At 39.8% G+C, this 72,089-nt stretch overlaps 1 protein-coding gene and 1 long non-coding RNA gene across 4 annotated transcripts; one reads left to right on the top strand and one right to left on the bottom strand.

Moving 5' to 3' along the window:
• The first annotated feature begins 21,213 nt into the window (after positions 1-21,213).
• LOC139631053 (uncharacterized) lies at positions 21,214-36,777 on the top strand. Of its 3 annotated transcripts, none has more exons than XR_011693276.1 (3): positions 21,214-21,471; positions 34,811-34,939; positions 35,997-36,777. It is a non-coding gene; the product is annotated as an uncharacterized lncRNA (long non-coding RNA). The 3 variants fall into 3 exon arrangements; XR_011693274.1 differs by lacking the exon at positions 21,214-21,471 and adding an exon at positions 34,021-34,337; XR_011693275.1 differs by lacking the exon at positions 21,214-21,471 and adding an exon at positions 34,358-34,599.
• An 8,696-nt stretch (positions 36,778-45,473) lies between these two features.
• On the bottom strand, positions 45,474-50,006 carry LOC139631064 (astacin-like metalloendopeptidase). The gene is made up of 10 exons (XM_071495025.1): positions 49,847-50,006; positions 49,586-49,676; positions 49,253-49,444; positions 48,858-49,010; positions 48,365-48,408; positions 47,567-48,238; positions 47,348-47,444; positions 46,976-47,161; positions 46,647-46,799; positions 45,474-46,514 (listed from the first exon to the last, which is right to left on the bottom strand). The coding sequence occupies exons 1-10, from the start codon at positions 49,881-49,883 to the stop codon at positions 46,469-46,471; spliced, it is 1,671 nt and encodes a 556-aa protein (XP_071351126.1). The 5' UTR covers positions 49,884-50,006; the 3' UTR covers positions 45,474-46,468.
• Between the last annotated feature and the right edge of the window lie 22,083 nt (positions 50,007-72,089).

The raw sequence follows: 72,089 nt of genomic DNA on the forward strand, positions 1-72,089 counted from the left end.
TCACACTTTGGCAGATAGAGCTATGAGACAGAGCTATGTTAAGTGACAAGCTGTCCTTGCGTATCACTTCCTTTGAGCAGCTTTTCACACAAAGAGGTCCAAAGTATCAACGTCAAATGTCAAATGTCAGTTTGTCCAACATGGAGACAAACAAAAGGTAGACATACGGGCACCTGCTGAGGGTCTAAAGAGATCGGCAGATAGATTGGTCGTCAGTCAGGTAATTAGACAGAAAGCAGGCTGATGTCTTGGTGAACCGACAGACAGACAAAGACAGGGAAGCCACAGTGTGTGACCCTGCAAAAAAAATCAGATTAGCCTCAGGGTCAGTGTAGTGTCATGGAAAACATCAACTTTTCGTGTAGACTTTCAGTCAGTGTCGAGAAAGAAGGAAAGAAGGAAAGATGGGTGTGAGAGGAGACACTGAAGGTCTCACTGCAATCTCAAGAGTAAGCCAATAAGCAGCAGTATTATTAGTAGTAGTATTAATAGTACTACTAAAACTTACATTATTTCTGTACCAAAGCAGCTCCTGTTAAAGACTAAAGTTTACAGAGATGCACCACTGAAGAGAAAAAAGATCCTCGTGTTTGGGTGCAGCGAGGATTGCTGTAGGGTGCATGGTGAAAAAAAGTTAGGAGATGCAATGTGGACTTTTTTAATTCCACCTCCAATGCGTGTATCTGCACATAGCGAATACAGTTTGGGGGGTGGGGGGCAAGTGGACAAGTGGAAAGAGCCAGGAAGCGAGAGTAGAGAGCTGGACGTGTCTCCTTCAGAAGAACAGGCAGTTGTGTTGGAGTACCTCACACATTTCATCGCCAGCGAGCATCTTCCTCACCTCCTGCTCTTCCCCCTCACCTTCATCTCAATTGGATTCTGAATTTGCTTCATTCGCTAACGCACTTGTGCACCTCTCTGTTACTCTCTTTCTGTCTCTGAAGTCACTCAACAACCCCTCAAACCCCCCCCTCAGTTTTTTCGCTCACTTCATCTCAACCTCTCGACCACTCTGTCTGCCTTTACTGTCTCTCTCTCTCTTTCCTCCTGCATGCCTCTCCCTTTCATCCGCTCTCCAATTATCTGCTGTTTCTACCCTCCCCACCGCCCCCGCGCCTCCTCCCCCATCCCATTGTCCAATCTGGCAGCAGAGAATGGAGCAGCGTTAGAAACAGACAGTGTGGACTGCCCACAACTTCGCCTCCTTTGATTCAGATTGATGCCCGGTGCCACCGGGTCAAAATCATCGCCCACCACTCTTCTGTGGCACTTCTCAAATGGAATGAGGCAGAAAATGATTATTCTTGTTTTGGAAGTTTCTTCCTGTGTCAAGGTTGCGGGTCCAGTTTCCTTGTGGCAGAGGACGGACGAAGAAAGGGGAAGAAAAAAAGAGGGAAAATAAAAATAGCGATATTAAGAATTGGACTTGTGACATCAAACTGAAATGTGTGATCTTATGATCCCCTTCCTCCTTTCACTCCTTCTCTTTCTCACTCCTTTTTATCTCGGGCGTTTTCAGTGAATTTCCATTAGTTTTTCTCCCATTTCTGTTTCTTTCTCACTTCTCATTTTCATTCATTCAACTACTTTCCACATATTAGTCCACAGTAATGTATTCAGTCGGTTTTGCTGATATGAATCCTGGCACATTACCAAACCCGACTAATAATTTTTAATATGCAGTACAACAATAACCCACAACTGCAGAATCATCAGTTCTATCTCAAACAATCAACTTTTTGGACGATCAGTTTTAGATTCTTGATTCAACTCAAACACAACTTTAATTTTTTTATTGTTATTAGAACATTTTTCCCACATCGAAAAGTAATTCTATTTTTTTCAGCTTACTCCCACACTTGTTTTCTCAAGTTTTCTGATGTTTTCTTATAATAAACCGACCTATGAGATAAGATTTGCTGTGATAACATCAGGAGAAATCAGTGGGGCACGAGTCTAAATTTATTTATTACCAAATGAGGCTATAAAGCAAAAGTCAGACAGCAAATCCAGACTGACCCTTTTTGCGGACGTGCACTTGGATAGCTGCGACACCACTGATGCAGGATCATTTCCATTCATACTTCACTTGCGCACGCGAGTTTCATGCAAGCACAGTAGCTCGTTGTCTACATATTATGTGCTCTACGAATAAAAATCAAGTGAGTTGTAGAGGTGAGGGTAACAGTGGGCCTCATCACACAGCCTCTCTTCCAACTCAGCGTCCATGTGAACAGTGTCTTGGTGTCTGATAAAGCTCCACAACCATTGATCTTCTGTTCAAAATGAGCTTCCTGCTTGTATTAAATCATCTTACCTGTACCTGAAACACTGTACCACTACCCATTTTTTAAATGCACAGCTATTATAGGTATAAATGCCCACTAGAAGTATTTACAAATAACTGCTATTTATGAGCAGTTACTTGCTAAACCTTCTTGATCTGCTTGGCCTGTTTCCAGTTATCTGGTTGCCTCTTATTGAGAAAAGCTTGACAAGTATTGAACTTTTCCTTGAAGCTAAAGCTCACTTTTGGTTGTTTAATTGAATTATAAATAATCTGCTTGGTAGTAATTCACATTTTCCGAAAGTAGGAGTTTTTTTTCCCTCTCTATTTTGAAGCAGCTGCGGAAAATTTGAGGTTCACCTTCATAAAAATGGACTAACATAACTAGGGCTTTAATCGCTTTAATCGCGATGAGATTAAGGACCGAGCATAACGCTTTTTTAAAAAAAATGTTTTGATGGCGTGCCGCCAAGGATTCTTTATTTTACACCGTCACTGGTGCTGAACGCTACGTTTTAGAATCTTTGGCCGCTACTATTTTGCACCCTTACCTGTTGTCAAGCTGCCACAGACACTTGCTACAAAGATTGTACATGGCAGAGCGAGATACTTCATGGCAAGTCATGTCTATGGGAGCAAAAGGGCGACGGTTCTGGTCTGCATAAAGGAGACCTACAGTGTTAGAATCCAATGCCTGAATCATCATTGGTGAAGACCGAATGAGTTGGAAAATAAAAATATAACTTACCCAGAGCTCGTCTACAGATAAATAAATGATCAGACATCTTCATAATTACACATTACACATGCTAATGTTAGCTTCTAGTTCTGACAGACTGACGGTTATGTGATGCCAAGCAAGAGAAAACAATTCTGAAATGCAAAATAATAGAATTTTAATCATGTGATAAAACATGCGATTAATCGCAATGAAGAAAAAATGAACCATTTGACAGCCCTAATTATAACACAACTCCAGATGAGTCAGAGAGTACTGCGAATTGTGCAGGAACTACACAGGGCTGAGCACAGAAGTTGTCATTTAAAACACTGTTACATGCAAGGACGTGTCTAAATTAGTTCACCATGACATCAGCTACTTTAACACGCGACCTAAATATCTCAATGGAAGAGAAACACAAATGGACTCAGAGGCTGCAGCTGAGTAAAATCGCTGCTTTCTGCCTTTGTGCTGTCGCTGCTTTAAGAAGAAAAAAAAGTAGAGATGTAAGAAATACTCAGTGAATATTGGCAGGCTTTCCTACACTGGTACAACCTGAAGGAGACAAAGGTGCGAGCGTCAGTACAGTTTGTTTGCGAGTGCTTTTGGCAGGTAGACTGAGTTTTTGTGTACCATGCAGGCAGTGCTGGATAATCTCACAGGGCTCATCGGGTGGTTCATCAATAGGAGCTGGAGTGTCTTTCCCAGGTGGGAGGGAAACACTCACATGTCACATGTTTTGAAGAATTACATCAGGTTTCCAGATGTGATAGCCAATATTTTATAGAGTGTTTTTTTTTTTTTTTTTTTTTTAATCTGAATTTGATTTCTCCCTCTTAGCTCCTGAGAGTCTGACTGACTCATCTGTGTGCTGTAGGTGAGACTTCAACACACACCAGATTCACCAGGTTTATAAATGGGGGGCTTTTTACACTAAATTGCTACATGAGCTGTGGCATTTTTATGTAAACATTCCCAGCATACCGCTCAACGTTGACACAACCCACATTCACACACGTATAGACTCAGTAGCTACCTACATGAACAAGAACACACACACATACACACACTGACTCCATTATCTCTGTCTAAGACCTGAGGGTCCACGTGCCTGTACTTACTAAGTGGTTGCTCTTAATTTGAGCAATTAAAGTTGCTCCATGTAGACAGAACTGGATTTAACTGATACCTGAAGTGTCGAGGAATTGAAATATAAAGAGAAAAAAAACAAAACAAAAGCAAAAACATAGATCTCACTGTATATGTCTAAAAAAAGTATATTAAAGAAAAAAACAGGTCCAGTAACAATGATGAACAACAGTTTTCTAAATTGTGTCATTTTTAAAAATTTAACTTTTTTTCTCAACAAATCCACTATTATTACACAGGATTTGGAAAATGGTGTAGTTTAACTTCTTTGTCCATTTAGTGGACTGACTAAAATGAATATATGACTTGGTCACTCACTAATATCAAGTGTGTGGTGTGTTTGTTGTATGAGGAAACTTTAGCTTCAAGGTTCATTGTTTTTTACCTGTCTCAAAAATGTCTTATTTCATCTTCAAATACAACACAACGGAGGTGTTTCCAGGTCCACAAAAAAAGTGACGAACCCAGATGATACACATTAACATTACATTTTAGTGTCCCCTGGAAACACTTATGTTGGAATGTGAGTCTTTGCAATGTTTTAGTGTATTTGGTTGTGTTGTGTGAATTTGCGGCACATGTGTTGTCAAATTGATGAAGATGTTTTCTGAATTTGGTTGTATTTTGTCTATTTGCATGTGTTTTCTTAAGCTGCAATGCATTGAGCTCTCAGGGCCACCGTAGATCTGGCCCACAAGTGGCCACGGTCTTTTAGCAGCGTCAACACAAATCCATCCTGGGCCACACTGAAGGTCTGCCTACTCGGCTGATGTCCTCTGCCACAGTCTGATTAGCCCTGCCTCATTTAAATAATGAACCGAATATAATTTACTCTCATAACTCACTCTCTCCCTTTCACACTTTCACACTTGTTATGGGATCACTGATCATCTGAACCGGTCTTCAGTTGTGTCAAAGTAGAGAAAAAAAATGATCAGGACAAAAGCCAGTATTGCACCTTTCAAAAACAAATGCTCCCATCTGGACTGTAGCTTTCTAGAGGATGAATCAGAACTGACACCAGCTTAAAAGGAGACAGTTCGTATCGCAGGTAAAAGCCAACTCCTCCCTCGTGGCTTTAGCTCTTTCAAAAGTGTGGTTGCAGAGGAAAATCTGCCCATTTCCAGGCTGGTGATTCTTTTATTTCCTGCATGTTCTTGAAGATTTAAATCAATGACATGTCTGTTTGAATTTGTACCTACTCAAAGCTCTTTGGGAGGTTTACGGCTCCAAAATCCAACTCATTTCAAAGACATGAACTGTTTTGACCAGTGAGGATTGAACCCAGTGCACCGGTGAGTGAGACAGTGGTTGTTGAGTCCACGTATCTCTGATCACAAAACAACAAAGCCTCACTGCTGTGCAAGTTTGCCTTTAATGATTCAATGTGCATATTATTAAAGTATAAATATATATTTGTAACTTTCATATAAGTTCTGAAATGTGCCTGAAAAAGGTTAGTAAACTTAACAATGAAAAAATTTTAGACAAGATTTGTATAAAACACAAATTGCAACAGCTCTGCCTAAGAAAATGCAAGCACACACACACACACACACACACACACACGTTTGGCTGATAAGAAAAAAAAAAAAAAACAGGCAAAGTTATTTTCTCTGTCAGTCTCTCTCACGGTCTGACACGCCCCGGCCTTTTGTTTCTTCAAGGTACCTACTTTATATGTCTTCCTCTATCTCTGCGCTCAGTTTGTCTCAGCCTCTGTCTCTCTCCCCTTATCAGCTCCTTTCCACGCCAGCTACTCTCTCCCTCCCTCTCTCCCTCCCTCTCTTTGTTACTTTATCTCTCTGTCTTGCTCTGTCTCTCTCTCTCTCTCCCTGTTTATTTTTACATTTCTTCTGTGGTCTTGGTCATCCGTAACCTGACCTGCGCAGCCAGCAGCTGTCTATCTGCCAGTCAGAAGCTACTCAGCCCTGCCCTAATATGTCGCCTGGCTGGCTGCTTCAGCATCAGCAGGCTGGCTAGTATTATTAGAACTACAGTAACAGTAGCAACAGACAGGGTTACAGCGTCTGAGGCAATCCAACGGCACACTCACCTACACACACACACACAGCATACTGTGCAACACAAGGGCATGCAACACACACATACACAAACATTTCAGAACGGTTTAGGCAGGTTGCACACACACTGATTGAGACACACACACACACAGACAAGAAATGGCAGCAACAGCATCATGAAATGCATGTTTGTTTGCACTTAATTGACTCTCACACAAACAGATTTGTGGTGCTGGTAAAGGGTGCCTACATGACTGCTTTTGTATTGTGAATGAAATATTGATTAAATGAAGATTTAGTTCATTAGTGGATGGAAGAGACGGAGGCAGTGTTCAGCTGTAGAGTCAACAACAGAGAAGACAGAGATAAACGGCAGGAAATAAGATCATTGCAGTTTATGAAGTAACAGAAGCTACTGCTACATGCACATCCAACGTTAGCATGAAGAGCTAGAGGAAATGTTTCAAGTTCAGCATCAAACTTCAGTCCTTTACTCGCCAAGAGCTGTCGCCAGTGTTAACTTTGTCTTTATCACATCTTTTCTTATACTGAAGTTAGCCTGCTAACCAGCTAGCTTCGCTTTCTAATTGAGAGCACTGTGGCCTCCAAGATGTAGAGCTGCTCAGAGGGCGTATTATAACCTCTTGTCTTGTAAATGTAATGATGGCCAAAGCTCTTGTAAAGACAATCACCACCACCCACTCCCGGGTATTGCAGGCTATCGTCTCTGGAAGCTAGCTTGACTACCAGTCATTTTCATCACTGCACGCCACTGGTTTATGGGTTTATCAGACAATAATAATAGTTTCAATTAGCTACTATAAACAGGGTTGTGAGAGCAGTGACCATATAGTTAAAAGACAAAAAGTTAAACTTTTATTTCCAAGAAAATATTTTTTTTAAATGGTGACAAGTCAGTTGAGGATTTAGCTACAAACTAGCAACTAAGAGTAACTTCCATTATTGAGTAATTAATTGTTTCAGTGCAAACAATTAATTAATAATTAAGTACAAACATGCCTGAGCCCAAGGTGATGCATTTGGATTACTTGTTTTGTTTGGCCAACAAACAAAATGAAATCAAATTCTCACTTTGGAAAAAGTGGAATCAGTAAATGTTAACTATCAAATAATCATTGCAGCTTCTTTAGATTCATTTATTTATAACTTCGATTCCCTAACAACAGCTGGAGTAGTTTGCCAATAAATAGCTCATTGTAACAGCAAAGCTACTTGCTGAAGCTCAGCCAGACTCCCACTGAGGCTGAAGGAGCTGCAGCTCCACTTTGACATAAACATGTTGGGTTAAGGTCACTGCCACTCACACTGACAGACTGCTGGTTATTTCCCCACTGGAGTCATCCGAGCTACACTATAAATGTTTACACTGAATATGGAAACGTCCATTAAAAAGTGATCCTACAGTCACTGCAGCACCCACTTATAGAGATATATAGAGATACAACAACATATGGAGATATGAGGGCTAACTGACCCCAACATAAGTAATGTTATATTGTAGGATGACAAGCTGTACATTTCTGTGTACATTACTTTTCTGAATTTCTATTTGTTGAACAGGCCAAACAACAACATGATATATTCCCTTCCCATTAATAACTTCAGTACTTTACTACGTATTGAATTTTCACTATCTCCGAAGTAAATTTAAAAGAAAGTACTTAAAGTTAAAAAAAATAAAAAATAAAAAAAAGTTTTGCAGACTGTTAGGAACTCAGGAGACGTGTGGCTGAATGAAAGGATACGTGTAAGTGTAAGTGTCAAGTGTCAGGGAGTTTGAAGGAGGGAAATCAGGGAGCTGAATACTGGACTCTGTGGCGTCTATCTTCTCCCCTGCTAAACACACACACACACACACACACACACACACACACACACACACAAGCCTAGACCACCCATGCTGCAGTGGTCAACCTGAGAGCTGGTCCTGCTGGCACCTGGTGTCACCTTCCTCTACTAGCATACTGTATAAGGGTCTATACAGAAACACACCCTGTCATAAATCCATACATGGCTGCATGCATGTTCACACAGATGCAGAATTACAACACACGGACACAGATGCAGCGGCAACATGAAGCAGGGAGCATAAAAAAAAGAAAAAGTCCCTGCAGTGGACTTTAATGAGCGCCGCAGTCAGACAGCAGTTAATAGTAATGCTAATCTCTAAGCTGCTGCCTCCATCCCTCCATTCATTCCCTTCATCTTTTGTGTTTCCTCTGTCCCTCTCTGTCATTGCCCTCTCTTTCCTCTCTCTGTCGCTCTCTACTTCACCCCTTCACTCTTTCTTTGCTGCTCTGTTCCCTCCCCCTCTCTTCTCCATCTTCTTTTCTTAACATTCCCCACTCTCCCTCTCTCTGTCTCATGCCACCCCTTCCTCACTCATCCTTTGTTTGCTGTCTACTTCATTCCCTCATTCACTTCTTGCTCTGTCTCCTTTGATGTATCCCTCCCTCCATTCATCGCTGTCTCCTCACTTCTTTATTTCCCTCTTTCCTCCTCTTCTCTCATCTCCTTACAGACAAGCGCTCCTCAGAGTCATCTCTGAAACACAAGAGTCAGCTCTCCAGGCCAGACAGTGTGTGTAGCACATCTGTGTGCGTGCATATGTTTGTGTGCAGCTTGGCTCAACTGTTAATTGTGGGCACTTCATATACAAATCACTCACTGACCTCGTTGAAACAAATTTGGGGGAAAAGAGAAAAGAGTAATGAGACGGATGAGGAGGGAGACGGTGAAGCGTTTCAAGTGAGAGGACGAATTACTTCCACGAACAGATGGATCAACAGACAGATGAGTGGGACAGAAGGGAATAAACAAAGGAAAGGGGAGAGGAAGAGAATGAACGTTAATGACAAGTGATTCGTTTGAAAGGAACATGGAGGGGGGTTAATTGTAATGTGTGCTAACTGGCCTTCTCAAGGGCTTCATACATATTAAAAGTCAACACTGACAAAGCCCATCACATGTAGCTTCATTGTTTTCTGTTGAAATGTAAAACGCAGACAGTTAATGCAAACTGAAATGGGAGGAAGTGCTGACCCCCGACAGGTTTTGACATGGCTGAAATCAGGGCATTTAAAGTCATTTACATTTTTTAATAGACTACTGAAACCCTGGTGGTCAAGTCAAACTGAAAGAACATCATTGTAATGACATAGTTGTGCCAATGCAGCCCAGAAATTACATTTCTATGACTAAACTGAGACAGCAAATACAACACGTTTTGTAGAAATGTAATCTCTGGATGGATCATGTTCAGGGGCGACATCTTTTCAAATGAATGAATCACTACATTTCTTAAAGGCTGTAGAGGCACCAGGAGGTGGTTGGGGTGGATGCAGGATGTACAAATCCACGACTTCCACACCAGAGACCAGGTTCAGATCCAGATCCAGAGTCCCATCAGTGGTTTAGACAACAGCAGCTCTGTGGTTAAGGTTAGAGAAAGATGGTAGTCTTGGTTAAATGGAAAACAGGTTGTGTCTGAAGTCTCTGTGAACATTTCTGTATCAAACCAGACCAGGATTCTTCTCTAACCTTAACCAAGTGCTGTGAGAGTCTGAGGTTGTTGGAGGACAAGCACATTGTCTGAACATTCTGTACGCAATTTAAGCTTGCAATTACAATTCATAAAAATATATAGAGACACAACTTTGTCATTACATTTTGCTGGACATAATTGCTCTGATTAGTTATAGAAACATAATTTCTGGGCTAAAGTGCAACAGCAAATTCAGTATGATTTGCAGAAACATTATATCTGGCTCGATAATGTTCACAGGCAACATCTTGCATGAGCAGCCGAGTCATTAGGACACATTGGGGTGGATGGAGGATGTACTAAGACAGAGGCTGGGTTAATTGTGGTTAAGGTTTGGAAAAGATGGCCGTGATGGTGGGTGTTTTTGCTGTTGCAGTTTATTCATATATAAAACATAATTTCCAGGAGACAAGGTTGGCTAACAACAACTCCTACACTCCTTCCCATGACTAGAACCTCTCAGCTCATGGTCCACTGATAAATCTTTTAAAAGACAATTCACTGAAATTATGAATATTAATATCATGGTGAAAAACAGGCATCATATGCTACAGTTTTATTTACACTGTAAAACTCTTATTTCTAACTGAGAAATCTAAAAATTATGAGCAAGATTGCAGAAGCAAACTTACAATATTCAGGTCCCTTAATTAAGTAAAAGGCATCAAAAGGTCAGTAACACTTGTAATTCATTATCCATGTTTTATTCACCATTGGTAGTTGTGACTGATGAGACCCAGTCAGGAGGCGAGGCCGACGTCTGCGTCAGCGTTTCCAAAAGACTCTGTTGCAGGGGCTCTGAGTCTAGATTCGATGAGGAGACTGTCTGCACTTCACTTGTCTAAATGCCGAGTGAGACCTTCAATATCCACCCCAAATACCACACACACACACGCAGACTGACAGTTTTAAGGGAGATATATTGAACCCAGTAGAGATCCCTCATAAGACAATATCTCAAAAAGGTAAATAAATTAAAGTGAGTACTGGATTAAAATACTACAGGACCTATATCATCAGCTCAAAGTTGGATTCACAATACACAGTTCTATTAAGTACCTTTGTTTGAACCACAATTGGCCAATTGAATATTTTGAACCAAAAAAAATTTAAAAAAAACCTCTGAGATCTCAGGTATGGAAAAGGAAATTGTCCCCAAAGTTCAAATGAATAGAAAAATAAATAAATAGAGATGTGGATGTGGATGACTCCTTTTCCGAAGGTGAGTGGCAACCAAGATGGAGATGCAGATGGATGACCGCAGAAGAAGGAACCGAGGACTGAGGACCCTGTCGAAGGACGCTAAAAAAATCAGCCAGGAAATCAATTGTTTACAGCTCTAACAGTTCTTCGCCGTCCTACTTGAAGCCACAGCTCGTCAATCGTCTCTTCTACATCTGTGTTCAACTTATCTGTCACATTTCTGATTTATGACTTAGTTTTATCAGTTCAATTCTAATTTTTCCTCTTCAGCATCTACACACACCATGCATCGGTCGAGGGGAAAGCGCAGAGATGGGTACCAAGGTAAGATGACTACTCCTATCAGTTTTTTGCACACTGAAAACAACGCGTAACAACTGCCACCTGAATTAAAGGACAGTCGCACATATACAGCTAAATTCTCAGAGAAGATTAGAAATAACCTGGGGTTTAACTAACCCTGATTATATAAGCAAAAGTGATGCATTTTAAAACTAAAACATATTAGTGTGGACGTAACCTCAGGATGCAAACTCTTACCTACAGTGTCAAATGTCTGGGCTTTGTAAGCCCTACCAACCCCCCCGACCACCTCACTACGACTTGTGTGCAGTACATTAATGTGACACCTCACACACTGTCACAACACAGTCCTAATTGGCAAAACAATCCAGTCCTAGGCCCTATATAAATAGAACTTCAAGGGAGCCATCATAGTATAGTAATTTCTATATCCATGAATATACACATGCACTGCCACCTCTGCTGCCTCCTCTCCCTTTTCCATGATGTACTTTTTCCCCAGTAGCAGTCACATAATATAACTGAGTCAGCACAGAAATGTCATCCGCCTCTCTATCCCTCTCTCCCTGCACTTACAGACATAAAAAAAGGAGGAGAAGAGATAGAGAGGGAGAACACTGTTATGACATTTGTCGGAAGCTTTAATCCAAAGTGCCTTACATTCACTAATACTGTCGCTGCGTGCATTTTAACAAAGTTTTCCTCTCACTATAAGCCCCACGAGGCCCTAGAGAGCATCATTGTCTTTTAATCAAAAAAAACACACAAAAAAAACAAAAAACAGCATGTCTCAACCATTGGTTTATTCACAGAACAAAGAAGCCTAATTACTGGCCTGAGCTCGCTCTGTCTGTCTCACCCCCTTGGAACAGACTCAACATTCGACTTTAATCCTCCCAGAAATCAGTGCCAATAGTTGGTAACTGAAGCCAATATTACTCTTTAAAGCCGACAGTCCTCAGTGTAACCTCAGCTTTAATAGGTAGTGAGTGTTGACAGCTGGAGGGATTAGGTGCTTGGTATGAATGGCTATAGTCTGAGGAGAGATCAGTCTCTTTGATGAAGCTAAACGGGCTCCCATTACGATTAAACATGTTAAGTAAGTGCTGATGACAAAATAAATGAGGCCATATGGATTGATTTTTGGTTGTATCATTTCCGACCCTTACGTGAATTAAATGGAGAGTTGAGCATAGGGAGGGGACCAATATGGCTCCTGCTAACTGGCCTTTAATGAGAGCTGTGATTTCAAATTGTATTAGCAGCAGAGCAATGACCTGTGTTTGCTGCTGGTGTGAACAGAGCATCACAGCTTTTCTGTCCCTGCGCTGCTCAGCTCAGGTACACAAGTAAAGATAAATTACAGTATGAGGTTTTGGTATAATAGTAAGTGTCTGTGTTATCTTATATACAGATTGAAGCTCTAAGGCCCACATCAACAAGATGACAAAAACATCATTTTTTTTCCACCTTAGAAACAGCTCAAGTGCGGCCATTTATAAATCAAAATTATGCTGAGAGATTGATTCGTGCCTTCATTTCAAACTGACTCTATTACCAAAATGCACTTTCTACTGGGCTCCAAAAAAAAACCACTGAGAAACTTCAGCTCATTCATAACTCTGCAGGTCAGCTGTTAACCAGAACCCAGAGGAGAGAGCACATTAGTCCAGTTTTAGCTGCCCTGCACTGGCTTTCTGTTCCATTTAGAATTGATTTGAAGGTCCTCCTCCTTACATACAAAAGCCCTTTATCGCTGAGGACCAAGCTCCCTCCCTGATTAACTGTATACCTACAAGAACACCCAGATCATCCACCGCTGGTTTGCTGAAGGTCTCCAGTAACAGCTGTAGGAAAAACTGGTGATGCAGCCTTTGTCAATTACAGCCCAACACACAACCTACAGATATCAAAGAAGTAGCTGAAATGTTTAGCCCTTAACGGCTTTTCACTTTGCTCCATATGTGTAATACATATTTTAATTATTTATTAATTTCTCTTATTATTTTATCATTTTAACACTTATCATTTCAAATGTTTTTAATGTGCTTTCATGGGCATTTTATGTGAAGCCCCTGGTGCATGTTGTTTGTTTGTTGTAAAGCACTTGCTGCATTTTCTTGTATGAAAGGTGCTACAGAAATGAAGTTTATTATTATTATTATTATTATAACTATAATATAGCTATTTTCATTGTACTGTCACCCAGGTGTAAATAAAGTAAAATGAAAAGGAATGAGGACTTTGACTTTATATTACCCACATTACACCAGCTGTCTTATGCTAGTTGGTGCTAGTAATGTAGCCTGGAACCTGTAGCTTGCAAGCTCACTTCTTTCTAACTCCACACCCACAGATTTTTTTTTTCTTTCCAAACTTGTCATCTTCAGAGCCGACCCACGCTGACTCAGGTGACATCACCTGAGGACATTTCTCAGACTTCGCACAGCTCCCTCTGCTGACTCTTAAAGGTTGATACCAGTTTTTCACACATGCAGTTGGAGGCTACAGAGGCTACTCCCCCAACACCTGGAAACACACACTGATGTGTGGTCCTCTCCCTCCTTTCTGTCTCTCACCTCGTCTTCTGTCTTTGTCCTCTCTCCCCCAAAATCCATTTTAAAAACCTAGTAAAGCTTAATCTGTTCCTGTCTATTTTTTTCCCCTTCTCGTTTACAGCCTTAATTATCGATGCTGTCTGCCGGTGCTCATTCCCCGCAGTGTACAGAGAAGTTGGGCCATTATGTCCGGGAAGATGTAGGTTGACAGAGGGAGGGAAGGTGAGGGAAAAAAAATGGAAAAGAGTGCGAGGAAGGGAAAAAAAGGGGAATGAGGATGGACAGAGATGACGAGAGAAGAGAGAGAACAAGAAGGAAAGAGAGAGAGATAGCAGGGTAAAATGAAATGTGTTGTACTGCTTCACTCAATCACTCTCGCTCTCTCTCTCACACACACACACACACACACACACACACACACAGGTGGCAAGGGAAGGAGAATGTAATTAATAATTACAGTGGAAGTGTTTCACAGCTAAGTGCATGCATTTCCTCCCCAGACTCTGCATGTAAGTGTGTGTGTGTGTGAGTGTGTGTGTGTGTGTATTTGCATATTCTGTGTGCTGTCATGTGTATTAGTGTAGATGTGTTTACAGCTATGCATGCATGTGTGTGTTTGTGGATGTTTGCATATTTGTGTTTGCACACTCTCTGCATATCTGTGGATATTTAATACATGCCAGTCACCTTGTTTTCAACTCTCTAACCGGTCCCTGGCTGTTACTGGAGACGCAGGCAAACCAATTACTTATAGCTTATTAAAAATAAGCCCTAGGGGACCTGTAGTGTAATTTAGCATCCCACTAAATAAGTTTACTGAGGTGAGTGTTAGATCCTCTTGTCAGATTTGCCTAAAGTATCAATAACTTTTCACTGTGGAAACCAGTGGAGGAGAGAGTTATCTAAAGCCCTAACTAATGGATTATTAAGAAATCTGAGGAACAGGAGCACACTATTTGATTTTTAAACTTTTTGGAGAGTGGAGAAGGAGAAACTTATTTTTGTTTCTTGTGTAATCATTGAAATAAATAAATACATTCAATCTGTTGCACAAGACTGGGTTTGTAGTTTCATTTGATTTGATTATTTTAATATTCTCAAAACAAACACAGAGCAAACTGACACAGCAATGACAGCAAGCAGCTGATCTGTCAACCTGGCTTTTTTTTTTTTTTTGATTTTTAGCAAAATGTTACAAGGGCAATGGTTGTTTCACCTAGAAATTACACAAAACAAAAGTATAAATGCAACACTTTTGCTTTGACTCCCATTTTTCATGAGTTGAAAGATCCTAGTTTTTTTCTATGCTCACAGAGGTTTTTATTTCTCTTAAATTTTCTTCACAAATGTGTTTAGTGTTAGTGAGCATTTCTACTTTGCCAAGATCATCCATCCACCAGTAGCATATCAAGACTCGTGGTTACACAGCATGGTTACTGCCCAGGTTTGCCCTGGGCTGGTCACAATAAAAGACCACTTTAAAACGTGCAGGCACTGAACTGTGGGTTTCACACAAGTGGCAACCCACCATGATGTCACTCATTGGTTTGTGAACTGCTGTTTTGTAGCCTCGAGTTTGTAATTTGGCCGTCACCATCATGTTTTTTTTTTTTTTAAACCAGAAGACGCTGAGGAGGATCTGACCTGCTCTGTACTCTCCTGGTTGTCAGGCAGGTCGCTGTGTGTGGTACAGTCTGTCAATCACACGGTAGCCCTGCCCTACTGCATACCCTGCTTTATCGTCTATTTCAGAATCAGAATCAGAATCAGTTTCATTACCAAGTATGTTTCCACATACAAGGAATTTGTGCTGGTGGTTTTTCCTCTGAATGGACCATAATTTAAAAAATGAACATCATGTTGTTTTGAAGAAGACTTGAAACTAGAGACTGAGACCATAAACTCATTAGGAAAACGTTTACTGAGGTAATAAATCAAGTGAGAAGTAGGGACATAGTCCCATAGACTTCAATACAGTCTCACTTCTTTTTTGCAACCAGTGGAGTCGCCCCCCTTTTTTTTTGTGGAGGAGGGGGTCTGACCACCATTTACCTGATGCATTGCACTGCTTGTTGATTGTTGGCCCACTCCTCTTCAATGGCTGTGAAGTTGCTGGATATTGGCGGGAGCTGGATCACACTGTCAGACCTGCGGAGGCAGAGCATCACCAACATGCTCAATGTGTGACATGTCTGGAGAGTGAGAGACTGGCTGGATGTACTGCCACACTCTCGGAAATGACATAGGAGACAGCTTACGGTAGTGAAATGACTATTCATTTCACGGGGCAACAGCTCTGGTGGATATTCAGCACGTCAGATGCACACGCCCTCTAAACATGCAACATCTGTGGAATTGTTTTGTGTGGTAGAACTGCACATTTTAATGTGGCCTTTTATTGTGACCAGCCCAGGAACACCTGTGCAGTGATCATGCTGTGTAATCAGCATCTTGACACACCACACCTGTCAGGTGGACGGGTGATCTTGGCAAAGGAGGCGCTCGCTAACATGGATCTGAACACATTTGTGAACAAAACCTAAGAGGAATAAACCCTGGTCTTAGATCTTAGTCTTAGATCTTTTATTCAGCTCATTGATGTGTTTATATTTTTGTTCAGTGTACATGTCTGTACAACTAATGACCACGACAGCAAATACATTTTTAAGAAACGTAATTGCAATCTGATTCAATTTTCTATCAATATGAGATGAGGAAATGTTATTAATTTACATATTTGGAAAGTCACAAACATCTTTTCAGATATTTTGTGTTCGCTCCACCAAAATATCTGATGTTGCTGTACAGTATCCTCTTGTAGTGACTCCACCATTATAAAATTGTTTTATAGTTCTTTTCAGACATTCACAGCTCTTGGTTAAAGATCCTGCTCTGGTTTAATACAGAAGAAATTCAGTGACTGTTTATTTACATTTAACCAAAACCACCATCTTTCACTAACCTTAACCAAAAAGCTGTTGTTTCCCAAACAACATGCACAAACTTTGCACATCCTCCATCCACCCTTACCACCTCCTGGTGCCGTGGATGCCGTTAATTAATGTAGTTTCTTGTCTGACCTGGATTTAACACAGGTCAGACAGAGCTCAGCGCTGATATGCACTGATATGAACTGTTGAGCACAGAGCTTGTAATAAATGTGGGATTACTGTACTTTTACTGTGTTTCTATAGATCATTGGTGGTGACTTTTAGATCCTCACAACCATAAATGGCTCTTATCTTCATCAGAGGCTGGTACATGAATGAGTCGGTCCACTGCCATGGTCAGCTGCCCACACACCCTGTGACTCCATGTGTTTTTACTATGATTCGTCACTTAAATGAAAAAAAAAATTGTTTATAACCTGAGCTCTCCTTACTAGGGAAAGGTCTCAATTTTTGAAATTGCCCTGCGGTGCAGTCACTCTGTGCACCGCATCAACCTCTTTCAATCTGGAAAAAAAAGTGGATGAGTGTGAACAAACTCAGTCACTTGCCCTCTTTCTCTCTCTTACACACACACACACACATACAGATGTTGGGGCACTGGATTAGAACATGTGTGTGTGTGTGTGTGTGTGTGATTGTGTGCCACATCAGTCAGACATGCTTGTGAGACAGACATTAATTACAAATTTTTTGTATCTATATATTTTGTATATTATTATATTGTTATTATTTATCTTTCCTAAATATTTGTTATTGCAGTTTCCTGCAGCTTTCCTGTTCTCTGCACTGCCACTTTGCTGCTGTGACACTGTGAATTTCCCCACTGTGGGACTAATAAAGGCAATCTTATGTTATTAATGGGGAATGGAAGAGCAGGTGACTTCTCTGAGCTCCTCTTCACATCATTTACATGACTTTAACCTCAGCTGGACTTAGCATAGCATGAATGACAAAGACTCTGTATCCAGCTGTGCAGTTTATGAATAGCAAACAGATTCCATAATGGGGTCTTTTCACAGGGGCTACAGCAGCAAAGATTAGTAAGTCAACCAGTAAGTGAGAAAAGCCTGAACAAGTTAGTTAAAAGTCAGTTCAACAAGGCCACGCTCATTTTTTAATTTTTTTTTTTAATCAAACATTATTTCCTGTACTACTTGCAACTTGCCTTTGGAGCAGCTTTCTCCAATTTTTGCAAAACCCTAATGCAGTTTTTCCTCACATTTTTCTGACCCTGGGTGTTTCGGGAAATGACAAAAAAAAAACAAAACACTGAGAAATATGGAGTTTACTCTGAATTCAGCAAAATGTTAGAAATACATCCTGGCGCAAAGTTTCTGTAAAACGTTCGCACCATCACTTTGCTAATAAGCAGGACTCTGCAATTTCTTTGTGACCCTGTCTAACAAGCCGAGGCAGGGAGAGAGAGAAAGAGAGAGAGCGAGAAAGAGAGTGAGAGGGAGGGGAAGAGAGAGAGAGACAGACAGAGAGAGAGAGAGAGAGAGAGAGAGAGAGGAAACCACAGAGACAAGAAAGATTTCTTGTTTGTATGGTGTAGGTGCTGAGCATGCACATGCGTGTTAAGGATGCATGTGAGGGATACAAAGTTGTGTTGGTCATTTTGCACTTAGTGTGTGTGTGTGTTTTAGAGAGAGAGTGAGTTGCAAGGCTGCATCTGAAGTGTAATGCCTTCTATCTCTGGAGTGTATATACAGTGAGAATATCTCTGGGTATATACAGTCTGCTTGCTCTGCCTGCACAACACACACGTGCAAGTCCAGCTGAAACATGGTGGCCGCCTGAGGCAGTGAGTGCTGCAGCGTGGCAGAGACGAGGTTAAACTAGAGCTTGGGCCAGGCAGACAGGATCTGGAACAGGAACTAGGATGGCTTTATCGCCTCTGGATGAGGTTTTCCTGTACGGCTAGGCAGAGTGCTTACAGAGGGTACTTACAGAGAGACTATAGAGACCACCAAACATGGGCTCAATTCAGCATGAAAAGCCATTTTCAAGCCATCAATTTTCAGATTAAGGTTTAGTTCCATAACCTGTTCTCAGAGGCAGAGCTGTCCCAGGGCCATAAATAATCTCAACTGCTGTGGTAAATCTCAACAGGCAAAATAACATTGGGAAAGTAAAGTATGAGAGTGTTTTATCATCTTAGCTATAATATACACGTGGTCTCTGCTTAGAACTACACACTGGAACTTCTACAGTGAAAGTTGTGCATGACCTTAGTAGCAACTGTTATAAAGTCAAAAATAATTTAATAAATAAAACTCTTTATTCATGGACCTCACACAGCTCAATTTTTTCCTTCCTGAGGATAGAATTTTTCAAAGTTTTCATATTTTACACTTTAGCTGAGTGTCTGTATAGTTGTGACATCATAAAATTACTGAACTCCTGATGGCACATTTTAAGGCACAGTTTCTGAATACAGGCTGTGTGCATTTCTCTGTGGACTGAGTGCTTTGATAATTGCACAGTTATCTTAATATGACACATAGACCGGCTTTAAAATTGCAAAAGACATGAAAATCTCACTTATACAATATGGGACCTTTAATAAGGAGTTCCTCATGGCTCAAGTCTGGGTTTACAACTTGACATGAAATGTTTAAACATAAACACAATATTCACTTTCACCGCTATGCAGATGACACATGCCTCTCCATAGCTCAATTATGCATAACTTTAAGCATTATTAAAATTTAAATGGGTGATTTATATAAAAATTCACAAGGAGGAAATTAGCTATAGAGACCAACAGGCTGTAAAAATGTTTATTTCTACCATAAAGTTGGTCATTTTAATGTGGTCTATGAGGACTGACTCAGTTTTGGAGCCAGCCTCAAGTTGTCATCTGAGGAGCAGTTTTTTTGCAATTCCGTGATGGCTTCACTTTTTCAGCCCCACAGTTTGCTCCTTGACCAGGGCTCCCACTGGAACCAAGAGAAGAAATCACATCACCCCAACCCCCCAGTAGTTTACTGGATAGAAAATATCATCTTTTTCTTGTGAGAAAAGTGAGAAAATAAACTGTCTTTTGGAAGTGTTATATCTGGCATCTTAACAATTAAACAAGCCAGTGTTTATTCGTAACTAGTAATCACAAGTGTCATTTTGTAAAGGCCGCCATTGTGTGACTCTACACTGATTCATAAAAAATTGAAACCAATGAAATAAGGAAGCAAATTATTTAATCCCACAATAATATACCGCCGAGGTGTCACTGAACAAAACGAGTATCAGTTGAAAAATGGCTGCATGAGGCAGCTTTTAGGGGTGAACATACATTAACTATAATGTTTAGTTACTATATTTGACTACAGAAACGTGAAATAGGAGGTTGGGGAAAAAAAGGCGGCAATAAGTGCTCAGCAAAAGCCTTCCCTAGATAAATAAGGGTTATTAAGTGCATCCCTTGATACCTCATGAGGAAAGGGAAATTACAAAAATAAAACAAATTGCAGCTTCTTGAGCATTCATCTCATGCACACACGCACTGTATCTCCATCGCTTGCCCCCTCAGCTAATCTTCTCCGCTCTAATACACGTGGGGTCATGAAATCTGATTTGCTTCCACTCCTCTACTGAGAGCCACTAATTCCCAATTTTGCTTTTCCTGTCCATGCCAGCGTTCCTTGCCATTAATTGAGATTCTCTTACACACACACACACACACACACACACACTTTTTGCATCATCAAGTGAAGTTGGCCTGTTGTGGCAGACTGGAAGCGTGCTGCCATTATCACAGATATGTGAATGTTGAGTGTGGATGAGTGGTGGTGCAGAATTACAATAAGGGAGGGGGCAGACAGGCAGAGAGGGTGGGGTTTATGGGGCATTAATTTGAGACAAAGTGAACAGGATCATAGAGGGATTGGCATTATGGGGGAAACGTCAATAGGGAATGGAAAGAAGAAAAGGAGGGAGTGTCTGACGGAAGTAGAACAGGAACCAGGAGAGATTTTGAATTCCAGCTGCAGTGCTTTGGTTACTATCTTTACTCTTTAATGTGATGTCATCATAGGAAGACAGAGAAAATTCCTTTTAAATTCACTTCATAGGGAAAAAAAAACAACTGACAGACACTGGTTCTGATATTCCAAATATTCAGCTGCAGGCACGCTAGTTCATCATTTATACTTTTCATTTTTGAAGTTGAGTTGACATTGAAAGAATCCAGTTGTACAAAACTGCTGATAGTAACAGTGCAGCTCTGTTAGCCTGTTTTCACAACATCACCTGGCGATGCTTTTTAAGTTGGGTAATAAATACATTGAAGTTCAAACTCAAAAGAATTTTTGTAACATTAATGCTACATAGTTCTAGTGTTTGCTCTGTGATCACTGCTGTGATACGTTTCCAGTTGTAAAATTCTGTCTAATAGTGTTATTTATTGCAGTGCTATGTTTTGGTGTTTGAACCAATGCTGACATTTGCCGTCTTAGGTCGTATTGCAATGCTGTCTTATGGTTTGAATGCCTGGTAAAGGACACTTTAACTTTCTGTTGTTTTTCAAATCATAAACTCTGCAGTTTACTGCCATGTTTTCACAAAAAATGTGAGATGGAACACACTGATCACGTGGACAGACAGTGGACAAAATTGGTTTGAGAAGTTTCTATGGTTTGACATAAAACTGGGTCATTGTTGGGATCCAGGCTGGCCACAGCTGTCATCCATGCTTTGAGGCCACATGTGGTGAGTGTTTGATATGCAAAAGACTTTTCAGTGGAGTATTCCTTTAATGAAATACTGTATCTAAACTATCATACACCTGTCTGTCATTCTAGACATAACACTTCAGATATATGCATGGTAATACATTGCACTTTCCCAAGTATCAGAATAAGCACAACAGGAAGTGTTTATCTCTGTTTTTACAGTCTTGTCAATGTCCCCCATTCTATATATAATATTCTCTCTTCCTCTACTATTTTGTTTTCAACTTGTCTTTTGTCCTTTGTTGCCTTCACATAAAATAACTGAGTCAGCACAGAAATGTCAGTCTCCCTGTTTCTTTGTCTACTCCCAGGACACACTAAGACCAGACCAGTCAGAGCATGAGACCATAATTATACCATTTGGTTCGGGGCTTTAAGCTCATGTGCACAATGTTGATTATCATAAAGTACATTTGTAGCAGGGGTGGTCCCACTGGGAATCAAAGCCATAATGATAATAACAACATTTTATTTATATATACAACACAAGCTTTCGGTCTGCTTCCCCTCTCAGGTCTTTTCCTTTGTCTTTCCGCAGGTGTGCAAGTTTTTGTGGTTATATAATTGCACCTTGTATGGTAATTGTCACTGTTCTTGTGATGTAATTGTTAGTTGTTGAGACTATGCAGGTGGGTTAACTCTAATAGGTACTGCAGGACCTATCATTAAATTTCAATATCCATAATTCTTGGATTGTTATGGATTAATGTTGACTCTGAATGTGCCATAATTAAAGTTTAGTTAATCATTGCTGTCTTGTTTCAATGCTGTCTTTGTGAGATTTGCTCCTACTTGGCGATACTTAATTCAAATCATTTAGGAATAAAAGGGAAAAAAAAACTGTGATCCCTGTGGACTTATTCAAGCATTTATTGAAAATGAATCTATTAGTGTTAGTTTAACAAAAAACAAAAGAGCTGGATTTTCAGATTAATTCTTGCTGGAGATTTCATAATGCCAATGCAAAGGAATGTCAGGTTGATTTTATATTCTTTTACATAAAAAGGGAATAAAAAAGACATATATATTAAAAGAATAAGTGGATTTTGATCATTACTTGGGATGATAAATAAAACATCAGTGTTACATGCATAATTGTGTTAACTAACCGTCATAAATCTGCTGCGCCTGTTCTTTAACCCAGTACCTTTAAATCTCTTATACTTTACACTTTTACAGTTTATTACTTGAAGTGATTGGCTGACTGTTTTCTGAGTCATCGAATAAAAACATTGCAGATTTCAGGTAAACACACATCCTGCAGATTGTACTGTGGCCCCACATGGGGTGTGCTTGAGGCATAGTTCAGGGCAGTGACTGTGTAGTTGTGACATCACAAAGTTACAGAAGTTCTCATGGCTCGCTTTAAGGCTCAGTTTCTGAATACAGGCTTTGTGCATTTTTCTGTGGACTGAGAGCTTTGATACTTTCACAGTATTAATATTGAACCTAGACCTGCTTTAAAGTAAAAAAAAAAAAAAAAATACATGGAAATCTCCTCTCCTTATATGAGACCTTTAAACAGTCCTTGAATCCTCATACACATCTGGCCTTGGGTGACTAAAATTCCATTGATGACCGATTTAAAAAAAATAAAAATAAAAATAAAATAAAAAATCAAATTAAAAATGATAAATATGCAGTTGGACATGAGCTCTCTATTACTCTCTTAAAGCACCATTACTATGCATTTTGAACATTGCTCTCATATTTTAAAAACAGTTATGCCCTACTTTCGAAAGAGCTTTGTTTTTATTTAATGTCTGGATGGAGCTTGATGTTCCCGTAGAAGGTTGTGTGTAGTCTGAGCTGAGTCTGGGGCTCATGTATTTGTATTAGCGTTTATCAGAGAGACACTCTGTACATTACACACCCAACACGAAAGCAGCTAAAGGTATGTGTTTTGAAAAAATTCGAAAGCATTCATCATTTCAAATGCGTATTGATACCACTGCCTCACTACCTGAATCTCTTTGTCCTCACATTGTCACAGGAGATATGCAAATGTGAAGTTTCATACCATTTTATAGCAGCTTCTCTGCTACATATGAAGTGAAAGCATCTTTGTGAAACAACAAGATGACAAACAACCAGATAAGAGGGCAGAGAAATCTCAGCTCAAAAACTACAACAGCCATATCCATACAAACTATTTAAAGGAACTCTTATACACAGTCATGGTCCTCAGAGGATGTTGAAAATGACATTTTTGTTTTTTAATCAAATTCGTGGTTTGTCCCCACTGATATGACACATGGGAGTGTCTCCTGAAATAATGCCCCTACAGCAACAGGCATACCAGACTGCTGTTGTCATAGTTACCATAATACAATGTTGTTAAAGTTTGAAGGTTGTGTAACAGTCATGGTTAAAAGAAACAACACTGACGGCTTCACAAGCCAAAGTCAACAGCAGTCTCCACCTGACTTCCTCCTTTGCTCGGGTCACAATTACTACGGCTACTAGAGGTCACCTAACAATATAAAGTAACTATGGGTCGCAATAAGTTGCTGCACAGACGACTTTTAGTGTTGTTTTAGAGAAGGACAATCTCTTTAAATGAATTTCCATGTAATGTAATATGACCGGCCATGGTGTCCAGAGAATGAATAACTAAGATTTTGGTTAATGTAGATGCAGCTGCACAAAGTGCCTAATAGCTGCCTGGGGAGGAATATAAATCAGATGGTGTGGTGGTTAATAAATTCATTCTTAGTCAATCACATTACTGTTCTCATTGCTGCAGAACAGGTGTGCCAGTCACAGTGATGCATGTCAATAACAGTTCAACAAGTGAAAAGAGGCCTCTCCAGGAAATGATATTATTGTCTGGATGGTGCAGAGCGGCACAATCTGAACACGCAGCACCTCAGATCTGCAGCCAGAGGCAGGTGGGGGGTGGGGGGAGGGGGGGGGGGGGGGGGGGGGGGGGGGGGGTTATATTCATACAATGACAGAAATAAATAATGAAAGTGTTGGTAAGGCTGTTCACACAACCACACCAATCAGATGCTGTCAGTTTTACTTCTGCTCTCATGTCATAAATGGTCACATTATACTGTCAAACTGGAGCAGACAACATGAAATGCTATGTTTGCTAAAAAGGAGACGATTAAACACAGGAATGCTTAAACAACAGAATAAAGAGTCAAAACGGACCGCTCTGAGTAGTATTGTATGGCGTTACTTTGTATTATCCTGGTGCCATTTGTACAAAATAAGCGTAGACATAGCTGCAGATTTATCAACTTAAGCATCTGTATGCCTTCAGAGGATGCGGGGATTGAATTAACTGAAGGTTAACTTCTTCATGCAGTGTAAAGAATCACTCATACTCATTCATAGACAAATCCTGATTACTGATCCCTCTACTATCTGGGGAGTGATTCACTTACATGGTTTATTTGCATTTGAAGCATTATTCCATGTATTTAGCTTGTTGATAAAACAGATGTGGTTCTGAGACGTACTCTATGTTCTCGGAGAGAAATGTAAGACACAAAATACCAACAACTCACTTTGTGCTGCCCATAGACTGTGTATAAAGGGACAAGGAGGTTGGGCATTTTAACATAGGAGTCTGTGGGGACTGACTCACTTTTGGAGCCAGCCTCAAGTGGCCATTTGAGGAACTACAGGTTCCAGCATTTCTGTGATAACTTTACTTTTCAGCCCCAGGGTGCTGCCTCTATTAGATGAACCCCCCACTCGTCTGAGCCTCTCTATCCACCTGTGTTCTGTGTGTTGGGCATAATGATAATAAAATAACCAAACCATTGGCACGGTGCTTGCGCTGGTTGTAGCACCTCCATGAATATAGAGTCTTGCTTTGACTCTAGTGGCAATCCACAGATATTAGTATCATTGTTCATTCCCTTTCTCACAGTCAGCTGTCCTACCTCGGCTTCCAGAAATCATCCACATTTTCTTTAAGTTACTAGTTTCACTGCTTTCTTATCTGATATGCAACAAGTGTATTATCCTATACCCAGTTTCATAGGAGCCTTTTTACACCTGCTGTCAGGTGGGCTTTTGCTAAGGAAGATCATCTGGCACATTTATTTCATTGCGGAGAATTGGCAGCTTGTAGAGAATTAACAGAGAGTGGGAACTTGATAGTCAGCAATAGTGGGGGCCAATTTGGCTGAGCAGACAAAGAAAAGAGTGCCATTTAGAAAAGTGTCGAAACACTGCGGTGATGAGCACTTACCAACGAAGATGTACAAAATAAATTGAAAAGTGGTATCCCACAGATTACCACTTTCATTTCCTGGTGCTGTTTATTTTTAGTGCCTCTCTCTCTCTCTCTCTCTCTCTCTCTCTCTCTCTCTCTCTCTCTTCCTCTCTCCTCATTACCATTCCCTGCACTCTCAGAGCTTCTAAATCAAAGTCACTCTTTTTCTCTCCCTCCCTCCTTCTCTACACCGTGCCACTGCTACTACTCCTGCTGGCAGTGGTACCTTCTACACTTCTCGACTGGAAGAACTAGGGCAGGCAGCTCCTTAATTACTTCATTAATTTTAATCTGATCCAATTAATTACATTTTTTTTTTTCAAGCTCTCCCTGCTCTTCGTTCTAGTAGGTTGGAAGTTCCCTCGGACGGCAAGTGCCACTGCGGGAGACCTTGCATGTCCTCTGGTGAGTTACCGAAAAAAAAGAAAAAGGGAAAAAAAAAACTGCCCCTCCCCTCATAAATCAATTATTTTCTCCCCTGGCCAAACAAAGACCCCCTTTCCCTTGTTATTCTGTAATTATTCAGCCTGGTGCTCTGTCCAATTTTGTGCCTTGACAGCACTTAAGTAGCTCCAATCATGGCTTGTGAGTTTAACCCCTCTCAACCCCCAAACAGTCTCCAGCAGCAGCCAGGCAAGTCGGTGCTGCTCCATGGCTCTGTCTTTTGTCAGAACACACAGGGGGGGCACTCTGCTGTGTCGGCAAAATAACTGAAGATAATCAGCGGAAGATGGCTCAAAATACGTTGCTGGAAGGCAACGCTGCACTGTCACACTGCTAAATTGCTGAGTTATTCGCTGTCATTTTCTAATCAGCCTTAAATTTATTGGTTATACAGGGTAATTATCAGTCTTGACAGTTATTTTTGCATTCATCAGTTAAGCCTTTAGGCGAACACTTCGAGCATATTGATACTGGTATGATGTGCTTTGGGTTATTAGTGTGTAAAGGGGCTTAGCTAGTGTTAAGTGAGTTTCTGTGTGTGATGAGGGGCATGACTAGAACAAGCGAAACAACTCCTGAGCTTAAAAACTCAACTAAAGTGCTGGAGACGGGTCCAGTAAAATCATACTAATCTGTGTCAGACTGTACAATTTCAGTTTGAAGCTGTCAGATTATGCAGTGAGTGTTTGGTGAAGTCTAGCACAATGATGGAAATAGAAAAAGCTATAAATAGTACAGAGACACAACAGCGGCTCGCATCATCCATCTGTGTCTCTCTTATGTTTTAATAATACAGCGCCGCAAAGTTTTCTTTGCCACTGTCCCATAGACTTCCTTTTCATTTGCCTTCATGGTTTTGGTTTGTGTTTGCGGATGTGTTAGTGTTTTTATTCCTAATCTTTTTTGAAACTAGAATCACTGCCTCACAGTTGTATGCTTCCGCCAACCAGACAAGTTGAAGGAAATAGGGTCACAGTCTTTACGGTGTTACTGTGCTGATTAATAGGAAGAGGTGTTTTTTGCAGAACACTATGATGTCACGGTGAAGTTGACCTTTGACCATAATGATATAAAATAACATGACTTTTTAAAAATTCTTATAGACATTTGACTTAGATTTTGTCACAATGAGCGTATTCATTTATGAGTTATGGCCGAAAATGTATTTTGTGAGCTCACAGTGACCTTGATCTTTGACCACCAAAATGTAATCAGTTCATCTTTGAGTCCACGTGGACATTTGACAAAAAATTTCCTCAATGCGTTACTGAGATACTGTGTTCACAAGAGGGAGATGGACGGATGGCACGGAGGCATAGAAATGGTGCTAATGAAGCATCACACTGGCCAGTATATTACCTTGCTTCGTTTAATAATGCAATCTGGTGGCTAGTGATGGGCAGGAACAGCAGGAGTCATATCGTGAGGATTTGGTCCTAAATTTCACGGTGCCCTTCGCTCTAACTGGCCATTCATTGGTGGGTGCATCTCCACCATTTTAGACTGATGACCAAAGATTCATTTCCTCTCATGATTTCAGGGTGTCATCTCAGACAGCCCATAACTGCACAGTGTAAAGCTGCCGTAAGAGAATCACTGTGGAAAGCACTGATTTAGTGGTTAGAAAATCACCAAGCTACCGCCTGCTATGTGACTGTCTGCAGACTGAAGCCACAGGAGAACTGGCTTAGGCCTGCAATACACTGATTTATAAAGGCAAAAGTAGAAAATGGGTTTCTCATAATTTCTACAAGGCTGTGTCATTTAATCCAGGAGTAACTAATTATCATGGGATAGTGTTGACATGTGGCAATAACCCCTTATGGTTCAAATTTCCTGATGTTCATGCAAAGTTATTTAGCTGCATCAAAGGCAAACAAAGAGAGATAAAAGAGAGGACTTAGAGACATGCTAAGCTCTGTAATGATTTCTAATAATTTTTGAAGGTGAATAACAAAATATGTCTCTAAAAATGATTAAAAAAAAATTGTTTTAGGGAAGGTTGTTTTCAGGTCTGTCACTCAAAAATAAATGGTGTTTAGTTCATGTGTTGAATTGCATGTGGATGAAGTACCTTGTATCATGGTACTCACTGACTCTACACTGGACGCCGTGCTTTGCTTTACGATGTGACCCGCATCACCTAACTGCAGGCTACGCTACCAGCGAAAAGAGTGCATCAATTCCCTCATCCCTTTCTACAGCGCTGCACATGGGACGATGCATTACACATGAACAAATACATGAAAGAAAGACACAAACAAACAAATGACGACAAAGCCTTCTGAACACTCGGTAATTGGAATCCATGTACCAATCACGTAAACCGTGAGCTGCTTCAGTGGAGCTGCAAACTCTCCACCAGCACTTCCATCGCTGACTCCAGGTGTCAGTGGTTACTCTCTCTTCCCTCGCTGCACTTGTAAACGCTTTACTGCTCCGCTGTTATTGATTCAACGCTAGTTGTAATAAATGGAACTGCTGGAGACTGAATACGTCCTGCCATGGTAATATTAAATAGGCCTAACAGTAAAATAAACTTAAGTAAAATAAAGTTCGACAGTCACCTGTCCATTACAAAAGACCAGTATCTCCAGTTTTGCAGCTTTCATCCATCTACCAAGTGGCTCTACCCACTTTCCCAGTAAGGCTGCCTTCGCACTGGTGAGTTAGGAGGCACTGATATATGCGCACATACACACGCCTGCATAGTGAGACTGCAGCGGTTGTGGAGATTAAAGCTGCAATGATTATTCAGTTAATTAGATGTTCAATGAAAAACAAAAAAAAAACAAAAAAAAAAACATCAACTATTTAACTGTTGAATTGATAATTTGTTTTTGTAGTTTTTTTTCAAGCAAAGCAACCAAATACTTGCTGGCTCCAGCTTTTCAAATATGAGAATGGGATTTTATGATAGATTTTTGATTAAACTTTTGTCACATATCATAAACTGACCGAATAAAACAAAAAATCTAAATATGCAAACTTTGGCTGAGAGACACAACAGGCATTTTATACCATTTGATGACATTTTACTGACATTTATTGAGTATGACTTATCAACAGAAAGTTATTGATATTTTTGGCCCCACTGGACATACCCAACAAGTCCTCCAACCAGATCAACCATAGAGGTTGTTGGCTCCAACCCTCTGATATGATCCCTGAGTGTCTCCTGAAATAGCCCCTATGGCAGCACATGTAATGGACCTTGGTTGTCATGGTTACAATAATAAACACAGGAAGTGTACCGACAGAGGTGTACTGGACCTTTGTTGCCATCATTACAATAATAAATGGTCATGGCTTTGTTAGGATTAGGCACAAAAACTACTTGGTTAGGTTCAGGAAACTGTCTCTGTTCGGGTTAAGTAAGTACTTCTTTAAGATTTGACGGTCTTTGCTGTCATGTTTACAATAATAACAACATGGGTAAGGTTATGTTTAGGGTCATGGAAACTACTAAAAGTACTACTACTAAAGTGCTCCTGTGTGATATTCCTGTGTTTTGTCAAGCCATCCATCCACCACCACCTCCTTCTAACACCGACTTTGTCGCTCTTTACGTCACTACGCTTCTTTTGCGTAGTGATAATAAGTACCACTATGTCGCCTAACAACAAAATTATGGGTCATAATAACCTGCTGCACACACAACCTATGAGATGACAAATGAACCCTGAAAGACCTGTGATTGGTCAGCTTGGCCTGCTGGTGTTTTTCTCTATCTGATGCTGAAAGTGAAGACAGTGACAGTAGTTGTATTTGTTGATTTACTAAAAGCCAGTTTCCACATGAAAAACATGAAGTGAACACACTTACTCTGCTATCAATTTGCATGGCAGTAGTTTCATTTTCTAAAGTTAGTGAGACAAGGTAATCACTTTGAGTTATAGCTTATAATTACAGCAAGATTTGTCCTGTCAACAGGTGGATTGTGGCACTTCATAATAAATCAGTTCCAGTGCCTATGGCATCAGTGATGGGTCTGACGTACACCATCCCACAAAAATATAAATCTACCTGAGTGCCCGGTCGGGCTCATATCTGGTCCTGCTGTGCCAGTAGCAACCTCCCCTTAATGATATCAGGTACTTAGCATGAATTAGTGCCATCATCAGGAATGCTCAGGTCATTATTCCGCCACATAAGTTTTATGAAGTGAGTGAGTAAACTACCCCTTATGTAACACAGCACATCTAAACATAGCTTAACAGAGGCACTAAATTACTGTGACAAGCAAGCACTCATTCCACACAGGCTGGTATAAAAGACCTGGCACAACTTAATTAGTGAGGGAGGGAGGAAAGAACCTTACCAGTTTGAATTATTGTGTCCTGTTTAGATAGGAGCAAAATTTAAGAGTGGGCAGGAGTGGAAGCAGGGTAACCAAGAAACTAGAAAAAATAAGCGTGCACATGATCTGCAGAATGTAACTGAAGACTTTGTACAAATTTAGATAAAAAAAAAGGTATCATTATATTTAGTCAACAAACACCATTTAGTGAAGGTTACAGAAAAATCACATTCATGCTAAAAAGAAACCAAAGTTGACTTTTAGTCGGAGGCCTCTGGTGCCTCAATTCCCTTGAGATATCGGTGGACAAAAAAAAAAAAAAAAGAAAAAGAAAAAAGATACAGGGAAGTCACAATTTAAAATAACTTCCACTGCATGAACTGGCACCTCTACAATTAGCAGATAGATTTTGTATTCTGTATGGTTCACATGGTGACCTGATATCTAGACTGCATGAGGAGACCTGTTATTCAGCACAGTGAACATTGAACAGTGGACATTTAAAGCTCTTTTTGAAACATTTAACAACATTTTTTTTTTAAATAAATTAAGTATTTTTATATATATGCATTATATATTTAGTATTTATTCAGACACATAGTACTGTATGTAACTTCTGCCGCTAAGGGTCTCACATTCAAACCAACAACAAAAGACGGTATTTGGTGATATAGTGAAGTAGCATGGGATCATGGGAGTTACTGACTTCACCATCATTGCCATCACTGCAGTCAGTATCCCCTAATTAGGATCCTTTCCATGATCTGTCAGTTGATCAGGAGGTTTTGGTGCTAGTTGAATTATCCATTAAGACCTCCAAAACAAATGGACCCAGTGATTAAAACTAAGAAAAACACTGAATAAAGCAGTTTCACATTTTAAAATCTATGTCTCTCCGATCCTGTGCGGTGGGCCCAAGATCTGTCAGACGGGCTTCGGGCTGAGCATAGTCCACGTTTGTGATAAAGGTGTGAAAACAGACATATTTTGGTCAGACAAAATGGAATCATGTTATTACCAGCCTGTGCGGAGCAAAGTGCAGAATAACATCCTGGGGAAAAAAAATAAAAAAAAATGTAAGGGATTGCTCGTGTTCTTATCACTAGAGTCCATGTGGGCAGGAAGCAAACACAGAAAACCTAGACTCTCAATAAAGCAGACAGACGCATCCAAACTGTCTCCACAGATACACACCTGCTTGGTCTTAAAACAAAATGCCAAATTGAGAAACTGCTGCTCGCAGAAATTGGTTTACTTTTTATGAGCATCTCTGCATCTATAAATCTATACAGGATTTCTGTAACTTTGTGATGTCACTGCTCTCAGATATGCCCCAAACCCAGCCCACCTCAACACACCATCCGGCCTTGCATGATGTGGTTTCTCTGAGTGTTTACCTGAAATCTGCAATTTTTTTTTTTTTTTTTTTTGCTATCACTCAGAAAACAGTCAGCAGTTGCTTACTGAGCTTACTGAGCCAAAGCTCAAGGGAGAAATCTGAAAGAGGAGATGCAAAACTACACTGATATGTTTTTTTATACTGAAAATCACAAATATATGTTCTTATGTAAAAGTGTAAACTATGGGACCTTTGAATTTAACTACATGCCATGTTGTTTCATTTACCTTCATATATCCAGTGAAAGTCATGACAAGATGGTGAATTCAAACCTGCAAACTAACCAAACAGAGACCACGAACAATGAAATGACAGTCGTCAGGTGTCAACTGTTTTTTTTTTTTGACTGTCACCCATTAGCACTCCCATATGCAGACACTTCTCTGAGATACACCTGCTCAGACAAGCAACACCTGCTCAACATACACTCACAGGATTGACAAGTAATACATTTTAATAACAGCCGAGGGGAGCGCACTCACGAGGCACTTTGCTCGGTTCCCTCATTTAACAGCCACAGAGTGCTGCGACGATGAGCGCGTCTCACTTACTTCCCCAACCCTGATTTCCCAGGCCTGTTAAGAGATTTCAACTGGCAGTCATCCCCTAACAATCCCAGCTTTCTCGCAATCAACCCTGAACACACAGTCATGTGCGCTGCAAACAGCAGCTGCAGCCACCTGTTTCACTGGAGTAACAAGCACTGAGACAAACTTTAGTAAAGGAAACCTTCACTCATGCGCTGACAGAACAGAGAGCTCCTGGTGATTCTGCCCTTGCATTTCCGTCACGTTCCAGTGCCTATTTTATTCAATCATTGTGTCAACCCACAAGTTAACCAGCTCCTGTCCTTGCCAATAACAAATACTAATAATAAAAAAAAAAAGACAACTACAGACCCCAGGTAGTTTAGGAAATTCAGCTTTCCTTCACGAACCATTGCTGTGACATTTGTAATGATATTCATGTAGTTACTGGGGGGAAATTATTAAATAAACGCCGACCAGAAAGCGCGTGGGAGAAGGATTATGCATTTCAAATCGTCCTCGGTGCAACGCAATAAGTGTATCTGACACCTTGAGGAGGAAACTGCTGATTGCCTCTGTTCGTGTGGGTAATATTTTCCATGTCGACCACGTCGCAGGGAAATAATTACAAAAAAACTATCTCCTTCCACACCCAATTGCTCCCTCCGCGTCACCCTTGTTGAATAAGTGCGTGCGTCAGAGAGTATATATGTTTGAAGGAGAGAGATGCAGTTATGTTCGCGACAGAGAGAAAGCAATGAAAGAGGGAACACAGAGAAAGAGTTCAACCTTAGTTGTATGACTCAGCCCACACCAAACTGTACATTTTTAGTACCTTTCTCAATGTTAAAGGGTCTGTAGTTTGATCTCTGGCTTTCCTTTTTTTTTTTTTTCTTTGCCCATGTTTTGAGATATCTGCCTTAAAGATTTCCGCCCTTACCTTACCTTAAGTAAGTATTAATTAAGTATTCTTTTTCTTTTTGCCTTTTTAAAGTACTAAAGGAGTAATCTCTTCCTTTAACAGAAACTGGGCTTACACATTTGGTGAAGGTGACTAAAAATGTACATAACCATACTGCCTTGTTGTTCCACAAAACATGGCAGTTAACTTTTAGGTTAAATTAATCTTTTATGAGCAAATATACAGTATATAATTATTTTCTTTTTCCAAAATTTTTCAAAAGAAATGACGTAACAAACCATTATAAAAGTCCTTCGTAAGAAGTCCTGTCAACACCAATCATAGATACAGAGAAGATGAATATACAGCTGAGTTCTCTGAGACCACAAACAGAAGTAGAAGTGGACTTTTGAAATTTGTCACCTGTTCAAAATCATGTTTATATAGGAAAAGTCATGGATTATCAAGCTGATGAAAAAATATTTTGAATGTTTTGTAAGCTGTTACAGAGGACCTGGGTTTCCTAAATACATTTCTCAAAAAAAGAAATTAGAATGACACGTGAAGAGTGCAGGGCAGAGCAAAGGCCAACGTCAAAAAACATAAATCAGACTTCAAAGAAAAAAAATTAAATTCATAACAAATGATCCAGATCTGCCCCAAAATTTAATGGGGTCTCCCCTGGACCATGACCCATCCTTCCACCAAGTTGAGTGTAAATCGGTTCAGCACTTTTAGTGTAATCCTGCTGACAAACAGGAACGGGTAAAAACATAACTTCCTTGGCAGAGGTAACAAAAGGTTATACATATTATATGGGTCATGTGCCACTTTGGAGAGCAATAATGAAGTGTAATAATGTACAATACCAGTACAGTTAATTTCGTATTTAGTTCTGCTTTATTGCATCCGTTGAATTAAAGACATCAATCATAAAGGGCCGGGCTCCTTTTGAAGGTTAGCCGCATGTGCTTGGGCACCCTGGGACGTTTCTTGTCATTTCTCGTTAACACCCACCCAGCGTGCGCAACGTACACTGTGAGTATTGTAACAGTGGTTTAACCGCAGTTGGTGCTTCTACAAAAGAGTGAGAGTGTGTGTGTCTGCAATTAGGCTGTGTGTGTGTGTGCCACTGCACCACACAGTAACTAGGTGGCCGTCTGAAATACAACATCAAGCTGGAAGTTAAGTACCATTCTCAGGGGCACCTCATCAGCAGCTCAATCAATATCGTTATTGATCAGTATTATTAAGCCTTCACAGTTAGGCTCCAGTAAGAAACAGGCAGACAAAGCAAAAGGTAATGGAGTATGTGCTTTCATAAACACAATTTGTTTATCATTAGTGAAGACAGGCATGACATTCTATTTTGTTAATAAGTCGTTTCAACTTAATGCTCCCTTCTTCTTCCTTTCTTTGTACCTGCTGAAAGTCTGGAAGTGAAAAACAATTCTTGCTGACAAAGACTTTTTTTTGTTTGTGTTTGTTTTTGTGATGGTCACAAACGTCAGGCCTCCTGAGGACATCTTCCTCTGTGACTGAACGCCGGTCTGGAACAAGCACCAGAGAGCAAGAAATAATATGAATCCACCATGAAGAGATGAGTTGGCCCTTCTATCGTGTCCACACAAAGGAAAAAGGTGGAGTTTTGCATGTGTCTTCTCTGTGATGCTTAATTAGAGTGAGCCGGTTGGTTAATTGTTTGGCTGATATGGGTAGAAGAGGAGGAGGAGGAGGAGGAGGAAGTGGAGGAGGAGGAGGGGGGGGCACTTGATTCATGACAGGGAACCGCAAGTTTGAAGGGTGTCGACAGATAAGACTGCAAGGGTAATTAACAGAAAGAGAGAGCGATGATGGGAGAAAGGAGAGAGATGGGAAAGGGATGGAGGGAGAGAGAAGTGCCAGGCAGAATAAATGTCGTAAAACTGCCCTAGGATCCTATAATGACTTCAAAAAGAATGGGGAAAAATGGAGAGCTGGTGTGGAAGGAGGGAGATAAAGAGAGAAAGTGAATGAGAGCAAGAGCGGGAGAGAGGGCAATGATTAAGGGCATAATTCCATTTTATTACACAATGGCGCTCCAGTTCAGGATGCCAAGTGGGCAGGAGTGGTGCTGGATCCACGGACAATTAACTTTTACATAAAAAAACCCAAAATACAAGCTTTGATTCTTCACAAGGTCAACAAATGTCAAGTGGAAGAAGGCGCACATAAACATTCCCTCAGCGACAACAATGAGCTTGCTTGGCACATTCCTGTCAAGTAGAAAGAGAATGGTGGTGGAGACAGATGGGAAACAGCCCTCAAGTCCAACACTGGGTTAGCATTCAGCTAAAGAAGGTGACTGAAGTCCCCCAGATTTTCAGGCCCCACTGAATTCATTGTCATGGTCATGAAACAAGCTTGAGATGACTTTTGCTTTGTGATGTGGTGTATTGTCCTGCTGGAAGCAGTTGGAAGATGGTAAACTGTGGCTTTAAAGAGATGTACATGGTCAGCAACAATGCACAGAGAGGCTATAGCATTCAAACCATGACTGATTGGTATTAAGGGGCCAACATGCACCAAGAAAACATTCCCAACACCACAATACAGGATCACCACCAGTCTGAACTGCTGACATAAGGTAGGTTGGGGGTTCATGGATTCACGCTTTCGATGTCAAATTCTGACCTTACCATCTGCGTGCCTCAACAGAAATCCAGATCCAGCAACGTTTTCCAGGTCTTCAACTGTCCAGTGTGAGCCTGAGCTCAATGAAGCCTCAGATTTCTGGTCTTGGCTGACAGGAGTGGAACCTGACGTGCTACTTGCCACAGCTGTAAAGACTTTCCCAGCCTTTCTGTCAGCTCCAACCAGTCTTAGCATCATGTCATGTGAACATTAACTGAAGCTCCTGACCTGTATCTGCAGGAGTTTAGCCACTGCACTGCTGTGACATGATTGGCTGATTGGATAATTGCATGAATAAGCAGCTTTTCTTTATAATTCTCAAAGCAAATTAAAGGTGCTATTTGTAATTTTTTTGCTATAATTACATAGCCAACATTAGCATTAACAGCTGTTTACTTACCAGTCCAGAAGAGTTCAGCATTTGACTTCATTACTTTACTCACCAAGAGCTGTCTCCGGAGGTGTTAAGTGAAGTCACTTTTAACTCTTGTTTTGTTTCTGTTTCTATCACTTTTTTTTCTACTATTGAAGTTAGCTTGTTAACCAGCTAGCACCGTCCCATCCCATCTCGTCTTGCACAGACAACAATGTCTAAAAGCTCTTGGCAAGCAACCATCATCACGACCACCACTAACACCCACTCCTGGAAGAAACTACACTTGGCAACACAGAAAAGTTACAAGTATCACCTTTAATAGAGGTGAGGAGCTGGAGCTCTTCAACTGAAAAGTAAAATGAATAAAGTGAAAGCTTTTCTATGTGTGATTACTGCACCAACTCTATAATCACATTTTGTTTACTTGTTGGAGACCCAATACATTAAATAATAAAATAAATTAAATAATATTGGATTTCCATTATTACTACAAACAACATTGGGCTTTGCTGCATTATCTTTGATTGATGTTTCAATTCTAATGTCTTTCTGGGAAAATAACAACAATGATTAAAACAAATTAATTTAATTTTTAATTGTACTCTAACACTTATGCGGAGGTGGGAGTACTTAGTTCAGACCTGAGCTGTGCCTACAGACCTTCTGTCAGGGTTCATACAGACCTGACAATCAACTCTGACATGAGGTTAGGGTGGCCTGGAATGAGTTTGAGAGGCTGACCTGTGGCAGAAAGATGGCTTATTAAATACAGATGCCAGGAGCCTTTTGGAAATTATGAGCAGCATTAACCTTTTGATTACATTCTCTCTTCTCTGAATTGAACAGTCAGAAGACACTGTAGAGAGATGTCAGTAAGTATTGGTTTACTGTGAAAGTGCTGATTTATTCATTTGGAAATCTTTTGGTTAGTATGAGAAGGGTTCGGTCAGGGGGCGCAGGTATGGGTTTTTATCTGTCTCATAATACTAATATTAATCAGTAAAAGTGGAAATTATTCCCTTGTTGGGGGGAATGTGTATGTGTCAGGAGTCTCAATAGGGGACCACAGCTCATTATTGCCGTAGTGCCCTCTATCCTTTTAATTCATCCTTTTTTGAAGGAAATAGAAAGAAGAAAAACTCTTCCATGAATAGCAGAACCCAACCTCCCCAAGGAGTCACAACAGCCTTTTCAAATAAGGATAAGAGAGAAAAGAGCAGCCTTGATCAGGGCCAAAAAAAAGCATTTATAAACAAATGAAAAAGTAAAGTATATTGAAAGTAACCTCTTTTACACCTTGTCCTCTGTCCCTATTGGCAACATATGTGGAGAGGTGCCAGCCCACATTGATTCTCCAGTTAACCAGTGGGGCATCTATTTGTCTTTGGGTTGTGTTTGATCTTTGCCCCAGTCCTGCTTAGTTCACAGAGACCCACTGGAATCAGGAGTATGGTGTCTGACCCTGAATACAAAGGAAGAGGACTCACATTCAACAGCCAAGGTCAAGGGAGCGGTGCTGTTTGCATCGACTTTTATCACTCTGTCTGTTGGTGAGTCTTTAGTCTCACCTTGCTGTAAAGTGCAAGCTTTAGACTCAGTGACCTAGGACCTTTCATTTCAATAGCTCATTTTCACGATATGAGTATTCACAAAACCTGAAACTTGGACCTGGAACCTTTAATTTACGTAGGTTTTCCCTTTATCACTTTAAATTCTTTGGTTGCCCCTTTTTTTCTGTCTCTCTCTCTCCGTGGAGATTCAAGTCTTTGACCTAAAACCCTTCATTACCACAAACACTCTCTCTTCCCCTTATTTCTAAATCTCTCTTTTCTCCTTTCATTATTTTCCAATGAGAATTCAAACTAATCTCTGTTTCTCTCCTTCTCCCTTGTGCTCTTTTGTGGCATCAAATCAATCAGTCCCTCCTTTTTTCCTCTCCTTGTTCCTTTCCCACCATGAATTCCCCCTGTGGGAGCCAATCATCTGTTTGGAGGTTTGAGAATGTTTGGGATTCAGCAGCAAGGTCTGCTCTGCAATACAGGCCAGGTTTGTGCTTCTGTGCTACACAGACAGAGCTACAGATAGAAACAGCTGGCCACAGGTGCCAACAGCTCACATGAGAACAAATGTAGTGTATTACGGCAGTTGCACAAAGTGGTGGAGGAAAATAGTGGGAAACAAAAGGCTTTTTAGATTACAGTGAAACAGAGAGTGAAAATGTCTGTGAAGATCCAAAGATCCAATTCTGTCTGTGAAGATCTGAGAGGCTTCTTCAGTTCATAGCTGAAGAAGCCTTTTGGATGGAAGGTGAAATGTCCTCAAGAACATCAAGCAAGTCCAGTTGGACAATAGGAAACCATTTCTTTTTTTCATTGCAGTCAAAACAGTGCTGTATGGTCACTGTGGTGGAACATTTCACTTCTTAAGGCACAAGCTGCAGTCAGCCTGTGTCTGGATCAAAGTGGAGGCTCAAATTCAGTCTTATATCCCTTCAAACAGACTGTGATGGACATGTGGTGATGTGGACATGAAGGATAAATCTGGTTCTTTAAGTGCTGTATATCTTGGCAACAACCACTGCCATTAACATGAAACTCAGCACCATAGTTTCCCATATTCCATTGAGGCTTTGTGGAAAATCTGCTGGCAATTGGCCACTAGATAGTTCTTCTGTTGCAAAATCATCAAATATGCTAAAATTATTTTTCCAAACTACTGTTTGACTGTAAAAAATCAAAAAAATGCTAAAGTTACATAAAACAAACAAAAAAAAAAAAACATACAAAGGAAGTCATGTATCTTTACATAGGTCTGTCTGATTAACAAAAAACTCAGGCCAGTAGTTTCCCATGCCACACTGAAGTTCATAATGAATTCATAATGTTAATTGTGGATTTAATTATTTATTTTTTTTGAATGTTTACATGCCTGTGTCTGTGAAATTGCATTCATAGGTGTCCTTGTGCAGCAATGTGTCACATGTAAATTAGCCAGCATGCCTCACCAAGGCTGTGTCTGACCAATCCCTCTCCAAGAGGTAATAAATCTGGCATGTGTTGGAGAGATGTGGCAGCAGTTGTCTCAGACAAATAACTGAGGACAACAACATGACACAACTGGTTCAAACAAGCTTTTAAATGCTTCAAGTGCTTGGGATGAATGACAGCAGACTGGTGGATGTTTGATAGACCATTTGATAGCTGGAAGGACCCATGTCCAAAACTGCCCAGCCATGACTCCCTTTATTAAAGCTTCAGCAACAGTGGCTGATTTAGTTGTCAGTTAATCTCACTCAGATCAGTCATTCACAAATAACCATTGATAAAGTGTGAGATCCCTTTCCAAAGTGTGATACATCATTTATGGTCAAAAACCATGAAAAAAAGGTTTTATAATTTTAAAACCGCTTGACAAGGCACTTTTATAGAGTGGCTATCCAGGTACCACCTTAAATAAAATCTGAGTCCAAAGATGCAACGAAAAAAGAAATATAAAGTTCATAGATAATAACTACATATTTCTAACACAGGAAAGATGTATGTGAACCCAGAATCTTTTTTGAGTTTTGACTCAACTGTAACTTGCTGTTATTAGATCATTGTTCTACCTAATAGATTCTTTCAAAGCTCAGTCAAGCGTGGTTCTCTTGGGTTCTTAATTTTCAGTGCACCCCTCATAGATTGAGCATTATATAAATCTAACAGGTTTCATGGGGGTTATTTTCTTGATTAGAAACTGAGACATTGTTTCAGGAAAGACACATCCCTGTACCAATAACAACAAAATATATAACTTCTAGAGTGACACATACAGTAAAAGCATTTTTGATCTGGTGCCCCCTATTAGCAGAACATCATTTCTGGCCTTCGAAAAGAGTTACAAATCACTGTTGGAAAATAATTAAGTTTTATGAAGTGACAACATTATGGTTAAGGTTTGGTTAGGTTTAGGGAAGCATCATGGTTTGAGTTAAAATGCCTGCTTTGGGGACACCTTAGTGGCCCACCTGGTAGCGAGTGTACCATTAAGGCTTTGTCCTAACCGTAGCGGCCGGGGGTTCAAGTCCGACCTGCGGCCCTTTGCTGCATGTCATACCCTCTCTCTCTCTCTCTTCCCAGGTTTCCTGTCTCTCTCTCACTGCAACTGTAAATAAAAGCTTAAAAAGCCCCAAAAAACCCCAATAACAATAATAATAATTGGCTACTTCATTAAGATTAGAGGGACACTCAGCATCATGCTTACAGAAGTGTTGAAGGTCATGGTTGGAAGAGACAGTCCTCTTGTAAATAAAAAAAAAGACCCAATAGAGCATCAGTGCAAGCAGCTTATTGTGAACCATGGTTGTGCTTTATTGTTAACCGACCTCTTGAAGCCGTAGTAATGATGGGAGCAAAGGAGGAAGTCAGGTGATGTAGTATAAAGAGCAACAAAGTCCACATTAAGAGGAGGTTGGGGTGGATGGATGGGCCAACAAAGCATAGGACTAATAATATCATGCCTTTTATCCATGACTATTTCACAACTTTAACTGTGTGTTCATTATTATAACCATGACAATAAATGTCCCCTAAAAGGAAGAGCATAATTTAACCCAAACCACTATCTTTTCTAAATCTAACCAATTATTGTTACTATGATGGAAAAGGTCCAGTACACCTTTCACTAACTTGCTCATACCGGTTGCATCTGAAAGGAACAAATAATCTATATATTGGTTTAGATTGGAGGAATTGATGGGTTGGAATCAGGTATCAAACCGTGCTGTCCTGTAGACTTTGTTTCATCATAGCAATGTCACCTTATTTCCCCCTTTGCACTTTTCATAACTCATACAGCCACTAGAGGGCTTAGTCACTTGAACATAAACAGATGTTTGGGGAAATGACTGATTCTGTCTTTTATTCAGCTCATCACTTTTAGGGGGGCTTTGAGTATGGCAAATTTTCATTCAGCCCCATTGTAAAAAAAATGTTGAATGAATTTTAAATTTTAAAGACTTACTGTATTGCTGCAACAAGTATCAGCACATGGCACAGTAAAGGTCATAGTTATGGCTTAAGGTATAGTGCAGGTTAGCATCAGGCTAGTTTAAAAAAGTGAAAATGAATTGCAGATCTGTAATATGACATAAACTCTATATTCTACATCTACATTATGATTTGTAGAATCGTCAGTATAGATGTACATAAAGGACAGAGGATGCCAGGCTGCACACACCACACCAGCCATTGTCATCAATGAACAAACTGTCCAAACAATCCTGCATCAGAAATTTGTCTTAGCTAAAATATGAATGTTAAGAGTAGAAAGAGGGAAAAATGGGAGGGGAGGCTGAGAGGAAAAGGCAGAGAAAAGAAGCTGTCTTGTGGAGATTGCGGCTTATGTCTACAGGCAGGTCTGAGTGATGTGAAGTGATTTGGAAAATGTTGCAGCGTGTAAAGCCCTCATCTCCAGGACTTAAATTTATTCTCATCGGGTTCTCCCTCATTGAGCACAGCATTACAGAGGAGTAATCTTTCCTTCTCACTATACCATTGTCTTGCTTGAAAGCCCAGTCCTCTCATTCCCTGTCTTCTTCCTGTCTTTCCCTTTTGCTTTTGCTTATCATTTGCTTGTGACCACTTTTTTTTATTTTTCTGTTTCTGTTCTTGTAGTTTTGTTCATTTATCTCACAGTTGTCTGTAAACCAGCGCTTCTTTATAGACCAGTTTTAGGATACATTTATGGACTGAGTGGGTTCGAGAAAAGTGACACACTGCACCACAACAGTGGTACGAGGGAACCAGGAGTGTTACAGTCCAGGGGTCCTTGAGGGTGTTTCTGGAGGTCTCCAGCAAAAACAGGAATATTTTTTTTTCACTATAATTCCATTCATCAGTAACATTATGACATAATGCATGACTATTATGGTCATGGGTTTCAAATACTTTCAGTAATAAAAAAATCTGAAAGTGAAAATTGATACAACTTTACAATAAGACTAAAGGATTTATAAATGGTTTGTAATTAGGTTAATACTTTATATTAATGCTTGCTACTCATTAATCTTACTAATAACTGGTAAAACGGAGTGGTAGACAGACTAGTAACTCATTAATAAATGTTGTTGGTGTTTTACACTTTATAATAACGGCTTCCTTTTTACCATTTAGAGGTGTTAGTAACTCATTAATAAATGGTTGTAAAAGATATCAACCAGCAAAAAGCATTTCCATTTTTAATATCCACTCTGCATAATAATCTGCATAAATCATATTAACACCTGTGATTATAATGAAGATGGCTGGTGATAGCATGTCAAGGTAAGCGATATTGTCAAGGCCTTAGAGTTTGAATCTGATAATTTGTTATGATAATTTGATATGCCAAATGAAACTTTTTGACCATTAACATATGCTGACAGCAGTTAATTGCTAGTAACTTAACAAACAGCTGATGAAGCAGATGGGTGCAAATGCTGGATGATGAAGAAAACAAAGAAAGCTAATTAACTAATGAGATTTGAGGCTTAAAAGTACAGATAAATGTGGGCTCACCATTTGGCAAGTAATATGATATAGCACCTTATAAAGGATTTAAAAAAGTGTAAACAAGCTAATTAATAAACTAGTTATAAACCAATCATAAATCCTTTATAAGGGTAGTGTCATTATAAAGTTGTTAGGGGTACTTGATGTGAAGATGTTTGAGAACCACTGAATTAAATAGTTAAAGCAGGCGGAAGGAGAGGAAGAAAAAAAGGAGAAAGAGATTACTGATGTTGAAACACAGAAGCACATATGACACAACATTCAAAGTAATAACATAGGGGATACTGATAACAGAAATATGCACTAAGCACTAACTGAAACATACAAAGCTGAAGCACGCAGTATAGGGACATCAAACACCGGAAATACAGTACATGAAATACATGTACCATACACGATAAAAGGCCACAATAAAAGAATGTAAAAGAAATAAAAATGTACCATGGTACATAATGACATTCACTTGTCTCCCATTGAAAATGAATCGGGACATAATTCTCTTTGTGCCACACTGTGTTTAGTCTTTGTCTGCTAGTGCTTGTGTCTGCTATTCATGGCTGCAAACACACATGGTTATGTGCAAGTTTACAGGATAAGAATTGGAGGATTCTTTGAGTCACAATACTGTTCAAACCACAGAGCTGTACTTTCACTGGGTGTAAGCTTTCTCATCCACTCACTCTGTGTTTTATCTCTTTTTTTTCCCCAACTCTCCCTCCCAGAAACCCAAGCAGCTCCTCTACTCACCCTCCTCATCCCTCTCTTTCTTCAAATCCCCCTATATCCCGGGCAGGTAAGTAGAGCTCTGCTGTAGGCTTAATGAGCTGAGGAAGGGGCCCTGCTGGAGAAGACCAGCGTGATCACCGCTACCTCTGTTCCCATTTAGGGCCAGGTTTCGCTTCACAGGACACACACAGAGAGACACAGAGTGGAGGAAAGAGGAGAGATAGAGGAGGGAGGGGAAAGAGGGAGAAAAAAAGATGGAGATAATAGAGCGGCAGAAAACGGAGAGAGTGACTTTAACAATGGCAGAGTGATACCATCCACCTGCTGCCTTGCTCATCTGTTCCGTCTTTCTCCCTCCCTTCATCACCCACAACTTCATCATAACCCATCCCCACCTCTCTCTCTTTTAGCAACCCCACCACAATCACCGTATCTCTGTTTTCTTATGTGGCTCTTCAGGATTGGACAAGCTTCATTACCCCCTCTTTGATGTATTTCTTTCTGTTTTCCTTTTTTTCCCTGCCCTCTCCATTTCCCCAGCTAGTTTCAGCTCTCAGGTTTGTGACACAAGAAGTTCTATCCTCCTGTGAGAGCTGTGTGGTTTTTGATGTTTTATCCCATTTGTTGTGTCGTGATTTATATTTCTTTGCTGTGTCATACCATCATCAAGTTTATCCTGTCTCTTCTTGTTTATGTATGTGTGCCTGACTACGTGTGCTGATGACTGCTTGATTGGCCAAATAGCAAGACAGCAGGATAAGTTACTGGTTGCCTGGTTGTCTGGCTAAACTGCACAAGTGGCTAGTTGGGTAGTAGCTGACTGGACATCTGATTAACTGACGACCATATAATACCTGCCCTCAAAGACAGTGCGAATGCACCCTCGTACTGAAATATGACTTATTCGTTATTTATTCCTTTGTCCACATTCTGCAGTGCACACAAGCCATACATTGTATATAAGGATATACGAAGTCTGTCACTACTCACAGGTTTCTGAAGAGAGGCTTTGAAGCTCAGAAGGGGCTGCTATCATTTAGCATATTAGCATGTTAACATTTGCTAATTAGCACTAAACACTTGTTAATTAGCACTAAACATTTGTGATAAACAACTCGGGCTGATGAGAATGAGATCTGTCTGAGGCTATTTGTTCATAAAACAAAATATTAGACAAATTCAACATTCATTAAGACGCTAGCACAAGAGAAACATTGACAGAGTCATTGGGATGCATCATCGAGCAACCATTAATATCAGTATGACATTCTGAGCCGATCCATCCTCTAGATGTTGAGATATTTCACTGGAGAAGTGAAAACTTTGACTCTCCTAAGTAAAGCAATCTGCAAATATCACTGTCAGCTGTTGTTTCATTGAAGCAACTTACTACTCCCTGTGCAAACTGTGGATAGTGATATCTTGGGATTTACCTGGACATTGTTTCTGGAAAGAGATGTGGCTGTTAAAGTGATTTAAATATATTTACTGGGTTCTGATATGTCGCTGCTAGGCCCATCACTGAGAGACGGAGGTCAGCCTCATATCCTCCAACACTGTTTATACCATAATCACAGTAACAGCAGGATTCCATCTTGGTATTTTCAGCATGGAAGGTTGGCCCACCCAGATGTAAAATCACTCTCTCATCATTTTTGTAAAAGTTGGTTGTGTGAGCGAAAACACCTCCATGCATTAATATTTAGCTTGGATTTTAGTTGTTGTCTCTTGGATTCATCTGTGTTTTGTAACAATATGATTAATAATGTACCTCTTTTTTTTTTCTTCAGTCTTTAAAGCTGCTGTATAAATATGGGGATGTAAGAAGAGGTTATTCACCTAGAAGATGAAGCAGAACAACTCAGATACTGTAATTCATATTGACTTTATTTCCAAGAAAGAACAGTAAAACACAGTTTAACAAATAAAGGGTTTTGCCCAAGTCCTGTAATATACAGTATGTCCATAAGTTTCAATACATCAATCAGTAAAGAGTAATGAGTACTCCATTATAAATCCATAACTGAACTACATCAAAGTTAGGTAAATTTATATAATCTTTTATCACAAAAGCATGTTCCACCTAAATGATCTAATCTAGATCAGCAATTAATTGCAAAACAAGGTAATGCAAGTATTCAACTTTACCAAGCCAAGAAAACACCAGGAGAGTAACCGAACATAAAACACAACTAACCGTTTATCTGCCCTGCCAGCTACGCAAACATGAATACCACCACCAACCTGAGGAATCTTGGCAAAACATGCACCTACTTCCAAGACAAACAAATGTCATTGAGCTCTTGCATCAACACACTATAACCACACTGAGGGTTTTGTTTTCCTTCACAAGTGTAGCGGGAGTGCAGCTCTGAGGCCAGTTTCTCTGTTCAGATCATTATGGAAGAAGTTGGCCAGGGGCACTTTCTTAATGATCTTACATCAGCACTTCTGATCTTGATAAATGCAGGCCATTATAACCCCACGAATGATGGTTACAAAGTTGCTGCTATAATAAAGTGCAAGGAGTCTTTTAAATGTCTTGCAACAACTAGCAGGCGTCAGGTGGTAATTGATAGCAATCAATAAATTGATTTTTCAATTAAATTTTTTTCAATATTGAAAATACTCATGAAAATAATATAAAGATATCCTTCATTTTTGCTGTGCTATCATGCATGTGGTGCATTAAACAAACAAATGCACCATGCTGAACTAAAAATCTGTCAATAGTCTTTATGGACATGAGTTTTAGTTAGCGCACATAAACCACCTCAATTAAATACTGCAGTTGAGATGATTCTGTAATCGATTTGGCGCGTTATCATGTATCACATCAGCAAGTCTTGTCAGGGGTCTTCTCTTCACTGAGGATTCCTCAGGCAGTATGAGAAACTCCATCGACGATCACTGTCAACGAGAAACCAATGACATTTACAAAATGGTAATGCAAAACTTGTTAACAACGGCTGGTGAAAAAGAAAGGTTGCCGTGTTTGGATACAGATATATGGGTGTGATAAACTGATTTAAATGTACTTACCGTGTTTGACTATGAAATGAGCTTTTCACTCCTGTCAGGAAGTTGCTGCTGGCGACTGGCCAGTTGAAGTATTCCTGCCAGTAGTTCACCAGAGGTGTGTCTTTGCAGTTGCCCATGGTGACACCAACAGCACTGCAGCAGTAGAATTTCCATCTGAAATACAAGAACAAGGTGTTGATTTCCATGAGCTATCTTATGTTCACTTTTATTTATTTTCAGCTATGTTGATATAGAAAGCAACTTAACCATTTTAATCAAGTTGTACTTTATGATTTATTTCTTAATCTAACATTTATCTTTTTTGTCACCATAAATAAACAAATACTCACATCCTGTCCTCCAAGATGTAGCTGTACTTGCTGTAGGCCCCTGCAATCACTTCATTGTTTGCACATTTGAAGTCCATGGGTCCCCAGTATTCATTCACATAATTTGACCAGTGGCAAGCTCTGGTTACTTTGAAAGCCTTGCACGAAATCCCCCATAGGCGATCCTTTTTCTCAGCATTGTAGGAGCTATAGTGGAAGCAAATGGGCACATTTAAAAAAAAATTCAATATCAACCAAATTAGAATGAAAATGTATAGATATTGTGTGTTTATATTATTTTGTTTTCATAGAAAAGACAATGACCATTACCCCTAAATTCTGGAAATCCCAGTGCTGCTTAGCAAAAAGATTCAAAACATTAGTAATGCCCACCTTGTGATGCCGGACACAGCTTGGCCCATGGGACACTGGCGACTCAAATCATTACCCAACTCATTGTCCCACTCTTCATTCTTATGTAGGTAGCCCTCTGTAAGAACAAGATAGTTCACAGTGAGTTACACTGAAAGCCCTGAACTCAGAAAAGGACTGTAACGAACTGTAACTTTGTCCTTAACAAAGTTACAATTGGATGTAACTGTGTGTACTCACTGCAGCTGTAAAGCTTGTTGATTTTCAGAATGTCATTTTCTGACATGCCGATCCTCTGGCCTATTGTTGCTGTAGGTGACAGGGGAGTGATGGTATCTTGTCCGTTCTTTGAAAAGTCCTTTGGTCCATAATGCATAACAGAGGAGTAGTCATATGGAACGTAGAGGTTGTTTGTTTCCAGACGTAGAAAGTTACTTTCTCGTCCGTCCAAAATGTTTTCATGGTTTACCTTGACATAAATGTCCCTGTCGGTTCTACTTTGCTCGTGCCAGAAGCCGAGTGCATGAATAAGCTCGTGCTGAATGATGCCATTTTCAATGCACCCATTTCCGAGAGATAATTCTTGAGATGCCCCAGTTCTTCCAATTAGTGACCAACATCCTTCTTTTTTCACGATGCTGATGTAGCTGGTCTGGCTTGTACGAGGAATAAAGCGGATGCATGTGCTCAAGTGGAACTCATCAATAGCGTTTAAGATTGCGGTCTTGTGGGAGCTGCTAAAGGAATCACTGATGGTGTATGGCACTTGAACCATCTGATTTGACTTTGGCCATCTGCAGTTGTCACAGATTATTGAATTCCTTGTTCTTGGGACAACAACATCTCCTTCAGTCAAAAGGTTTGCCATTGGACTGTTTGCAGAAAGGATTTGTGAATTGACTGTTGGATTATCTAAAAAAAAAGAGATTCAAAAAGATTAATTCAAATTAAATTTCTATAAAATAACAATGCAATCTCTTTCTCCCATAATAATCTTAAGTGCAATGAAGTTCAATGAATTACAATAACACTATTCACCTAGTACTCTTGCTCTGCAGTAACTGAAACTCCAGCGATGATCTCTGTCAATTAAATAAAGACATGTCATTATGTCATGTCATTAGAAAGCTGTTTTTTTTAATTTTATTTAAAGATATATTTTGGGGCATTTTTGTCTTTATTTGATAGGACAGTAGAGACTGACAGGAAAAGGGCAGAGAGAGAGAGAATGACATGCAGGAAAGAGTCAAACTGTTGGGAGTCAAACCAGCTACTCGGCTGTTAAGAGCATCAGCTCATGTGGTACCCGCCCTAACAACTCGGCTATGGGTCACCCCAGCAAGCTGATGTCTAATTTATCAACTTTATCAGTGAGAGACCTACTAATATGGCAATTTTAAACTCTAGTAGCAGTGGTGCACAATATAAATTCTATGAAGAACAGACTGTTTAATATCTAAAAACATGGTAAATTAATAACTGGTAGAAATAGAAATATGACCATACGACCATGAGGTGTCAGTGTTCTTACCCATTGTTATTCTTGTTATGGGTCTGGACGCCTGTTAGGAAGTTGTTTCCAGGGACATACCAGTTGAAGTCTTCATTCAGGTAGTTGACCTTTGGGGTTTCCCGACATTCGAATGTGATCAGTTTTGGAGCAGTGCAGCAGAGGAAATTCCATCTTAAACAATATCAGATAAAGCAAACCATTATACATTTTGAATTTTAACATACTTTTTTTTTTTGTTAAAAAGTAAATTGATTCATCATTTGCAATGATTTACAAGTGTAAAACAAGTATAGATATGTGTTTGAAATTAACCTCGTCATCATCTATAACTCATTATAACATTGATTTACCATACTACACAAAATTGAACACAAAGTTGAAATTTGAATGCATAATTTTAACAGGATATCCACCTTCTATCTTCATGTGTGCTTCTGTAATCGCTGTAGATGCCAGTGACCACACCATTGGCCCTGCAATTGAAGTTGAGCTCTTGCTCATATAATTGGTAAAATCCTGACCAGTAGCACGTTTTGGTGTCGGCCAAAGCATCCAGCATTGTGTTGCATTCAATCTTCCATAGGCGATCACTGTCAGTGTGGGAGCTATAACATAAATCAGTGTTTTAATGGAAGGATCAGAAGTACCACCAAAATATTTAGTGTGAAGGTATGAGAGTAAATAGCAGTTATATATGCAGACTGTTTGTTGTTGTATATACTGTTTTATCTTCATATGCCACTTACCTTCTAATCTGAGACACAACGTGTCCGCTTGGACAAACACGAAAAAAGACGCCTTGGGGAGTGTTGTCATAGAGCTGTGCTCTATATCCAGCTGCACACATGATGGAGTTAAATGGATTAATGATCAATATCATCACCATCATTTCAAACATAATACAAGTACATTTATCTTTAAAAAAAAAAAAAAGGTATTCCCCTCTGAAAGCAGAGCATGCTCACCTTCCTTAGTACCAATTACAAATAAGCAGCCGGCATTCTTACCTGTCAGAAGGACGAGAACCACGAGGAAGTTCCACATGATGCTCTCTCGCTGTTGTTTAGCAGTGTTGTGCCACCTGTGAGAGTGTGCTGTCACTGCTTGCACGAGCCATAATTTATGCGCACACCTGTGATGAGGAAATAGTGACGTCGCATCTTTATCTTTGGGGCGTGTTCGCATTCTTGTGTTCACATTCTTCCTCCTACCAGCAAGTCTCTTTGCATGACTTGTCATGTTCCTCATGAGGGAAGAAAAATCCATGTGGCCGATGGCGAAGAAGTCAAGAGTCACGCCCAGCTTAGTGCAATGAATGCAAGTTAGCATAAAGGTATTTTTAACACCTTGTTCTGGCGTCTTTGCAGCAATAAAGATTCTGGCTGGATGTATTACAACTTAACACCTAAACAATCAGCCCCTGTTCCTAAATCATTGCGAGGAACAAAACAGTTTAACAAACAATGCATATGACCCTAGGAGTTGCACAAAATCCAGAATTCCCACAGGTGAGTCAGTTAATGATGTATTTAGACATAGCTATTTACTGTTTACACTGTTATGTAGGCAAACCTGTTGATCCTGTTGTTCATTTTTGGCAGGTGTTTAAATGAGTAAAATGTCACATCAAGGGGATGGCTTCTCGCTACTTTTAGCACACTGTTATTTTCTAATTCTACTGCAGATTGAAACAGTTTAAATTACCAAATAAAGTCAATTAAAAAGACTAGTGGGCATTTTATTTTAATGCCGTATCACATGCTTTGTAAACTGTGGACACTAAAAAGTCCACTAAAGTAGCAGTAGCAGGACCACATTTTAGGAAAAGAATTTTGCTGGTTTTATAGAGTTCAGGGTATTGTGGTGGCAAAATGTGGCTCTACATTCACATTGGAGTATCCTACCTGTTATTTTGCACACATTGTACTTCATTTAGATAAGTTTATAGAAGTTGAAATAATCTGGTGTGATTAAAACAACAGAATAGAAAAAGGGGATATAGAAAAATGTTTTTTTATATCACTCCAAAACAACCCAGTATTGAGGTGTACACAAAATCAGGGACTGTTCTAAAATGCCAACTTGGGGCCTGATGTTGTGCTGGATTACAGGTGACGGTTTTATTATCAAGAACTCACCTGCAAATGCATGAAATGGCTTTTGTCCAGCTTCAGACACTGTCGTTTAGAATTATACCAATTATAGCAAAACAAAAGAGACGGAATAATGATACACATCAATGTAAGAAACAACAGGGAAGTCATTGTCGACTTTGCTAAATATAAGTGGCAATTAGTGGTGAGTCATTCTTGGAAATTTACCTTGGTGAGAGTCATTAATTGGTAATGAATAAACATATCTTCCTCATGTTTGATTTCAAGTGGTTTCAGATAATAATTAGGCTACACAAATACTCAAAAGCATACTGTGGGTAAACAAGCGGCAAATGGCCAAGGGAATTTCACGTGACACTGTGTAATTATATACAGATAACTGTCTGTGCAACTACTGAAGTCACGCATACCATAGATGTCCTCATATCCATAGCTGCCTCAACGTTTAAATGTTTCGCAGCCAAAACTGCACATGAAGATTAATGTAGACGTCGCCTATAGGTTTCTGAAGAGCGGTTTTGAAACAGCTGCCATCACAGCCGCTATGGAGATTGACTCGCTGTTGGAGCGAGGCTTATGTGGCCATTCAAGGATCTGCAGTTTTTGGTGTTATGTGTTAACAATATAAATTCTATTTATATCAGTAAGTTTATTAAAACAACATGAATATGAAAATCCTATATGCTTCCATATGCAAGTAGAGTTGAGGGCAGAGTTGTTGACAGCTTTGTCTCTCATTAAAATGAAGTTAGTAGGATTAGTAAATCACTGCAAACAGTTCTTTACCTGCAAATTTACTGAAGAAAATAACCTTAGTATTGTTACTTTGCACAAAACTGGTCTCCTGCTGATTAACAACTGAGCATTGGGTTTTGTGTTTTGATTATTATTGAGATTGTTGTTGTTACTTTTATTTCTTACTCACTGAAAAACGTATCTCCTTGTAAACTTATCTACTAAGCATATACGTGTGTGTGAGTTTTTGGCACATTTATGACTTTGTGTTTGTCTGTGTGTACATGCATAAAAAACAAAAAAAATACAGCCCATGTTTGCATGCATGCATGTGCTGTCCCACATTCGTGCAGGCCCACATGCATGTCTATGTGCTGTGTGCCGGCTTTCCTGGCTGCAGCAGCTCGCACACTTTCCCGGCGCACACGTTTCTTTGTGAGAGCAGAGGGAGAATGGGCGAGAGGGAGGATTTGGGGGTATTGGAATACCTAATACAATGAAAAGCCACTTTGCCTTTTGTTTGCCTTGCATGACAGGGAACAAAGCTAGCCACAAGTGGGGCTTAACATTCCATTTCGCTGAAGGAGAGGAAGGCAGCTGGCACGACGGAAAGGCCACGCTGTGGATATGTGGACAAGCCAAAAGGGGTATATTGGGTTTCTGAGGCCACTAGGAATGCATGGGAACTAGACTGGGGAGGAGAGTTGGGGGTGGCTACATTGAGGCTGGGAGTGGGTTGCTGAGTTGTCTATATTAATACTGTGAAAGTGTGCAATCCACGGACAAAATGCACAAAACCCCTATTCAGAAACTCTTCCTTAAAACAAGCCATCAGGACTTTGTGATGTCACAACAAAATTGTAACCACCTTCAGCCATGCACCAAGCTTGCAGTATTTGTTTTCTCAAAGGGTTTACCTGAAATCTGCTATATTTTTATTATTCCTTCACTTAGAAGCAGTGAGCCAATCAGAAGAGAGGCTCAGAGACTCTTTTTTAATTGGCTCACTGACCTGTTGTTGCTTCTCTCCAGAGGGAAGCCCGAGAGAGGACATATAAAACTACTCTGAGGTGGTTTTTGGTTCTTAAAACCACAAATATATCTTCTTATGGATAAAAAAGCTCAAAATAAAAGTGTAAATTTATGGGACCTTTAAACTGAACGTCATAAATGTAAATGGGGCTCGATAAAATAATGTAGAACACTTAAAAGAAAAATGTATTTTTTTAAGTAACAATAATTATTGCAAACACTGCTGCAACAGTCATAATAAGCAGTTAACCCCTGTGGAAATGGACTTTGTATGTATGACCAACATTAGAGCAAGTCAAATCTCAAGTCAAGGTTCTTTTGAGTACGTTCAAGTCAGGTTCTCGGTCTTCATGAGCAAACTGTCAAGAGGTGAGAGACCAGTATCTCAGGTGAATGCTGACCATTTTCCTTTCATTTCACTGAGGCTTTTTCAGACCCACCTGTTGCTGTCTGATTATGTCTTATTATTCAAGCTCATAAGTCTGAAGTCCAGGCAGGTCTTCAGATAATGTGTCTCAAGTCTCAAAATCAAGTCCTCATTTTAGAAACTTACAACTGAATCCAGTCCAGGTCTCAACCCGACAGATGTAACCATCACACCTATGTTCATCCTGCTTAGATCCTGCTTGATATAACACTATATCCACAATAAGATATTAACTGGCAGCTGCAACTACTTGTATCGTCTAATGAGGAAATTTTAATTAGCATCAGTAAAATGTTTTCTGCTAAAATATCCAATATACTAATATCCACTCATAGCAACCCAAGTATGAATGGTTCTGTTTAGATTCTCAAACAACTTGACTTATTTTACATTTATCCAAAACCACATTCCTTCATTAATCTTGACCAAAGCGCTTTTGTTGTCTAAACCCAACCACAGAGTCGACTCCAGTTGTGAATCTTGACTGTGGTGACTCTGTAGTCCTGCACTGCCCTGTACACCCAACATCCATCCTGTCGGCATCCTTACAGCGTCTGTGTAGTACATACATGTAGTTCTTCATTCATTCACAAGGAAAAACACTGTTTGTGAGCAGCAATGACCTTTGACACCACTAACAATAGAATAAGTCTAGGAGACATGGTTTCCCTGTTGGGTATTTCATTTCTGTTTGATGGTAGTTGCTCAGTTGGTAGAGTGGGTCATCCAGTAAATGTAGGGTGGATGGTTTGCTCCTCCTGTCCAAACACCCATGAGCAAAGCATTGAGCTGCAAATTGCTCCCAATCCAGGGGAATGGACAGATGCCTCTCTACCAAGTGAATGTAACATGATGTTCATGGATGTCAACATCTGCAATGTCACGTCTCTACAAATTAAATATGCATTTGGTACACCTGCAGCTTTCACTTATTTAACTAGAATTATGTTCATTATCTCTCTGGTTAAGTCACAATACGTGTGTGTGTGTGTGTGTGTGTTAGTGTGTGTGTTAGTGTGTGAGACAAGAGGTAAATACAAAGCCAGTGTACCCTGCTGGATCCCATCACACACACAGAGCCAGATTAATGGACCTCAGCCTTTTGTGTTAAGGCTGAGGAATGTGCTCCCATTTCCTGCACATAAGCACAAACACTCACGTACACGGACGTGTATACACAGAGCCATTTAGCACACACCTCTCCTGTCAAGCTCCTCCCACACTGGCAGCTCTAATCAAATTGGTCTATCTTTCGTCCGTGGCTTTTGGCTGTATATCTCTCTCTCTGTCTCTCAGCACATAGCGTTTCTCTCTCTCTCTCTCGCTCTCTCTCTCACACACACGCATACACACACACACACACACACACAGTGTAATGGCCAGGAAAGACTGCAGGTGTCCCTTTAACTGAATCATGACCTATCATTTTAGTGAGGACAAAAAGGGAGGGAGGGCAGGAGGGAGAGAGTGACGAGGAAAATGAAAGAAAGACCTCGAGAAATCAAAGGAAATAGAGAATAAGAAAGAGAAAGACTTTCCCAGTGACTTACTGGAGTCTTGGAAGGAAGGGAAGAAAACAAATTAGGGGGAGAAAACCTGAGGATAAAGGGGGACCCCATGTTGATTAGCTTGGACCAGCATGAATACCAATGAATGAAGCATGGATTAGTATTGCACACATAAATCCTTCAGAAAACCCTCTGGAGCCTTCTCTCCTCTTATCTGACCTGCGGGAGGATTACTCTACATGCCAACGCTCTGTGCTCCACAGTCTCTGTGCCTCGGCCTCCATGCGTGGTTGACATCTTCATGTGGACACAGACGAATAATGTCATTGAACATGACGAGCGAGTCCATCAGAAAGACCGGGTGAAGGAGAGGAGGGGAAGGAAAGTGTCTGGAGTTGGTTAACTTTGTCCACTGTGTTTTTTTACCGTGTCCTTGGGGCAGTATTGTGCTGCTGTTCCACCTCCCTCATGGAGTGGAACCAGGGAGGGATACCCCATATTGATTAGCTCAGTCCAACATGAATACGAATGGAAGATTAATGGCTTAGCCTGAGGCATGTGAATCTCTCAGGAACAGTCTCTCCCTTCAACTGCAACATTATTAGTCTATGTGCTAACATGGCAGTGCTGGATCATGTACATAAAGAAGGTGAGTGGAGAAGTACAGATCACATGCTTTTTTACCTGCCTCAGTGCAAACACCAGACAAGTTTAACAGCAGAGGTAGACAGAAGACAACAAGAGGCTAGTCTGAGTTTATTTCGCAGGATAACATTGTTTAACTTTGTTCTGCTCTGGTTTCATCTGAAATTGTAATGCAGTAATTAATGTAGTCAAAGCTCAGACCTACAGAATTTCATTACAGATCTAATAAAGGGAAAAAAGCCACTAAAATTCTGTATTTGCTGCTGTACTGTCCAGTCTGAACTCTAATCTCACTCTTGCTGTTACATGTATGTACAAAGTGGAAAGTGAGAAATAGAAATAAAATTTAATTTAAAGAAAATGGACCAGTAGTAATATATGTGTGTGTGTGTGTGTGTGTGTGTGTGTGTGTGTGTGTGTTAGCTGAATTTGGTGAAAAATACAAATGTTTATGTAACACAGTCAGACAGAGAATGAGTCACTAGAAATAGAGACATTAAGAGAGAGACAGATGACAGTGATAAAAATAACATGCTGAATAACAGATAAACAGACTCAGAGGTGCACTAAGTGAATCTCAAACCTTTACAGGTATAATTAGAGTCCATTGATTGCAGACCTCTCTACCATTCTCCCAAATGACTACAATCCAGCTATTATTCTGATTCTGATGCTGAGTTATTGTAGGGAGCAACAGCAGCTTCCTCATATTTCCTGTTTGTGCTCACAGTGCACCATAATTTACATCTTGATTTCTGGGCTGAGAGAGGGAACTCTGCATGCACACACACACACACACACACACACACACACACACACACACATGCATACTTGTAGTTATGCACAGGGGCATGAAAGGTCACTTCAGAATAAACCCTGTTCTCAATGTTCAGTATAAATGCTACTGTCTGTCAGATTGAGCAGTTACGTACATGAAACTAGCCTACTGCACACCTTAGTACATCTTACACATATACATGGCTACATACTCATACAGTATATCATTTTTATTGATTTATATAGACAGGTGAACAAGGAGAGAGACATGGTCCAGCATTTGAATTGGTCACAAAATGCAAACCAATTGTGAAAGGCCATAATCGAATGACAAAACTTCAAATCAACAAAAATCATGTGAGTGTTACCATCCATGACATAATGTGGACAGCTTACAGCTCACTGTGTTCTGAGTTACTGGGCATTTGCACTACCAGTCAAAGGTTTAAAAACAACCACAGTTAGTATTGTTGGGTCTGTTGCCACCCATGGCTTCATTACACGAAGATAAAACATGATATGTGACTGACTGCTCACGCACGCTACGAAGGTTTTAAATGTCGTATGTTTTTTACTAATTTAATGCACAAGCCCCAATTGTGGCAAATAAAAACGTTAAAAAAGCACTTATGCAATTCATGTAGACAAAGTGTCCCCTGTGCCTGTAGAACACAATAGAAGTCTTTCGTAACATTGTTTTACACGCAGCAGTCGGAATGTATTTGGCCATGGGGCAAAGTGTTGACAGCTCAGCACAGTGAGACTGCCATGCGTTGGTTACAGCCCCTCCCACATCTACTGTTTAGTTAACCGGTTTTACGACATTCGGTTTGACTCTTTAACTGTCACGCTTGATTGTTGAATTTTCCTCTGTCCTGTCTTATTATGTGGTGTCCTTGTTTGCTTTGCTGCTCCTCCTCTTCTTGTACTTATGTAATAAGATGGAAGTGGAAGAACATATTTTCTGAATGGTTCAGCTTCAGACAGCATCAAAGATGCCATACTCATTTGGAAAAAGTCCAATTCCAAGTTATTTATATTGCTACATTTAATTTGAGTCTTTTCCATTGCAACTGTGTGACTATAGCATCTGTTTTATTTTCAAAGTTGCATTAATCAATTTTTGGCCACTGGGCAGCAGAGAATCTGGTTTTAAGTGTTAATGAAAAATATTTACTTATGCAGTTTTAATATCTTGCACAAGTGTAATTTAAGGATCCACCTCTGGGTTTACTGCTTTCATCATGCCATGTTACCGTATGCAAGCCTCAGGCAGTGGGCACTCAGAAAATCAGAAGAGGCTTTGTCAGTTCTGTGAATTGAATGAAATAGTGAGTTAAATGTATTTTGTTTTATATTGTCAGTAAATAAAAGAAATGGTAAAGACACTTTTGCACTGCATTGAGAATTAGGACAATGAATGAGCTTTTTATGTATTATTATGTTAAATGAGCATTTGTTTATGTGCAAAAACATGTTTTAGTGTCTCTTTTTAGTTCAAGAACCATGTTCAGTACGTGGTTTGTATATTTGCTTTCCTGAGACTGTTCTCCTGTAAAAAAACAAGCCCATAGGTTGTTTGTGAAAAAGGTTATTATGACCCATAGCTGCATTTTATTGTTATGCAACATCTAGTAGTCATAATAATTATGAAGGAGCAAAGGGAAAAGCACGGTGACATAGTGCATAGAACGACAAAGAGAAGGTTGGGGTGGATGGGTCAACAAAACACAGGACTATGACACAGAAGAGCAGTGTTCAATTTATGTCGCTTCTCTTATCCATGACCGTTTCCGTGACTTTCTTCCTACAAAGTTAGTAACAGTTTCATTTAGCCACTTGTTAGCAACCACCTTTTTTTAAAGAGACATAAAAGCTTAAAGAAATCATGATGGGTTATTTATCTCTAGAGCTTGTGTTAACCATAGACCATATTTCAGCCATTTAACCAAAAACCCATTCAAAACACCCATAGGTTTCAGGACAAGGGAACCCAAGTGCTAAACTAATTTCCATGTTTTCTGACTAATTCCTGGGGCACTCTGTGGATTAGTTCATTGACACTAGCCAATATTGTGTTAGCTAGCAGCAAATAGGCTACAGAAGCTTCCTCCATTGTTGGATACACATTAGTGCAGGATGCACCCAGGGGGCATTTGTGATTTGGTTCAGGCAACAAAAGCTCTTTGGTTAAGGTCAAGGAAAGATGGCAGTTTTAGTTAACTGTTAACCAAGTGTTGTGAGAGACTGAACAGAACCATAAAACAGTTTAACAATGCTGGAGTCACTGCAACTGGATATTGCACTGCAAGATCAGGTATTTTGTGTGAAACCATTATATTGTGTGTAAACATTTTACTGATACATTCAGCATAAATGTATTTGCAACTTGTCAAATACATAAATTAACAACATATCCTCATTACATACATATAGAAATACCTAATTTGGTCTCAATGGTTGCAGTTTAGCCGTACAGAAACCTAACGTTTGAAAGACAGGCTTGCATACACAAATGCAATCTGACACACATTGTCTCCCTCATACCTACTCACAATCAGGATCCAGTGCCTTGCCATATAGTGCGAAGCCACAACAGCCTCCTTGCACCTGTTACTATTGAAACACAGCACTGTTACCACAGCTGTTCACGCCTGTGCCATCACTTCTCTGTCTGTCTGGGAGACAAATGCTTTCCCCACCGAGCTGCTAGAAAAATGAGGCAATTATACTAATACCCTGATATAAATACTCTGCGACTGAACAGGAAAACACAGAACATAGATGTTCAAAAGACAGAGCGATGGGAAGGAACAAAAATCTAAAGGAGGATGAATGGGAAGCACAATTGCAAGACATTGTGAGGAGGACAGAAAGATTAGGGGAATTTAGGTGTTGTATCAAGATGCAACTGTTGTAAACAGAAAACCAACAGCATCTGTCATTTCTTTGGTGCATAGAAGAACTATGTTTACATTTTCCTGACAAGTGACCTTTTGTGGTCATGCAATTAATAACTTGTGGAAGTAGTGTAATACTGTTATAGTGCCACAGAACATCTTAGGGACAAACTCAGATAGTTGGGTCTGAAATTATCACTGACAACTATGGTTCTACTTTCAGCCACTATTATTAGATTGTTTTAACCAGAACCGTAATATTTCATTAAAATTTACCAAATGACTCATATGAATTGTCTTTAATACACTCATACAGCTCATTTTACAAGGAAAATGACTAATGACCTTTTTTGCTGTTTAAGTACAATGACCGTTAAGACCAGGAAAAGATGTGAGTCTATCTGAAAAACTATCAATCTAACAACGAGAGAAAGGGAGAGAATGGTGAAAATGAAATTCGGTTACATTTCCATATACAAGAAGTGAGATGCATTTACAGCATTTACCCTAAAATCAGCCTTCACAGATATTATAGCATGTATTGGTTTTTCTAGTGTCTTGGGTCATAGGGCCAAAATTAAGCTGGTGGGTGATTACTAATATAACCCGAGCAGCCACAGAGCCAAACAGAAATAATAAAAAGCCCCTATGGAAGACACGGAAAGATACTCAGTGCTTTTTCATTTTTGGTTTAACAATAACCGCTCACCATGTTTGATTATTGGCTCGTAGTAAATGGTGGTGTTGTATTGGACTACACTGTAGTCTCCTCCTAATATTCCTCCGTCATTATTAATATCTGATAGTGTCAATCAAAATTGAACATTATTATATGAAGCTCTAGCGTAAGTTCAATCAGGAAGACCTATCCTCTTGCATGCATATGCTGTATATAATCCTAATTAAGGCACACCTCTTCTCACATATTCACTCATTATTCCCTCATTCTTCCGGCCCGTGGCTGTCATTGTCCTATCAGCTGTTCACAATTAACCAATAGCAGGGTGACAGAATTTCTCGTTAGCCTATCATCTGCTGGTGCTCCCTTTTTAAAGATGTTCCTTCTCAGTTTTAGTTTCCTGCTCCAAAGACGTGCGCCCCTCCTCTTCCCCAATCTCCACTAGTGTCTGGTCTCGGGGGGATTATATTCATATACGCACATGTATTTTGCTGCTGCTCATCCTAACTCTAAACATCTCCCCCACGAGACCAAGCGCCAAAGTGTATAATTTCAGCACTATTCATCACATATCTTGTGTAATAAAAATATTTACTTTCACTTCATTCACTCGTCTCTCCTGATTGAACTTTGTATAGGTTGAGTTTATGGCTGAGCTATATTGGATTGCATTACATTTTACAGGTGTACCTAATAAAGTGGCCATTGACTGAATACCACTAAAGGCACTTTGAATTTCCAGAGACACAAAAGCAACAGTGAGGTCTTTGTTAGTGGAAACATGGGGAGCTAAGTGTGAAATGTGTCTTGTTTGCTAAACATTTATGCTTCATGCACTGTGGAACTGCTCTACCGCAGTGGCTGGCAGCCTCATAAGGGCTCATGAAGGCTCATCATATGATTTTGACTTTGCTACCGAAATCAGACACCTACCATGTGAGGCTGACATTTCTGACATTATCACGAGGTTTGCCTTGACTTGTCAAGTGAAGTACTCTCAAACAGTTAGTGCAGCATGTGACGGAGATACATCAGAGAGGGTAGAGACTATATCAACCTATCTTATATTCAAGATTCCTCAGTGACACCACTGATTTCAACTGTACACTTACCTATTAAAATAACACAAAATACATAACAATTAGATAAGATTCAGTTTTCTGTTTACAATCAGCCACATTACATGGGGCTTCATCACAAGTCCAATTCCATTGATCTTGGTTTTCCTGACTACATGCAAATCAGGGCTGACTCTAGCCCAGAGGGTGATGGTAGTGCACCTGAAATTGTTTGGTGTCAAACTCCCACAACAAGAAGAACATGTGCATTTTAATGGTCAACTTCGAACAGTTTAATATGAATAGTTGTTAGGTACCAAGATATAACTGCGACTGAAGGAGATGAAATCCTTACCGATCGCTGCTTTCTCGCAGACACTGTTCATCCATCAGGGATCAGATAGACATCACAACAGGATGGTGCAGCTTCCCTGTGAAAATCACTATAGCCATTGTTCTCCTTTTCTGAAGGACAGAGAAAATGACAGTTTGTTTTTTTTTTATGTAAGACTGTTGACAAGTTCTAGTGCTCCGACTGAAAGTGATGCTGATTGTGAAAGGTCTTTACTTCACTGATAGTCCATCAGAGATTCTGTAAAGCCCCAGTGGCACATATCTAATGTCCATCACCAACTACAGAACACTTTCAATCAGATCACTCCCATATCCTTGTCTGAGCATTCAGAAATATCAGCTCTCATGAAACTCTCCTCCAGTCCAGTTAATATAGGTCTAATACCAACAAGGTTTTTTTCTCGAAGTCATTGAATCAATTAGGTCCTGTCTCCTGTCAGTTTTTAACAGTTATTTTATCGAATAGTTGTGTCCCAAATTACTTTAAAAAAACTTGGGCTGGATCATACCCTTCCTCAAAATTACAGGCCAATTTCCAAGCTACTCCTTATATCAGAAACTTTAGAAAAATTGCCTGGACAATTTCAGTCCAGTTTTCCCAAGTATCAGCACTGAGACCACCTTCCACAGAGTGACCTTTTAACGGCCACGGATGATGGGATGCGTCAGTCCTTGTTCCTCTGGATCTTAGAGCTAATGAGAAGTAAAGGTATGTAGGCATCTTGGAGAGATGGATGCATTTTCACCTTTTCATCATCTGGCTTGAATGCATCTCAGATTTCAATCTTTCTCAAATGCTTCTCTGATGCATTTACACATAGCACTTTTAAGATTGGGTGATAGAAGTAGATGATTTGACCAAGTGTAAATGGGATTTTTGTGTACTCAAATGCTGAGACACAGGAAGGACCACTCAGGTGGTATTATCATTGTAAATGCAAGACCACAAAAAAAGCTTCTTTAAGGCTACAGATTGCAGACCCTGTCATGGACATTTATTGTAGTAGTCAGATACATATTCACATCCATGTCCCTGGCTGGTGTGTTTGATGGTGGGTAAAGGACACTATGTTTTGTACAGATCTGTCTGCTTCTTGGCTGTAAGTATTATAACTTGTACTTTGTACATCATGCCAGGTTAAAAGAAACGTTATTAAGAAAATACCTTTTCCATTAAATTGTAACAAGCCCCTGCTTTAGGGAATATAGGTCTGGGTGTAAGTGGGTAAATAGAAAAAAAAAAAGCACTATCCTTTGGCAGTAGTGCAACACTGTAACTCAACCAACTTCACTTGGATGTCGACCTTCAGAAAGACTCTTTATTAACGTGTTTATGAAGAGACAGTGACAAACATGGTGACTCACTGCTCAGTCCCACGGTGCAACTAAAGGTGTTTGATAACCACCTATTTGAGCCACAGTCTCCCGTCTAAAGGTGAGGACAGAGTGTTCCTAGCTCTACAGCAGCTCAGGCAGCACAGAGTTTTGTTGTTTTTTTGTATTTAAAGGACACTTCATGAACATTGAGTTATTTCATTCTTTAAAAGTTGCATCAAGAGCAAAATGAAGATGCACATATGTTAAAAGCAACTGTGACTTTTACACAAAGCGTCTTTCTCTGCTCCCTCACCATCTGCTTCTCTTTCTTCTGCTTCATCTCTCTTCCCCACTTGCCTGTTCTCTCCCCGTCGAGTGAGGAAGAGTCAGTGTTTTCCCTCTTCTACAAACCACCACACAGGCTGACAGAAAGGCTGACACACCATCTACAGTATCTTGACATTCCCTGTTTCTGTATTCCTGCATGTCAGCATATCTTCTGTCCCCCTAAGCCCGCCTTCCTTTCCACGCAGTGACAATAGCGAATTATCAAAGTTTGAGACACCGATTCCCACTTATCAGCTACAAATGGAGGACATCTTTGTTTGATACAAGTAGCAGAGCAATAGTTGTCAAGGGACATACTGTGCTTGTTTTTCTTGTTCCTCTCTTTTGTTATTGTTGTGCTCTTTTTCAGTTCTATATATGTAAATATATCTAGCTTGCTTATGTACTCTTGTAATATCGAAACACGCCTGAAAAGTTTCACATGCAGTGAAAGTTGGACGGAGGACTAATACGATCTGTGCTCAGGGAGCCATGAAGGTAAATTAACAAATTAACTCAATAAAAACTTTAGCTGCACACGGGTTTAATTAAATGCATAATAAATGTTGCATTCCATTCATGTGCCAATTCTGCAGCCCAGTTACTGTGATTTTCCTGCCATGACAAATTTAAAGTATTTTCTCTGTTATTTTGTCCAATTTTGTCTCTCATGTCCACATGTTGATGCTTCCATTGACTTATGGTAAAGCCTGTAAGTACAAATTTGAGGTACTAGTATTTCACTTATGTATTTCTGTTTTATGCTAATGATTTGCTTTTAAGATTTTAAATTAGGAGAAGAAGAAGAAGAAGAAGAAGAAAAACACATTATAATCTTATAGAATATAATGCATTGTTAATAACCCTACAAAACAGCAGTATCTAGTTGGAGCGTAGCAGTTCAACTAAAGAATGATTTCCCCTTCATCATTTTCTGATTTTTCTAATAACTGTTTAATAACTACATTTGCTGATTGTACATTAAGAGATGAAAATTTGGCTCCAACTTACACATGGATGCATCGGTATTTACGACGATAATATTTTACTCACAGTGGCCAAATTTTAAGAACTGATATTAATCTGGTTCTACTCTGGTAGATGTGTACAGGTCAGGAAGTAGAAGAAGATGGAAAGAAGAGACCCGGATGTGTATTTAATAGGGAAAAGATGAAAAGGAGAAGACATGGAGAGCAAAGAAAAGGAGAGGAAATGAGAAGAGAGATTATGAGAGAAGTGGGGTGGAGACTGGAGGAAAGTAAAAGACATGAGATAGGGAGAAAAAACGAGGAGAGGCAGTCTACTGACATTAATCCCCACATAGAAACCACAATGATGTGTAATTTTCTAAGATGCACGGTCATTATTTATGGGATCACATATTTTTTCTTAAACCCTCGTAATACGACACATTTTTAGTGATATGGCTTTCCAATCAGCCATGGACGAGAGAGGGGGAGAAAAAGTGAGGAGAGGAAATGAAAAGACAGGCAGGGAGATGAGGTGGAGGATAGCAGCCATAAGGAAAAGAGAAAGCAGCAATATCACAGAGAAAACAATAGAAGAGTAGACAACTGGAAAGCCAAGAAGAATGAAAGATATGAGCCCGCTGCGCCGTAGAGAATATAACTTTCAGTAGCAAGTAGACTGACATCATTTGCTGACACGTGTACTTATAAAGTCAAGGTTTCATCTGACAATGCAGATGAATTTTTTTTTTTTTTTTTTTTTTTCCTTTTTAAGGATACTTTTGGCTCCTCTTTGCAAAATAAAAGCAATACCACCCAAGGTTTTCAGGCATGGAAGGGGTGTATGTTTTTTGATAAACACCAAATATGTGGGAATGTGCTAGAACGGTATGTGATTATGTTTTCATAACAACTGTTTCTGCACTTTGAGCACAAAGAACAGGGAGGTGCAGATCAACAAGGAGGAGAGAAATGAGAGGAGAGCAAGAGCACATGGAAGTGGAGGAGAAAAGGGAGGAAAATTGTTTTCACAGAGATACAAAGACACACTTGCGCAAGCATCGTATGACACAAATAAAACCCAGAAAGAAATCATTATTCACCACAACTACAACAACAAAAATGTCCTCAGTGCATTATAAACCTGATGCCAAGGAGTCCAGAGGTAGAGGGTTGACTTAGAGCTGATTCTTGCCATTATATATTTAATAAAAACTGCTAATTACCTCTTATTTTTCGACAGCTACACTGCATTTGCTCACAGCGCTAGAGCCATGTCTGAATAACCATCTTATATGCAAATGTCATAATATGGTCCACAGGGGGGATTAAGACTCATAACTGTGATATGGATGAAAAATGATAAAGATGGCCTCATGATAAACACTAACACTCCCAGGCCTGATCCACGAGATCGAAACTTGTCCATTTAAGTTAATGAACTGAAAGCAAACAGCGGCAAACAATGAAAGCAGAGCTCAGTGTCTGTTTCAGTGACATTTTTTTGGGTGACCCACACGCTTAAGGCGCCGATGCTTGTTGAAAATTCCAGTTGCTCAGGGCAACGGGTGTCTGTCTAAACCTTCTTCAGACCTTCCTCCAGCAGATTCTCACTGGCATTATGGATACAGGACATAGAACAAAATATTAAAGGAAACCAGAAGGTTATATCATTATTTTAAGTGGGCAATGTAAATTGTATAATAGGAAAGGAATACAGTTAATAGAAAAACTTTAATTTTTTGTTTATATTATGTTTTTATGTATTATCCTGAGCATGATTAAAACAGGATATCAGGGTCTAGCGTGCACATGAAGATACTTATTTAGCATTTAGACATATGGTTCATGGTAGGCTACAGTGTAATTGTAAGCAGATATAAGTGCTTATCAATGTACAGTATGTGTCAAACAATTAAAACTTCTCCTATTTTATAGTGTGACAACTATGTTTGGGCATTATCAAAAATGTAATAGCTCAATACAGTCCAGCTCAAATATCACAATATATTTCTATGTTCACAGTATATACACAGAGAATGTGTCCAAACACACACACAAACACACACTCACACACACACACACATGGATGCTAAAAGGGTTAATGTGTTACTGACTATATGACATGGATAATATGATGCAGGCCAGAAGGTGAGACATCAGTCCCATCAGGGTGCCCGGCTAGTGCACGCCTCACTAAGGGCACTGAAATGTTCAGCGGCAAGAAGTACTGGCTGCAAACAAAAGAAAGTCACACACACACACATCTCACACATACTGATGCTGAAAAGACACATGTAGATTTCCTAAGCCACCTCCACAAACGATGAACAGACGCGCAAAAATACAAGCCCACACACACACGCACCCTCATCCCACCCCCTCGAGCAGGGATCATCTTGACATTCTCTGTGAACACACCCGGCTGCTGTGTGGTATGTTTGTAATAGCAACAGCTCAGAGAATGTTGAGGGAATGTTCAGGGCTAATCTAAATTAGATTGGGGTGGATTAGGGCGGCTGAGAGGGGAGGCAGCATGCTCAGCATTCCCTGCCAGTGTCTTCCCTGACACCAGTTCAGTTGTGCAGACAACACCAAGGCCGCGAGATAGAGAGAAAATTTGAGAGAGAAAGTGTTATGAGAAAAGCAGAGCTCACTTAGGTGCCATGTACATGGAGATTGTAATGGCTACTAAATAAATAACCCTCATGAAAGACATAAAAAAGTGACAGAAACACAACATAGCTGATCCCAAATGCTTTACAAGGCAGTAAATGGACACACGATCCAGAGAACAAACAGATCCAGAGATCATACAATACATACACTACATACATCTGCCCTCTCTTTGTGCATTCATTTTACTTCGGTTACACTGAGTCCTCCTATTTCAAGTCTCAGATAGACTTTGGTCAATACTCAGTAATGTTTCCTGCCAGATGCAAAATCTTCCATAATATTGAATTTTTAAATTAGTTTTTTTTTTTTTTTTTTTTTTGCACAGTCTGCCCTGTTAGTGGCAGCATTGCTTATACCCGGCACATAAAATACAATAATGTAAGTATATATTATAAAAATAACACCAGAAACATACCATGCAATAACATTATTATTTCTATGAAAAGAAAAAAATCAGAAAAAACAATTCAAAAATAATATATAATAATATATATATAATATATATATATATATATATATATATATATATATATATATAAATGTTCAAGCTAGCTGTTTCCCCTTTCGCCAGTTGTTGATACCTAGCTTCATAGTCAGTATACAAATATGAGACTGGTGTTGATGTGGACATCAGCAAGCAAAGTTTCTATTTCTTTAAATGACTGAGTGTGGCAGTGAAATGAGGTGGTATAAAGGTGATGGTGTGTGCCACGGACAGATGGTGTGTGAACTACACTGGGCCACAGGGACGCCGTAGAGGTGCTTTTCTTTTTGTCTGTATCCAAGCTGTGCACCTACTGTAACTGTTTGGGTCGATCTTTGCTGCTGACACGTTCTGCTTGGGTTCAGTCACATTCTCACACATGTGCTGCACAGGTGTTTCAGGTTTGAGTCTCAGATGGAAATAGCAGTTGTCTCTACTCCACATGCTTGTTGGTTTTTTTTATGGTTATTTTACAGTGTGATCCATCAGTGGATATGTTTAAAGAATTTGTGTGTGTGTGTGTGTTTGTGTGGTGGTAATTATGCATAGTGTAAGCTACATTACCACTGTTGTTTTTTCATTAATATTTAGAGTTCTTCTTTAGTGACTTCATCATGATGGATTGGCTTATTACTTGGAACAGTGTCCCAGCGTCTGTTATGCAGCTATTTGTGCATAATGGAGAAAATAAAATCGCAGGGAGAGAGAGTTCTGGTGTGCAATTATTAGCTTTGGGGTTTGAGCCAGGTTTGAGCTGGAAAAAAATGCTGGACCTGAGCCGACCTTTGGCCCAGATTGCAGGCCCATGGACTGCTCTAGCTTTGGGGACATTGGAGCAATGCTTTGGGCAGTCACAGCTGAAACAGTCACAGCGTTGGATGAGCTAAAATGAACTTTGGTTAGGGGGTGTGATGTCCTAAAATATTCCCTCTCATTTAGCAATATTGAGTGATTTTCTAAACATATTAAACACAATGACTGAATTTTTGCAAAGCTAACGCTACTTACTTCGCTCACAGATCTTACAAGATCGATGTAATAGACCCTGATGCTTCTGGTGCGCCATAGAGATTTGCTGTTCAGATCAGTTTTGCATTAACTTACAACAAACAGATGTACGATTGATCATGTGCATAAATATGGTATATACAGGTGAAGCCCAGAAACAAGGATAAAGCCAACACAGGGACTGTATCAACAATGACATACTTACTTTCGTTGCCATGGTTACTAAAATAATGGTCATGGCTTGGTCAGGTTTAGGCACAAAAAATTACTTGGTTGGGTTTAGGAAAAGAAGGTGATTTGGATTAAAATAAGTACTTCCTCAACATTAGACAATCTTTGTTGTCGTGGTTACAATAATAACAACATTGGATAGCAGACATATAGCACAGATAGCAGCATGCCCTCAATTATGCAGAACTTTAAGTCTTAATAAAATTGAAACAGGTGAGTTGTATAAAAATTCATCCCCGTACAGTTTTCACGAAGGAGGAAATCAGCTATAGAGACCAAAACCATTTTTTGGTACCAGGCTATAAACATGTTCATTTTTCAGGCACTTGGTTGGCAGACAGAGTGAGTGAGACTCAAGAAGTCTTGATGAAGCACTTTTCTTTAACTCAGCTACGAGAACACTTTCATGGAAAGTGTAAGATTGCAAACACATACAATGGGCTACAGTATAAGTAACAATGATGGAGACATAAGAGGAGAGTGGGCGCTGAGTAAAAATAAGTGAATAAAGAAACCACTTAGATGTCAGATAAACACAAAGTAAAACAAATCATACACCAGGAGGAGGCTTGCCATGAACGAGGTATTTCAGTAATTTAAGGGAAAAAAAACTTATTTATTACTTACTTACTTATTTTGGCCATATACGGTCATATTGACAGCACAGAATGTCACACTCTTTTATTGTTTATCTGCCATGGCCTTGGAGATGTTTCAGCACTTGGAGAGCGATGATTCTGATGTAGGCGATCTGTCGGAGGTGGAAACTGACAGCTACTTTTCCTAAATAGATGAAAACACTTCGTGTTTCAAACTCCATACCTCTTCTGTAGGGCTACGGATCCAGATATTCCGATCATGGCTGACGCACCAGGTGAACTCCGCTGTCGTGTGCTACGCTGAGCCTACGGGATTGCTCAGCCTGCCCAGGCTCCGCTCAGCTGGAGGCTGCTGTGGAAAAGGAGAGGATGGGACGGTGAGTCCTTCAGCCAGCTGAACATCCAGGGAGATCGTCCAAAGATGTCCTGACTGAAGCTACTGGTCTGACAGTGGACAAAAGGCACAACACTGAATATGCCCTCACAATTTTGTCCTGTAAATGTGTTCTAAATGTGCAAATAAAAATGTTTCATCACATAATTGTTACGTTCTTGTTCAAAAATACTGGTGTGAATATGTGCAATAATTACTGTTAAGGCTACTATATGCAATGATAGGAATATTAACAGATGTACAAGGAAATTTGTTAAAATGTACTGTACATTATGGTGTTATTTCATTGAGTGTTACTACAAGGTTTGAAGAGTCAATTTATCATCAAACTGATGATTCATAATAACAGTTTATGAGTCTTTTATAAGTAGAAGAGCATCCAAACATTTGCACTGACTAACCTTTTTTTCTTTCTTTTTTGAGTTCATTAATAAAAAGTAACATTGCGTTAATATTTGAACAACGTCTCATTTCATTTAATTAATTTGGCATGACTGGGTGTAATTGCAGATGTTCAGTAATGAGGGTGTTGACATTTTTTTTTTTTTGATTTTCTGTTAATAAACTGTGTAATTGATAATTAAATGTACTGACTATTAGTCAGTTGTGGTTTTCACAATAAGTTGTGGTTTAAATTGCAGGTTTTAAACCAATGCATGGTCTGGTTTTTATATATTTGAGAGATAGGGAAAGGGATGATTTCCTCATGCTGCAGACAGCCAAAGTAGACATAAAAAAAACAGGAAAACAGGATGGACAACAGGATGATGAGATTTAATTAACCTTATAAAAATGTAAATAGCTACGGCAAAGTAACATGACATTTCCTCAACACAAAACCCCTCAATGTTTCACATTTAACTACAGAGTAATGGAACAAAGCACATTTTTACAATGAGAATCTGATGTGCATCAAATCCTGTTATCTGTTGTGAAACCTTGCTGGCGTTGATCGGATTATTTGAAGATGCCTTGGCTCAGTGTTCAAAATGGGGATGTTGCATTTGGTTTTTGAAGTAGCCTCGCATTGCCAGACGTATCTCCATAGCCCTGGAGAATAGTCTGGCTGCACGCATTATCACTCTGCTATAGGGATAAAGAGGCTCTGGCTTGTTTGCATTTCTTGAAACCAGTCGCAATCATCTTGGGTGGCACTGAGCCCAGGATGCAGCGACGATGCCCCCTGCAAAATAATGTTTCAGGAGAACTTGTTTTGGGGAATTTGCACATGGGCAAGTGAGTACTGTCATTGAAATGGCCAATTTTCCGCAAAGAAACGCCATAAAAAACAGTAAAGACATGTCTCAAATGTATGATTGGACAATCCAATTTTAGCGCGTTTTGAAAACGCAGGGGAGGGGAAGCAGAAATAAAGGAAATAGGCACCCAATGGCAGGCTTATACCCACAGCCAGCATCCAGGTTTGAAGTTATACACAAATTGTGATCAGATTGCTAAAATGCACTTCTTGTTTTGTGCCACTTTTTCTTACAAATCTATCCCATTGTTATCACAGGGCAGTAAATTAAAACCTAGGCTTTAAGTGCAGTAAATCTCTATCAAACTAAAGGTTTATTTCTTGACTACTATCCAAGCTGCTCATATAAGCATCATTTTGAAAAAAAAAATGCATAGACACACTCCAAAAAATATTTCTCAGCTTTATTCCTTGTGAGAAGATCCTGCAGTTTCCTCCAAATGACCCTCTGATCAAAAGGGGAGGGATGGAGCTCAGAGATTTGCCGCCCAGCCCCATGACTGGAGGCCATGTTGTGGCCTGATCCCCTCAAAATGTAAAAGTGTCTTCTAAGATCAGCTGCATGCGTAAGGCAAAGTAGGTGCTGAAGGTCACAAGTTCACACGGCTGGACGATGCACAGTATTTGTATAAAGCTCAGAACCACATGATGATTGCTTCTCCTCTGTGCACCACTGTTTTTCCAGTATGTCTTGTTAACTGATGTTTTGTCGTGCAAGTAGCTGATTTGGTGTCGTACCTTCTTTCTCATTGCCACCACTCATTAAAGAGTGTATGGTCTTTTTTGAAACGACTATTGCCTTTTGATTTATAATGGTTATTTCTATTTGCCAAGTTGCATTCATTATTTGTTCAAAGCACTAAAATTCCGTTAGTTATCAGTATTACTCTAAAATCAACAAGCTTAATGAAACACAGGGAGCCAACTGGTAAAATGTAAATATCCGCAGTATGTTTGAGTTTGTGGATGTTTTTTTTTTTTTTTCTTCAAAACATCAAACTGAGCTGATCATCTGTAGGATTGTGTAAGACACCTAAACTGATGAACAGGTGTTGCTTTGATGTTTTGCAATATTCAAGTGTTGCAACAGCAGCAACACACTGCAGCAGTAGCTCCCAAAACCCAGAGACAAGACAGTCTGGGCTTTTTCACTCTGCAGCAACTAAGCCGGTTTGTTGATGAGTTTGTTAAGCAGTTTCATCTGTAGTCCCTGGCCAGATGCCACAGTGGCTGTCAAAAGTGAAATATGACAATTATACAACACAGAATTTCACAAGAAAATGTTTGTGCATAAAATTGGCAGTATTTAGCAGATGCACCTTCAACAGAAATTCCAGGCTTGAGTCTGTGTGGAAAGATCAAAGTTTGCAAAATTGCTCAAATTCCTGCAGGTTGCATGTGGATGTGACTGGATTATCATTATTAATATTTGATTTAATGACAAATCACATATGGTGGGAAATAATAATTAATACGATAACAAATAATTTGAAATCTCAAATAATTAATATTGGAAGACTGTTAAGTGTTCATTATTATCGAATATCAGCCCAGCCAAGGAACTGGATGTTCAGAACAGGTTTATATATATATATATATATATATATATATATATATATATATATATTAATGCACTGTCTACTACTGTCTACTACAAATGACTTCAGACACATTTTTATTTTCATTTAATCAAAACCACCATCTTTGCTTTATTCATAAAAAAACACACTATAGCACAAAGGCAGCAAAGCTAAAT

This window comes from Trachinotus anak, unplaced genomic scaffold (genome assembly GCF_046630095.1).
Source record: "Trachinotus anak isolate AG129_WGS33_773 ecotype Australia unplaced genomic scaffold, CSIRO_AGI_Tana_v1 ptg000013l, whole genome shotgun sequence".
Lineage (NCBI taxonomy): Eukaryota > Metazoa > Chordata > Actinopteri > Carangiformes > Carangidae > Trachinotus > Trachinotus anak.

What these genes read in the sequence shown, in the direction of transcription:
- LOC139631064 (XM_071495025.1), bottom strand. Translation starts at nt 49,883, where the DNA reads ATGTGGAACTTCCTCGTGGTTCTCGTCCTTCTGACAG. An exon ending in GTTGTGTCTCAGATTAGAAG is followed by an intron (nt 49,445 to 49,585) that starts GTAAGTGGCATA and finishes TTTATGTTATAG; the next exon opens with CTCCCACACTGACAGTGATC. An exon ending in CATAACAAGAATAACAATGG is followed by an intron (nt 48,409 to 48,857) that starts GTAAGAACACTG and finishes TTTAATTGACAG; the next exon opens with AGATCATCGCTGGAGTTTCA.